Source organism: Coenobita brevimanus, chromosome 57 (assembly GCF_032717465.1).
Source record: "Coenobita brevimanus isolate Jiangsu-jjx chromosome 57, ASM3271746v2, whole genome shotgun sequence".
Taxonomy (NCBI): Eukaryota; Metazoa; Arthropoda; class Malacostraca; order Decapoda; family Coenobitidae; genus Coenobita; species Coenobita brevimanus.
The window spans coordinates 53148433-53220521 of NC_137010.1; the positions used below are offsets into that span (position 1 = coordinate 53148433).

Here is a 72089-nt window from a genome sequence, read left to right on the forward strand (position 1 = left end):
CATATGACAGGGTGGATAGACAAGGATTGTGGAAAGTGTTAAGAATATATGGGGTAGATGGGAAGTTGTTGAATGCTGTGAAGAGTTCGTATGTACGATGGTGCGAAGGCTGCAGTGCGTGTGGAGGGTGAACTAAGTGAATTTTTCTTTTTGAAAGTTGGTTTGAAACAGGGATGTGTCATGTCTCCATGGTTGTTCAATCTGTACATGGATGGGGTAATAAAAGAGGTACAAGGTAGGGTAGTGGATGTTGGAGTGGCCCTGGTGAGAGAGGATAGTGTTTGGAAACTCCCTGTACTGTTGTTTGCAGATGATACTGTGTTGTTGAGTGAAGACGAAGGGGAGCTGCAAGGCTTGGTGGATGAGTTTGAGAGAGTGTGTAAGAAACGGAACCTAAAGGTGAATGTAGGGAAGAGTAAAGTGATGGTCTTTGAGAGAGGTGAAGTTAGTGAATGTACAGCGAGGTTAGATGGTGAGGAACTGGAAAATGTGAGTACGTTTAAGTATTTGGGTAGTGTGATGAGTAAGGATGGAGGTTTGGAGGGTGAAGTGCTTGAAAGGGTACAGCAGGGAAGAAAGGTTGCTGGTTCCTTGAAAGCAGTGATAAGAAACAGGGAAGTGAGCATGGAAGTGAAAAAGTTACTACATGACAGTATTGTGATACCAACTCTAACGTACGGAAGTGAAGCTTGGACATTGTTGGAAGGACACAAGTCAAGAGTGAGAGCAGTGGAAATGAGTTATTTAAGAGAAGCCTGTGGAGTCACGTGGAGAGACAGGCTGACGAATGAGGATATAAAGGAGCGTTGTGGTGTGGATGTGGATGTGATAGGAAGCGTTATGAGGAACACACTGAGGTGGTTTGGCCATGTGGAGAGGATGGAGTGTGAAAGACTGACGAAGAGAGTGTATGTGAGTGAGGTGGAGGGGGGAAGAGGGAGGGGGAGGCCGAGGATGAGATGGAGGGATGGGGTGGAGAGGTATATGAGAGAGGGGGGTGTGAGTTGGGAGCAGGGCAGTGAAATGGCGGGGGACAGGGCGACTTGGAGGCGATTTGTTTGTGGCCACCCCAAACGGGATTGAGGTGTCTGGCAATAGATAGATAGGTTTTAATATGGACAACCCTTTTGCCTCACTAGTGCACACAACAAAAGCAATACTACCAGAATCTTTGGATTATTAAAGTTCACTGCAAAATAAAGTCTCTACCAACACCTACACTATTCCATGGCTTGTTATTCTTTTCAATCCTGTATCACACTGCTTATAACATCACACACATTGCTAAACTTACAAACTCAAACCAATCCATTTTCCAGACTTGTAAATGAGCTAGGCAGAACTTAAAAATGTCAGTAAATGAAGTATTTTTAACAAGAGAAGTGTATTTAGTTGATGGTTTAAAATGGCCAATCAGCTTGTTAGTGGAAAAGAAAGTGTCTTACTCCATATTACCAGCTACAACATCAATACCATCTACCTTTCCCATCACATCTTTAAAAAACCACTTCCCTATACATCAGCTGGTACAAAGTGACGTGAAGGTGTGTGCTGCCATATGGTGAATGCAGGACTGCTGGGCTTCAAGGAACAGATTGCTTAATTTGTGCCCAAAATCATATTACATACATAAGAATAAAATACCTGTACTTCATCACAAGTGTTCCTATCACACCACCTCAAAAGAATTCAGTTTCAGTGTGATGAGTAAACATCTGTCTTTACTTGTCTAACCTTTCTCCATCCATCAGCATTCCACCATCCTGTTTCAGTTTCATATAAAACAGGGAAGGAAAGGTCTGAAACATAAAAGATGAAGCTAACAGAAAGGCTAGTGAAATAATCCAATCACCTATTCACTGATTATTCAAAGATTCTATTATTCTCCAGACATCCATTCACACATCATTCAAGGATCCGATCTTCTCAGTTATATCCCACACAATATACAATCTTCAACAACTTTCTCCCCCTTTTAACATTTCTTATTCTATTTACTGGCACACTGTATCAATCACCCACACTTATATTACAGTAATTCCACTTCCACAATGCAAAATAGTATACAAAATATTTTATGCATTGCTCCTTTGACCAGAGAGTGAAAAACATCTGAATGGCTATGCAATAAAACTAAAAATCCTACAGCACTCATTCGTAAAAAATTAACATACGTATCTCTGTACAGTCTTCACTCTAAGCATGAATCCAATCTGTCTATCCATATAACATTCCAGTCTGTATTGCCCCATCAGAAAATTACTGACCCAGGATTAGGTAATTCAGCTTTAAACTTGATCCCAGCCCAGTTCATCCATCATCCAATCTACACTGTTCCATCAGATACAGATCCAGGGCAAGACTATTTAATCCAGAGAATAATTAGTTTCTTTAGCAAATACAATCTTGTAATCCATGTTTTCTTAAGCTTGTGTATGGCGTCCAAGATGGCTGATGGAATAAGCACACCAAGCCTGATTTCTCAAGCTGTGGTTCTGCTTTGCTTCAACCCTTGAATCTGAGTAATGTCCTTTTAAATTTATTCCTGCTATTACTAGATGATTTTAATCAACTCAGGAGAGGCCTCTTGTAATGATGGGGTATGATACGGCTGTAACTAACCCCTCCACTCTGAAAAGTGTATTTTGAACTATTATTAAAAAAAAAAGAAAAAAAAAACTTAGCCTTCTCACACCAATTATCCAACCTAAAATTTCTCCCTCATCTTGATTCTCTTTGTTCTTCAACACCTCAAAATTTTCTTTACATAATGTTTACCTAACCCATCCCTTACCTAGACTTTTCTCACTCTTCAGTACCCAGCCTTTATCTTGTCTTCCCTCATCTTTCAGCATCTCACAACCTTTACCTGCACTGCTTCCTACCTTGCTTATCCCCCTATCCACTCTTTCCTCTCTCATCAAACCACTTCCTGACAATGCGTTCTGCCTTCCCTACCCTTCATTCACTCTGTCCCCACTCTTCAACACCTCCTCATACTACTTCCCAACTCTCCTATCTCTCACCCTGTCTTTTCTCACTGCATAACATCATGAAACCTTCTTACTGCCTTCAGGCCGAGAGCATTTTTGATTTTTCATTCTTGCTGCTGCTGCTGCTGTACGATTAGCTTCAGCTTAGAAGAGCTTCCTAGGTACAAAGGGTTAATCTAACATACTATAGCAGTAGCCGTGTGTCTGTGTGTGTATTTTAGGCAGCCAAAACTACACAGTCAAATCACACACCAAAATTGGCACAAAAATCGCAAAAAATTCGCTGATGTGAAAAAACCTGGTCCCATCACGACTGAAGAACTTTTACTATATTTAATGAGCGATCACATTTTGACCAAAAAACACAGCTCCTGGCATAGGATCTCCGTAGAATTTTTTGCCCAGAGCTAAAACTAAAATATATTATAGTAGCATAAGAGCCCTCCGCAGGAGCAAGTGTGAGGGGCCCGAAGGGCCCACAAGCACTTGTCATGGCTATATCTCATCCCTCCAGAAGAAAATGATGCCAAGGGTGAATTATAAAGGCACCAATGTATTCATGAATCAACTGAATTTTAGATAAGGCTTGTGGTAGGTGGGGGCACTCACCATCCACTCACTTGATGTAGTGCTGTTCTCAGGTGTCTGCCCCTTCCTCTCATTCATCCTTCTTTCCTTCCATCCTCTTCTGTCTTTCTTTCCTTCATTCTTTCCTCATCCTTCTGCCTCCAGGTGACCTTATGCTCCCTCTTCTGTCTTGTCTTCAATCTTTCCTCTTCCTTCTGTTTGTGGGTGACACTACACTGAGTGACAAGCCAAATGGTCTCCTGTACACCAGGAAACCATTTACTACGTTGGGTGGTACCCTAATAACCAAATTATGGTGCATGGTGGTTTAGTGGGTAATTTTTGAGCTCCAATCGGATTGAGCCGGTGAAGGTTTATATCCAAGGGGTGGTTGGGGTTGATTGCTCATGTAATGCTACTCAGGGATGAGTGAGGCTGGTCACTCTCATCTTAAATGTCAGGACCAACTGCCTAGCCCCGGGCTCCTACGCTCCTCATGGGGCAATGTAGGATTGGATGATGGATGGATGGATGACAGTATAATTTACAAGAACTGAACTCACATAATTATCTTACCTATTCATGCCAGCACATAGTGTCTTCACGTATCGTACGACCCATTTACTTGACCAAAGACCGTCAGTTCATAACAAGATAGAGCACAGCTTTTTTTTTTTTCTTCATCACATTTGTTGCACTAATGGCGAATACATGAATTTTACTGCTCCTTCATCGTTAACATTTTTTTCCAACAAAGAAAACTATGCACATCGTAAATATCCCGACTCATTTTATCTGTCTGATCGTTTGCATCGTTTGCGTTTAAGCTCCCACACCACACGCTACTTCGTCCAGCAATTTTACATTTTCATTTAGAATAAATGCTTTTCTTGTGTTCATAGCACTTTCAGGGTGCTTAGGCATAATTAAAGTTAGTTTGGAACTACGTGCTCAGAGTTCTGAGAAGAAACGAGGAGCAAGGAAATAAGCAAATAAACGTCTCATCACTGCAACCGTTCAAACAACACTGAGGTAGGCAGCAGGGCTGAGCAGACTGTGGCATGTGGTGTGGGGGTCAAGTGGGTCGGGTCGGGTCAAGGAAGCCAATCAGTGACCGAGAGAAGCATAACACACGAGTTGTATCTGGAAATCCAGTAGCAAAACACCCATTTCCCACAGTCTCTCATGAAACTGAGCGATATTATCGTGCTATGGGAGAAATTAAATGCTCGTGTTATTGTAAGATCGTTGTTTTGCGACTCTACTGTATTTGAAAAACAGCTTCCCAGACAGGACTCATTCCATCGCCTCAGATGTATCACTAGTGAACTCATGAAAATCATGTTAAGTATCCAGTTTGGTTGCTTGCCCTTAACATTTCTTCTTTTTCATCAAGGCATTCCATTCTAAAGCAGGGCCTAACAGTGGCTGACAAGCCTCAGAAACACTCCTGAGTTGATAACTGGAGTTTCCATTATTATGACATGGCACGGCTGTCTGCGCATTTGTAATACGACATGTGCACATATCATTACTTTCGTTGTGCATCTGTAACTGGAGGAGAGAATTTTCATTTGGTTGTGTTTCATGATTGGCTATATAATTTAGAGCATATACAGTACAGTCAACCCCAATTATTTGTGGGTTCACATATTCATGGATTTTTCTGGGAAATTAGAGATATGTCCTGCATTTCCCACAGCATCAGCTGGTCCTCATGGTTCATAAGTAATTTTTTTGCATGTTTTCTGTGAGAAATACTGTCCTATACAGTTAAACTATGCAGTTACCCTGTACAGGTATGCACTGTTCAGCATACAGCAAACTCTCATCATCATCATCATATGGTGAGTACAGTACACTGTACCCAGAATGGCTTGTGTATCATCCTGTACTGTCTTTTTAGGAAGTATTAATGTTCACAAAATTCATTTCCAGGTGTTATACTGGGTTTGTAGGTAACAGGAATAGCTATAACATCGAAATCAGTGACTTCTCTGGTAGGTTTGGGCTATTCGCGGAATTCAACATTCATGGGGTGTTCTGGTACTTAACCCCCACAAACAATGGAGCCTGACTGTAGCAACACTCTGGATTATATAATAGATGGAGAGAACACTTTAAGGAATTGTTGAACGTAGAGGATGGAAGTAATGCGAGTATAAGTGGCTGGGGAATGGCTGGGAGAAGGAGGGAGGTGAGAAGACAGGAAGAAATCAGTAGGATAGAAGTTGTGGAAGCAATGAAGAAAGTTAAATCAGGGAAAGCCCCAGGAATTGATGGAGTGTGTGGTGAAATGCTGAAGCATGGGGGAGAGATAGTAGTAGAATGGATGTGGAAGATGTGCAGATTGGCCTGGGAGGAAGGTAGAGTCCCGGAGGATCGGAAGTCAGGTATAATTATTCCCTTGTACAAAGGAAAAGGGGAAAAAGAAGTGTGTGGTAATCATAGGGGCATTTGTCTTCTTAGTATAATAGGAAAAGTGTATGGTAGGATACTTACAGACAGAGTTAGAGAAAGAACAGAGAAATTAGTTGGAGAAGAACAGGGAGGCTTTAGGAAGGGAAGAGGTTGTGTAGATCAGATATTCATTCTTAGATCTTTAGTGGAAAAGTTTCTAGAGAAGGGAAAGAAGTTGTATGCGGCTTTCATGGATTTGGAGAAAGCATATGACAGGGTGGATAGACAAGGATTGTGGAAAGTGTTAAGAATATATGGGGTAGATGGGAAGTTGTTGAATGCTGTGAAGAGTTCGTATGTACGATGGTGCGAAGGCTGCAGTGCGTGTGGATGGTGAACTAAGTGAATTTTTCTTTTTGAAAGTTGGTTTGAAACAGGGATGTGTCATGTCTCCATGGTTGTTCAATCTGTACATGGATGGGGTAATAAAAGAGGTACAAGGTAGGGTAGTGGATGTTGGAGTGGCCCTGGTGAGAGAGGATAGTGTTTGGAAACTCCCTGTACTGTTGTTTTGCAGATGATACTGTGTTGTTGAGTGAAGACGAAGGGGAGCTGCAAGGCTTGGTGGATGAGTTTGAGAGAGTGTGTAAGAAACGGAACCTAAAGGTGAATGTAGGGAAGAGTAAAGTGATGGTCTTTGAGAGAGGTGAAGTTAGTGAATGTACAGCGAGGTTAGATGGTGAGGAACTGGAAAATGTGAGTACGTTTAAGTATTTGGGTAGTGTGATGAGTAAGGATGGAGGTTTGGAGGGTGAAGTGCTTGAAAGGGTACAGCAGGGAAGAAAGGTTGCTGGTTCCTTGAAAGCAGTGATAAGAAACAGGGAAGTGAGCATGGAAGTGAAAAAGTTACTACATGACAGTATTGTGATACCAACTCTAACGTACGGAAGTGAAGCTTGGACATTGTTGGAAGGACACAAGTCAAGAGTGAGAGCAGTGGAAATGAGTTATTTAAGAGAAGCCTGTGGAGTCACGTGGAGAGACAGGCTGACGAATGAGGATATAAAGGAGCGTTGTGGTGTGGATGTGGATGTGATAGGAAGCGTTATGAGGAACACACTGAGGTGGTTTGGCCATGTGGAGAGGATGGAGTGTGAAAGACTGACGAAGAGAGTGTATGTGAGTGAGGTGGAGGGGGGAAGAGGGAGGGGGAGGCCGAGGATGAGATGGAGGGATGGGGTGGAGAGGTATATGAGAGAGGGGGGTGTGAGTTGGGAGCAGGGCAGTGAAATGGCGGGGGACAGGGCGACTTGGAGGCGATTTGTTTGTGGCCACCCCAAACGGGATTGAGGTGTCTGGCAATAGATAGATAGGTTTTAATATGGACAACCCTTTTGCCTCACTAGTGCACACAACAAAAGCAATACTACCAGAATCTTTGGATTATTAAAGTTCACTGCAAAATAAAGTCTCTACCAACACCTACACTATTCCATGGCTTGTTATTCTTTTCAATCCTGTATCACACTGCTTATAACATCACACACATTGCTAAACTTACAAACTCAAACCAATCCATTTTCCAGACTTGTAAATGAGCTAGGCAGAACTTAAAAATGTCAGTAAATGAAGTATTTTTAACAAGAGAAGTGTATTTAGTTGATGGTTTAAAATGGCCAATCAGCTTGTTAGTGGAAAAGAAAGTGTCTTACTCCATATTACCAGCTACAACATCAATACCATCTACCTTTCCCATCACATCTTTAAAAAACCACTTCCCTATACATCAGCTGGTACAAAGTGACGTGAAAGTGTGTGCTGCCATATGGTGAATGCAGGACTGCTGGGCTTCAAGGAACAGATTGCTTAATTTGTGCCCAAAATCATATTACATACATAAGAATAAAATACCTGTACTTCATCACAAGTGTTCCTATCACACCACCTCAAAAGAATTCAGTTTCAGTGTGATGAGTAAACATCTGTCTTTACTTGTCTAACCTTTCTCCATCCATCAGCATTCCACCATCCTGTTTCAGTTTCATATAAAACAGGGAAGGAAAGGTCTGAAACATAAAAGATGAAGCTAACAGAAAGGCTAGTGAAATAATCCAATCACCTATTCACTGATTATTCAAAGATTCTATATTCTCCAGACATCCGTTGACTCATCATTCAAGGATCCGATCTTCTCAGTTATATCCCACACAATATACAATCTTCAACAACTTTCTCCCCCTTTTAACATTTCTTATTCTATTTACTGGCACACTGTATCAATCACCCACACTTATATTACAGTAATTCCACTTCCACAATGCAAAATAGTATACAAAATATTTTATGCATTGCTCCTTTGACCAGAGAGTGAAAAACATCTGAATGGCTATGCAATAAAACTAAAAATCCTACAGCACTCATTCGTAAAAAATTTAATATACGTATCTCTGTAAAGTCTTCACTCTAAGCATGAATCCAATCTGTCTATCCATATAACATTCCAGTCTGTATTGCCCCATCAGAAAATTACTGACCCAGGATTAGGTAATTCAGCTTTAAACTTGATCCCAGCCCAGTTCATCCATCATCCAATCTACACTGTTCCATCAGATACAGATCCAGGGCAAGACTATTTAATCCAGAGAATAATTAGTTTCTTTAGCAAATACAATCTTGTAATCCATGTTTTCTTAAGCTTGTGTATGGCGTCCAAGATGGCTGATGGAATAAGCACACCATGCCTGATTTCTCAAGCTGTGGTTCTGCTTTGCTTCAACCCTTGAATCTGAGTAATGTCCTTTTAAATTTATTCCTGCTATTACTAGATGATTTTAATCAACTCAGGAGAGGCCTCTTGTAATGATGGGGTATGATACGGCTGTAACTAACCCCTCCACTCTGAAAAGTGTATTTTGAACTATTATTAAAAAAAAAAAAAAAAAAAAACTTAGCCTTCTCACACCAATTATCCAACCTAAAATTTCTCCCTCACCTTGATTCTCTTTGTTCTTCAACACCTCAAAATTTTCTTTACATAATGTTTACCTAACCCATCCCTTACCTAGACTTTTCTCACTCTTCAGTACCCAGCCTTTATCTTGTCTTCCCTCATCTTTCAGCATCTCACAACCTTTACCTGCACTGCTTCCTACCTTGCTTATCCCCCTATCCACTCTTTCCTCTCTCATCAAACCACTTCCTGACAATGCGTTCTGCCTTCCCTACCCTTCATTCACTCTGTCCCCACTCTTCAACACCTCCTCATACTACTTCCCAACTCTCCTATCTCTCACCCTGTCTTTTCTCACTGCATAACATCATGAAACCTTCTTACTGCCTTCAGGCCGAGAGCATTTTTGATTTTTCATTCTTGCTGCTGCTGCTGTACGATTAGCTTCAGCTTAGAAGAGCTTCCTAGGTACAAAGGGTTAATCTAACATACTATAGCAGTAGCCGTGTGTCTGTGTGTGTATTTTAGGCAGCCAAAACTACACAGTCAAATCACACACCAAAATTGGCACAAAAATCGCAAAAAATTCGCTGATGTGAAAAAACCTGGTCCCATCACGACTGAAGAACTTTTACTATATTTAATGAGCGATCACATTTTGACCAAAAAACACAGCTCCTGGCATAGGATCTCCGTAGAATTTTTTGCCCAGAGCTAAAACTAAAATATATTATAGTAGCATAAGAGCCCTCCGCAGGAGCAAGTGTGAGGGGCCCGAAGGGCCCACAAGCACTTGTCATGGCTATATCTCATCCCTCCAGTTAGAAAAGTCTCTCCCAAGTGGAATACGATCATCTGGACGTAGCGAAAGTCTTCGGGCTGAAGCCAGTAACACCCTGCAATACTTCCTCCTCACATCCTCCCCACCTCACATACCCTCGCCCCTCCCGGCACCTCTACCACCACACCCCAAGCTTCAGCCTGCCATGCTGCCCTTAGCGTAGCAACTGATCATGGTGATGAGGAGCTGGAACTGCTTGCGAGAAAGGGAACGTACGTGGCGGAGGTACGTGTCCAGGTCGATCACCTCCTGTTGCACAGACTCACCCAGAATGTAGATGGCATCCTGAGCAGCTTGGTCTTCAGTGTATGCATTTAGTATCCTGGAGAGAAAAGGAGGCTTCATTAGGACTGGTTAAGGTGGTGTGAGGTGAGTCCAACCTGTTAAGTGCACAATTACCTGCACTTACCAGTCATTTTTGCACACTTACCAGTGTGCAAAAATGACAAAAATGTACCTTTATTACAATTTTGTACAGTTGTACTAACTGATACATAAACCAGGAAGTGCGTTGCTGCTTGCACAATGTTGCCTAAGTGAGTAGGTGTGACATCATAAATGAGGTCATCAGACAAACATGTTACTAACCTCCATGGCATCAGGGGTCAAACTAAGACACTGCCTGATGGCAGTGTAACAAACAGAGGTCAATGACATACCAATGCATGCTTTTCTTGGATACAGTGGGAAAACTTCATGCGCAGCTGTCAAGGGCACAGGCTGAGCTGTTGCTGGAACTCTTACCAAACACAGCTGAGCTGTGGTTTGCACTCCGTGGGTTAATTTATAATACAGTATAGCAACAAGGAAGGTAAAGTATAGTATGGCTCTGTCATGTTAGGTTATGCTAAGTTAGGTTGAACTAGATCCATCCATCATCCAATCCTACGTCGCCCCATGAGGAGCGTAGGAACCTGGGGCTAAGCAAGTTGGTCCTGACATTTAAGATGAGAGTGACCAGCCTCACTCATCCCCGAGTAGCATTATGTGACCAATAAACCCCAATCACCCCTTGGATATAAACCTACACCGGCTCAATCCGACTGGAGTGCCTTAATTACCCACTAAACTACCAGGTGCCATAATTTGGTTATATGGTTACTACCCAGTGCAGTAAATGGTTTCCTGGTGTACAGGAAACCATTTGGTTTGCACCTAAGTGTAGTCACCCCTAGGCAGAAGGAAGAAGAAAGAATGAAGGAAAGAGAGGCAGAAGAGGGAGTATAAAGTCACCCGTAAGCAGAAGAAAAAGGAAAGAATGAAGCAAAGACAGAAGAGGAAGGAAGGAAGAGGGGAAAGGGCAGACACCCAATGCTGCAGTACACTAAATGAGTGTATGGCGAGTGCCCCACCTACCACTATGGACTCTAGTTAAACGAGTTCTTCATTCATTCTTGTTACTGCACCACATAAAAAAAATGAGACAGGGAAAAGAAAAAGGCTAGCTCAAGCAAGACCTTTCATTGTGAATGGGTTTTAACCAATCTACATTAATCTCAACTCTGTTAAAACCACTGTTATCTTATTCTTTTCATCACCAAACAATTTTATTAATTAGACACCAATTCACATTGAAGAAATAAATTACCCATCTTTACAGTACTGGTGCTGGGGAGGGACACCTTCATGTGGTGACACTGATATAACCACATCACTCAACTGCCTGGTTATACAAATGCCCCTCAACTACTTCCCTATCCCCCAAAAGGAGGATGGTGAACCACATATCACCTTAAGCCTGCTGTCCACTGGGTTCATATTTCAGATGAACCTGGGGCAACAACAATAACTACTACTGCTACTATCAACCTTACTGTTTGTAGAGTGGGGCTATGGTGGTAACAGCCTCGTCAACATCCAGTGGCTGTGTGGCTGAACTGAGACATGCGACCAGGTCCTTCATCTCCTTCTCCTGCTCTCTCAACACTCGCACATTCTTGTCTAGTTCTGTCTGGGGGGAAATACTTGTCAGTGATAGTACAGGATTTACTCAACAGTCCAGTTTCTCCCTCGTATTTGCTGTCTGTCACTTCATCCCATCCACTTCACTGCTATACAGTACATTAAACATTTTACTATGCTCTAATTAATAAGTGGTATGAAGTGTGTAAGTGTGGATGTTTATGCCTGGGGGTGGTGTCAAGATTCTTTGGTTTGAATGGTGACTGAATGAGAGTGTAGCCCAATTAACTGGGCAGACACTAGGTTAGTTTCTCCTTTTTTTTTTTCTGAACCCTAGCCTTAATCCTGTAAGTGGTGGCCACAAACTATTCATCTCCATGTCACCCTGTCCTCCAGCACTTACCTGTCCTCCCTGTAACTCTCCCCCCCCACCCTCTCTCTCTCCACAACATCCCTCCTGATGCGGCAATAAAGGATGAAACAGGACATATATCGACCACTGTACCCTTGCTCAAATTCTGTGATGAGTCCCTCGAGATCTGCTTTGTCCTGGTTCAAGTTCGTCTGGTGCCACCTTAATGTGGACACTTCTCACTATCAAGTGAATGGAGAGAGACTGGAATTGGTGAGAGAGTTCAAATACCTGGGTACAGTGACAGAAAAGAGAGGAAAATGTGCCAAAGAAGTGGAAAGTAGAGTGACACAAAGGAGGAAAGTAGCTGGTGCTATGAAGGCCTTGATAAAAAACAGAGGCTTGAATGTTGCAGCTGCACAAAGCATACATGAAGGAGTGTTAGTGCCAACTTTAACATATGGATGTGGGACTATTGTGTGGCATGAAAATGAAAAGTCAAGAGTGACAGCAGTGGAGATGGGACTGCTGAGGAATGTATGTTGTGTATAGAGAGTGGATATGATACAAAATAATGTGATTCGTGAAAGATGTGGAGTGAGGAAGTCTGTGGACACCAAAATTGAAGTGAGTGTACTGAGATGGTGTGGTCATGTGGGGAGAATGGATAACAATAGAGTGGTGAAAAAGGTATACCTGAGCAAATCTGAAGGAGAGAGGAGGTGAGGTAGGCCAAGGAGAAGGTGGAGGGATATGGTGAATGAGTGTGTGAGGAAGAGAGGTATGGAAGTTGGTGAGGCTAGGGGACTGACAAGAGGTGGAGCTGGCTGAATGAAGGATGTGAGAAGAAGTGCATGATCAGGAATTTGGCACTCATTTTAACGTGACGGCGTCCAGATTGACTCTATTGAATACAATTATGTGAAGCTACAGAATGTGGTGAATGTTTTTAGTGTATCTGATAGGGCCAGGATTTCAGGGACTTGAATGATAAGTGAATGGAAGTGTGGCCCATTGGATTGGGCAAACTTGGGCTGCCTGGATGTTGGTACTCTTCACCCTGCCCTAGGGTAGGGAAGGAGGTCCGGATGATGATGATGATGATGATGATGATGATGATGATGATGATGCTCTTTCCCAAAGACAAGCCGTCATTACCATCCTGATCATACTCCAACTTTTCTATCACCCTCCCCGAGTTTAGTTTTGCAGTACCATGCTCATGTTCCTGTACATTAACCTGCTCATACTCCAACTCGTATATCAGTTCCTGTACACAATATTATTAACCTGCTCATACTCCATCTCGGATATCAGTTCCTGTACACAAAATTACTAACCTGCTCAAGGCTCATACTTCAACTCGGATACCAATTCTTCTGATTTTTTTGCTGTACCATGCTCACATTCCTATACACAAAATAACAAAAAATGCTCATGCTCCAGTTCTCCTATAAGCTCCTGAAATTTTGCATTGTCCTGGTTCAACTTCATCTGCAAATGCTTCATGATGCAAATGTTTGAAATTTTTGGCTCCATGCAACAGACAGTACCATCCACACATCCCTTCATGTCAGTCTACCAACATGTTCATGCTCCAATTTTGCGAATAGTCCCTTGAGTTTTACCGTGCCCTGGTTTAAGTCTCTCTGCTGCTGCTGCAAGATGGACAACTCAGCCTACTCACTCCTGAAGCAATCCCTCAGTCTGTCCAACACTTTGTCACTGACGGCTGAGACCAGCAATGCGTGAATATGTTCCTCTGTTGATGGTCCCTGTGCTGCTGGTAGCCGTACTCTCTGTGTTCAACATCTGAGGGACTGAAAATGGCTTGTTAATGCTCTTTGGATCCTGCCACTAGATGTAATTCAATACGAGAGTTGAAACTGAATACAGGTACAGTACCAGAGGTATCCACACCATCAGAAGGCTATTATGTCTTCCTTGGTGATGGTCTCTGTGTTGATAGTCATAGCACTTGTTCTGGATTTCTTGCAGGAAAGAAAATTACTAACACTATCAGGGTCCCACAACTCACTCTTGGCTAAATACAACTGGCTGGCACTATATAGAACTGAAGAATAGAGCTATCTATACCATGGAAGGGGTAGGTGTTTCTCTGTGATGGTTCCTCTGTTGTGGTCATATCCTCAATACTGAATGTCCAGAGGAAAGAAAAAGCATTTTTAACAATGTGACAGAGCTGGAAGTGGATTAGACTGCTACAATGAAATTTTGGGGACAAAGTATTTTTAACAATTTGGGGACCTGACTGAATTACCACACCAAATTTAGGTTAAGGAGAATCAATTTTTAACAATCTGATCCGGGGAGGGGGAGCTGACTAGACTGCCAAAACAAACTCCCCCCTCCCCCCATCTGATGGAAGCAAGACTGGACTGGAATTACTCTGCTGGGCCAGAACCAGAGTGGGATGCTATTACCATACTATTTCTGTAAAGTCCTAAGTTTCAGATACCTGTCACATGTCCCTCTTGTGCCAAAACAAAATGAAATTTCACTGGAGCTAATCCACCACAGCAGACTACTGGAACAATTTTACAGGAATCTGCCTAGATGTAGGCAATAAAGAAGAGAAAGGTTCCAAACCCATGTCATGTTCTTTTCATAAATAATTAATTCATCCACTTCAATTTTCTGCCAGTTCTTTTGCTTTACCTTCCATGCCTCACTTACTCAAATACTCAAAATCACATTCATCCACGTTCTTGCCCTACCACACTTCTTTCCACCTTCAAACTCACTCACATTTCCTTTTTTCGCCACCCAACTGATATCCTACACCTCTTTTTACCACTTTATCTATATTCTATCCACTCACTTGATGTAGTGCTGCCTACTTCTTCCTTAGCCTTTACCATTCTTTTTCTGTGCCTGCCCTCCTCTCTTCCTATTTCTCCCATCTTTCCTGTCACTTCTTAATGCTTTTCTTTCCCTGACAGGTGGCTTTACATCGAGTGACAAGCCAAATGGTTTCATGTAAGCCAAGAAACCATTTACAACGCTGGGTGGTAACCATATAACCAGACCATATGAGCTCCCTACGTGTCAACAAGTGGGTTGGTGGAGGGTTAGTGCCCCTCCCCGTGAAACAAATAACTTGAAGTCAAATGACCACCCCTTACGGGATTATGGTGTCTGGCAATAGATAGATAGATAGATCTATATTCTACACCCTTTTCACCATCCCATCTATATTCATTCTGCACATTTGAACATTCATCCATCATCACCCCAATCCTATGTTTCCCCATGAGGACCATAATAGGCCAGGGCTAGGCAAGTTGGTCCGGACATTTAAGATGTGAGTGACCAGCCTCACTCATCCCTGAGTGGCATTACATGAGCAAGAAACTCCAACCACCTCTTGGATACAAACCTACAGAGGCTCAATCTGATTAGAGTGCCTTAATTAGCCACTACACCACCAGGCGACATAATTTGGTTATATGGTTACCACCCTGCATAGTAAATGGCTTCCTGGTGTACAGGAAACCACTTGACTTGTCACTCAGTGTAAAGTCACCCGTACGGAGAGGAAAGAGGAAAGAATGAAGGAAAGAAAGACAAGAGGGTGTGAAAAGTCACCCTTAGGCAGAAGGAAGAGGAAAGAATGAAGACCTGAACAAAGTCTTCTAAACAAGGGTAATGCCTGAGCCTCTCACCAGAAGCGGTAAACAAGGCACATGAACTTCATCATTTACTGGCATGTCAACAACCATGACACAGACAGAGGGCTGGTACTACAATCCCTGACAAATCATCTTTTCATACTGAACAATCTCCATCAACATACCCATATCCCACACCAAGCCTTCTTCCTCCCATCATCCCCAGACATCACCTTCTGCTCCCCAAACCTCGCCCCCACTACATCCTGGAGAATGGTCAAAACCCTTGGATCTGATCACCTCCCAATCACCATCACTACCAAAACCAGAATCACCCCAGCTGGCCACAGACACACATACACTAATTATAAGAGAGCCAACTGGGAGGCATTCACAACTGAAACAGAACTTTTGAAACACTAAAGAGTACACCCATCACAAACATCAACACCGCTGTGCACACTTTCAATACAATTATACATAATGCAGACAAAAGACACATCCCTAGAGGCAACAGAAAGACACACAATCCCAACTTCACACCAGAAATTCAAGGCCTCATCAGTCAATGGGACACACTGCGACACTCCCCAACACCCCATACACAAGACACCATACAACAAATACAAGAACTCAACACTCAAATAAACAATATAATATCAGAACAGCAAATACTAAACTGGAATAATTATCTCCAAACACTTGACCACAAAACAAACACCGGTAAACTCTACAAAACACTAAACAGCATCACACTCTCCAACAGCAACACTACACAATCACATGCTGCCATCACAATAACAGATACCAAACCTTCAAACAAACAACCAAGCAAACACTCTCATCAATCACTTTTCACATGTCAGCCATCTAAACCCCCATCACGACGACCTATGTATCATCGACATATTCCCCAAAGACCCAGACTACACAACTTTCACTTACAACCAGACGAAGCACATCATTAGTAACCTTAAGCACTCATCTGCCTGTGGACCAGACAACATAAGCAACATTCACCTTAAACACCTTGGACCACAAGGCATACAGGCACTCACCAACAAATCAAACTACAGCTACTCACAAAACATAATACCCAAATACTGGCAACATGGCATTATCATCACTATCCCTAAACCCAACAAAGACCCCATATTACCTTCCTCACACCGCCCATCACACTCCTCTGCAGTCACTGAACGACTGGTACTACAATAAGCGACACCTCACATCTCCCTAGCCCAATCACAACATGGCTTTTGACCACTACACTTCACAACCACTCTTCTAACAGACCTCACACAGAGAGTTTTTGATGGCATGAATTCAGCTAGGCCACCACACAGAACACTCCTAAACACACTAGATATCAGCAAAGCTTTTGATGCCATCCCCCGCCATAACATCAAAAACAACATACTCAACACAAACATGCACATTAACACAAAAAGATGGCTGGCAAACTACTTAGCAAGCAGATGTGCACATGTAACATTTGCCGGTCAGTCTTCAAACATCAGAATCTTCACAAATGGCATCCCCCAAGGATCTGTTTTGTCCCCTACACTCTTTAACCTATACATGCACGACATACCCACACCCCACAGATACACATAGCTTCCTATGCAGATAATATAACGCTTACATGTACACATCAAAATGCAAACACAGCTGTACACAGCCTCCAACCTTACCTCAACACACTACATGAATGGTTCACCACAAACAGGCTCAAAAGAGCCCCAGCCAAATCTATAGTGACCCTTCTCACAAACTGGAGAGCAGAACATAGTCACATTCCACACCTCACCATAAACAACACTCCCCTACCACACACACACACATACACACACACACACACACACACACAAAATCCTTGGTGTAACATATAATACATCAATGTCATTTAAACAACACATCACAAACATTAAAAATTAAATAACACCAAATCCCAAACCCCTGAGGTCACTTGCCCATACAACATTCAGACACAACAAAGAAATCACCACCACAGTATACGAACAATATATACATTCAGTGATGAATTATGCAAGCCCTGCTTGGGCTCCTAACCTCACTAAAACACTCTACAGACCATACAGAACAAGGCCCTAAAAATAATCATAGGCTGCACAACTACTACACCCACAGACTACCTACATCAAGAAACCAAAGTTCTCAAAGTCAAGGATCACTTAGACATGAGAGGGACTCAAATTCTTGCTGCAGCCTCCACAAACCCACAACATCCATTACACTACATGGCAGCACATCCACACACACCAAGGAACATCAAAACAACACCCAGCACACGATATCACAGCTACACAAATACTGTCATCTCTCCCCCCTCGCCCGTCTCAGACCAGCTTCCAGCAGCATATCCATACTCAAATCACTCGCCGCTCCATTCAGTCAGTTAAAGACAACACACAGCTGCATGCATGGCCTCCTGATATCCACCCTTCTGAATCCTATCTCCCTCCTGAAGACAGAGTTCACCTGCCCAGGCTGAGATGTGGGTATCATCCAGCCCTCTTAAGTTACCAGAAAAGGCTGGATGACTCCATTGCAGATGCCTGTCCAGGATGTAACACAGCACCCCATAATACTAAGCACATTATGGAAGACTGCATTGCACACAATCACCTACACCAACAACACAACTTACACTCCTTGAGAGCTCTGTGGGAAAGCCCGGTCTCGGCCATGACCTTCCTTAGGGACTCAGGGCTGTTCGGCCAGACTGCCTAGCGAACAACTATTACTACTACTACTTCATCATCTACTTGGAAATACTAACTAACCCCTTCAATCCAGTGATGTACTTTTAATTATTTTCTTTATATCTCTTAGTGAGCATATTTCAGCTACGGGTAGATATTTCAGGCTTGGGAGGTCAGATGCAACCTTAATAAATCCATCCAGCATGATAGGGGTGCTAAAGAGGGGTGCCTTCATATCAAGACGCTGCTATAACTGGGTGATGGAGCTGCTCAGTTATACAAGTGACCTTCAGTAACTTCCCTATTCCACTAATGGAGGATCGCGAGATGAAAGAGGAGGGCACATTCAGCCTGCAGTCCACCAGGTTTGTCTCAGCTGAACCTGGGGCTACAAGTACTACACCTACTACTACAGTACTACTACTACTACTAGAAGAAGCCTTTCCTGAGCAGCAGCAAAAAATAAACTAAAACGGATGTCACTCAGATTCGTTTCGTTTTCGTTTCGTTTTTAAAGGCTCCAACATGCTTGCATGTGTCGGCCTTGGTCACCTAATGGCGGCTCTCCATGCTGCACGATCAATTGCAGCCTCCCTGTTCAGTCCCTTAACCCTAAGGTCACACTTAATGACCTCGTCCCATGTCTTTCTCGGTCTACCCCTCATAACCCCACCCCCAATATTAACACTTCTCACCTTCCTCACCCAGTTATCATCCCCCATCCTCTCCACATGTCCAAACCACCTCAATCTACCTCTCCTCATCACAACACCAATACACTCCAGTCCCATCCTACTCGTACCTCTCAACTCTTCCATTGTAAACCCAGCCCCTCCAGGCCTTGGACGCAGGGACGCACTGCACATCCACCTAATCATTGTCATTTCTGTACGTCTGAGCCGGCGAATGTCTTCCTCCTTCACTGCCCAGGTCTCACTGCCATACAGCATTACACTCCTAACACATGCTGCATACAAAGACCCCTTAGCACGTAGGGAGAGCCCTCTCAATGTCAGGAGAGGCAAGAGCTCCCTGAACTTCTTCCAACCACTTCTCACCATAGCTATAGAGCTACCTCCAGCCCCACCTCCAGCACACAACATGTCTCCCAAATAACAAAACTCTTCCACACACTCAAGAGATTCACCAGCAAGTTCAATCCTTTCACGTCTGACGATCTCCACCTGCTCACCCCGGCACGCCGTACACATAAAATCAGCATTATCTCGCAGTCTACCTCTGATACCACTACATCTCTTATGCACCCATTTATCACACACACCGCACAAGATGGAATTACTTCCCACGCCCTTGTGGCAAACTGCACATGACCACTCTCCCTCGTCTTTGACAGTACCGCCACCAACCCTAGATATCATCACTTTTGTTTTATCTGCATTTACCCTTAAACCCTTTTGCCCCATACCATCTCTCCACTTCCTAAACCTTTCCTTCGCCTCCCTTTCATTCTCTGGAATCAACACCAAATCATCAGCATACAACAACTCCCACGGGAGTCCGTTTCTAAAGTCACGGTGTGAAAGGGCTTCAAGTACCATGATAAACAACATGGGACTCAAGACTGACCCCTGATGCACACCAACATTCACGGAAAACTCATCACTCAAATCTCCATTCACTCTCACCTGGGTGTGAGCACCCACATACATGGCCATAACCACCCTAACCAGCCACTCCTCCAAGCCAAGCTTTCTCATTGCCCACTTCACCACCTCTCTAGGGACTCTGTCAAAGGCCTTTTCCAAATCAACAAAAACAAAATAAAGATCCCTTCTCCTACCAATATATTTTTCCTGAAGCTGTCGAACAATGAATATGGCATCAGTGGTCCCCCTACCTGGCATAAACCCAAACTGCATCTCATCAATATTCACTCTTTCTCTAATCATACCTTCTAAAACTCTCTCCATTACCTTCATTATCTGATCTAAAAGCTTTATACCTCTATAATTTCCTCTTTCCAGGGCATCACCTTTCCCTTTATACACATTTACAATTACACTCTTCAGCCAGTCATCTGGGACAACATACTCATAAATAATCCTATTTATTCATGGGGGCAAATACTATAACCTAAAAACAGATGCTCAGCATTCACCTGTGTTATGTATAATCTAACAACAAACACTCAGCACTGACAACAGACATTCAGCACCCATCTGTGTCATGTCTAATCTAACAACAAACACTCAGTCCCAACAAGAGACGCTCAGCACCCACCTGTGTCATGGTGATTGGGTAGGGGGGATAATTCACACCAGAACTGTAGGATGGGGCACAGATAGAGGGTGTGGAGTGGGTGGGAGGGTACACAGGATAGGGGGTGCGGGAGGGGTGAGGTAGGGGGGAGGGTAGGCTGAGGAGGTAGGTAGAGGCAGGGTATGACAGGTTACCCCCTACTCTTGGCATGGGCATGTATCCTGTAATAAGAAATTGCATAGTTTTAGCTTACATTATTTTTTATCATATTTATACAATACTCAAAACTTACTCTCTCAACCACCTGACTGTTAGGACTTTTTTCTTTCTTTTTTTTTTTTTTTTTTTTTAGAACAATATGATCTTATTTAATGAGGTAATTCCATAACTGGTGTTCTAAGAACAAAAATTTTAACAGAACAATATCACCTAGTTTAGAAAAGGTGATTTTCAACACTTCCAGTCTATCTATCTATCTATTGCCAGACGCCACAATCCCACATGGGGTGGCCATTTGTATAAAAAAAAAAATCTTCATAATCTCTCTTGGCAGATATAACTTATGTTTCATTTTTGCTGTTTTTGGATGATGCTATTAGGCACAGAGGGGGATTTTGAATCTGGAGGGTTAAGATATACAATAGTTCATTTAATACTAAGAGTTGAAAAAGACATAGTACAAATGTCTGACTGTACGAAGAATAAAATGAAAAAGATGTCACCATACTAACGGGATTAATAACCAATCTAGTGTATACTATTTTATATCCCCAGTCCTGCTGCAGGAGAGGGACGTCTTCATGCTGCAGCATCAATATACCAGTAGATGGATGGCTTAGCTGTCCAGGTAAACGATTATCCCTCAGCTCCCTCCTATTCCCCAAAATATGGATGGCGGGCTGCAGAGGAGGGACAACTTTGGCCTGCAGTCCACCAGGTTCACATTCAGATGAGCCTGGGTTACAACTACTGCTACTGCCATCCCCAGTCCACAACCAAACCCCAGTACTGTGGATACTATACATAATCCTCACAAAAACCATTTGATACACTGCCACCTCTACTGCAAGTTCAATCTCAGTACAGTTTCTCACAGTTACAGCTATGCTGCTTTTGGTTATTTGCAGATAAGCAAACCATCACAAAATACACCAATTTCAGGAGCCTATTGGAATGATTTTTAAAAATTTCTTGTCAAATTATCTGAAAATACACTTTAAACGAGTACCAACTAATGTCTGGCAATGTTTTTAGGGTACTAAAAAGGGTTTACAGGAAATTCTGAGATAAATTATGGCTGAGGGGACACTTTTAGATGATCTTTCATTATTCACTGATTTTTATACATTATTTGCGGGTGTGTCTGTTGCCTATGACTGCTGGTATTTCTAATGTGAACTAAATTTTATGTGGTAAGCTTCAGTAAAATAAACCAATGCCCTAACTGTGCCGGTATTTCTCATGTGAATTAAATCTTGTGTGGTAAGCTTCAGTAAAATAAACCAACTAAATCTTATGTGGTAAGCTTCAGTAAAATAAACCAATGCCCCTTTTGTAGTAAATCAGTTAACAAGGTGCTTGTAGGTAGGAGGGTGTCAGTCCATAGATTCCGAGCTATACATCTACATCTTGCTTCATTACAGAGTTATAAATCTCCTCAATCAGAATATGAATTCTTCATTTTACTCTTGTTACCTCCAGATACTTTATCTTGTTTAGGAGGCACTGGTTGTAATGGTCGGATATTGCCTACCTTATCCACTACCCCTTGACTACAAAAGGTCACCCATAAGATGAATAAAGTCATCTATCAATAGCGAGACTAAAGCAACAGAATATACAGTGCTTCATGTATAACACTCCTCTTTCACTCTGCTGGGTTTCTTGTGTGCTGCATAGACATCTAAGCAATATCAAGGTCCACTCTGCATTATTTATTTAACCCCTAACCGCCAGGTGTCGGTCGGAACTGTCAAGAAATCAGTGACTCGGTGGCGCTGGGTGTTGGTCGGAACTGCACTTGTTTTTGTGGCACAGTTTGAAGTGGCCACCATTTGGTCTCGTCACCAAAAGTAGGGAGGGACTCCCACCAGCCAAGCCAACCATACCTCAGTCATCTCTGTGACTCTGCCAGGTGTAAGACAATTTTTTCTTAACCATTCTTTTCTGCTTCTGTTCCCACTTTTGCCTCATCCACCACTGCCAAGCCTCTTTCCAAGGATACTAGGAAAGGACTTAGTGATAATGCCATAATGCGTGCCTTGGACACCACTGTGTCTAGTTTATCTAGTAATGGAGAAGTTATCACTTTGAGAGTGGAGCCAAAATCAGGGCCACGTGCTAACGCACAAACACAGCCTACCTCTTGCACCAAAAATTACTCCTCTTTATTACGTCATTACTCATCGACATGATGACCTACAGACCTGGGGATACTTTCATTCGCAAGAAGATTTGGTGAGTAATATGATCTTTAATATGTTTCCCTAATTGCTATTGTTTCCAAGGTTTGAAAATTGGCTATTTTCAGAAAAATTCCCATAGTGAGAGAACAACGGTGCTATAAACAGCCCAACGTGGAAAGGTTAATTCCTACTCCCACAGCCACACCCATGCCCAAACCAACAAGTTGAACCATCCCCACAACACACAATACACCATCAAGAGAGTTTCTATGCAGTTTTCACACAAACCTGGGTGAGATTTGTCCCTTTCCTACTTTTTCTTTTTTTTTTAAATATGATTCCATGGCAGAAAAAGACATCCCTGTGGATATGCATCCTCTCTGTAGCACTTCTCTGCTACTAGTTCCATATTCTAGTGTCAATCAACTCTTACAACACAGCATTCCTGATGGAAAGACAGCAATTTTAGGCCAAGTTAGAGTGAAAAAGAGTAGAGTATGAGGCTATTTATGGACCATCCTGTACATTAGCAAATTCAAGAGGATATGGTAAAATCAGTGAACCTTTTGATACTCCCAAACACCCCCTCAGTGTGGCAGCTACGTCTGCTTCCCGGCTACACCACCTTTCCACGCTACTCTCACCTTGCCGTCTGGTGGTGTGAGGGGTGGCTGTGGGTGCATGTGAGGCTATAAAAAGCTTCTTGTTCTGAGGTGCTGTTCTTACCCTGAGTATTCATTGTATAAAGCACTCACAGCACACTATAATTTCAGTTTTTCATTTCCATGCCACTAATGCATTTATTTATTTCCAGAGTTTACAAGAAATTTAGTTAATTTTATGAAAGATGGCACAATTCCGAAAGAAATCACTCTTTTGACAGTTTTACATTCTACTTTTACTAGAAGAATGACAATAACAATATCAATAAAATAATCAAACAGAGATCTATACCTGGGACTGGATAAATACAATAAGGTCAGTGTGGTAATCTTGGATAAAATACAATCACACCCTGAAGCCTCAGTTAATAAAGGTGGCACACACACACACACACACACACACACAATGTTTACCTTTTACTCTGTTCAACTTTTTTTTTTTTTGGGGGGGGGGACATGTCCCACACACAGGGGTTTTGAGATTTATAAAGATCATTGTTTTGATAAAATATTCCACACCACAAAAGCAGACCATAATTTCCTGAGTAAAATGATGTTTAACATGATTTTTTTTTTTTAAATAATAATACCTGTGTGGTGAGCTGTCAAAACGTGTGGTGATGGAGCTCCTTCAATGCCTGACATATACCATTTGGTAAAATGATGAACTCAAAACTTTTTTTTTTCTTTTATAATAACACTTTCATTTGCACTCACACTTTCATCTGACAACATAATCTGAGTCATCAGACATCACTTCCATCAGATCCAGGTAACCTGCCGCGGCAGCAAAACATCTCGCACAGCATGCTTCAACATACTTCTCGTACATGAAGAAAATAACAGACAACAAAATAGTCCTCCCATGATGGCAACTCCTCAGTCTTGCCATCTCCTGATACCGTACTGAACCACTATTGGGTCCTCAGTACTGATGCACAAATATGAAAAGTCCAGAACACGTATATGTGCCACCAATGGCTACAGACATTTTTTTGGTGGCACGTTGATGTACCACCCAGTGTGAAAGGGTTAATACTGCAATGTTATTCAGTGCAATATACAGCCTAAATAATACCTGGGTACTGTAACAGAGGTTGGTAGTGTGGGTAACAGGAAGTGTCCAGTAAGAGTAGAACAATTATCAATAATACATCCCTTATGCAATCACTCAAAGTATCACCACCTAGCCAGATCTTCCTAAATAAAAGTAATAAATAAGCACACCAGACTATCACTTCATTAGTTCAGAATTCCACACACATAAAGTATAAATTATTCATGACTGTACTGTTAAATACATAGGTCATTAGCCTCTCCTCCCTTTCTTTCATTTCTGGATTTGCATATGCTTGAATAAGACTTAGAGAAATGAGATGCATATAATTATCCAATTTTTGGGTGATTCTTTAACAATGTCCACTAGGCCTCATTCAAGATCTATGTAGCCAGAGATGAGTAAGAGGTAAGAAAGGCATTTGGAGTTTTGTATTTGACTGTACATCAACAAATAATGACACTGTCCTGTATTCACTGCTGTTTTAATCAAGATATATTGTATACCGTACTTTGACTCATTTCCCACCTACAGATGGGGTCAGGTAGGGTCTACAGAGCAAGATAAAACCTGACAGAAGGAGACTTGGTCATTGCCACAGCCTCATTCTTATTTTGGTCATCTGGTAATAAACTGAATAAATTAACTGGCTGTGTCCACTGTTGCAAAAAGGTATTATTATGGCATCCCTCCAAGGCAATGCTCCAAAGCCTTACCTGGTGGATTTGTTGGGTAGGGTCTGGGGTACTGTGTGGCAGCAGGGGTAAGGGGAGGCTGGCTGGTCTCGGGTTTCGGGTAGACTGGAGGCAACTCACTGAACACCATGATCATTATCTGAATTAGGCCCACCAGGTGTGATGAATTCTGGAAACTGTTGAATGAACGGCCTAAGAGCAGAGTCTCACGAACAGTATTAAAAATTGTGTATATGAAATAATGTGATTCGTGAAAGATTAACAGTGCGGAAGTTTGTGGACAGAAGAATCGAATAGAGCGTACTGAGATGGTATGGTCATGTGGAGAGAAGTGATAACAATAGAGTGGTGAAAAAGGTAGATCTGAGATTATTTGAAGGAAGGAGAAGACGAGGTAGGCCAAAGAAAAGGTGGAGAGATATGGTGGATAAGTGCGTGAGGAAGAGAAGTATGGAAGTCGGTGAGGCTAGAGAACTGACAAGAGACTGAGCTGGCTGGATGAATGTTGTGAGAAGAAGTGCATGATCAGAGATCTGGCACCCCTTTTTAACATTATATACAGTGTCTGGATTGACTCTATTGGATAAGTTCATGTGAAGTTACAGAATGTGGTAAAAGTTTTTTGGTGTATATATCAGATACAGGGTGCCCCGAGGCCACTACCACAGCCACTGGTAAGCTGGTGGGCTAGGGGTCCCAGATCCATTGCCTGGACCTGGGATTGTGCAGTGAGTGGGACCTGTGCTGTGTCCGTCCCCATTTATTAATACTGAAGATGACAAAACAAAAAAGGTTTCAAAGCAAGCCTGAGGACTAAATCACCCATGGGGATGAGGGTGGGTTCATGGAATGTGGGACGTTTGAGGGGAAGAGCAGGGGAAGTCGTTGAGGCATTCAGTAGGAGGTGGGTGGATGTGGCATGTTTGCAGGAAGTCCGGTACAGGGGTGGATCAGCCAGAAAGATTTTTGGGAAGGACTGTTGCTATACAGTAAGTTGTTTTGGCAGGGGGGGACAGACAGATATGGAGGTGTTGGTGTGATGGTTGCGGAGAAATGGGTGGAATATGTTATGAATGTTTTAAGAGTAAGCGATAGGATATTGGTAGTGAAAATTCTGTTGGGAAGAAAGATAGCTGTGATTATATCGGCATATGCTCCACAGGCAAGATTGGATGAATCAGAGAAAGATAGATTTTGGGATGATTTAATACGTGTAGTGGGTGGTATGCGGGATGATGAGATAGTGATTTTGGGAGGGGACTTAAATGGTCATGTAGGTGAAGCAGCACAAGGTTATGAAGGAGTGCATGGGGGATGTGCATATGGTCTAAGGAATGCAGAAGGGGGAAGGATACTCGAGTTTGGGGAGGCAATGGACATGATTGTGTGCAACACATATTTTAGGAAAAGAGACAGTAGGTTAATTACGTATGAGTCTGGGGGAAATAGCAGTCAGATAGATTATTTTCTGGTTAGGAGGGCCGATAGGAGGTTAGTGAGGGATGTTAAAGTGATAGGAAGTGAGGAGTGTGTGCAGCAGCACAAACTATTGATTTGTGATATGGTGCTTAAAGAACAAGTGATGAAAAAGAGGACTTATGTACCTAGGAGGAAAATATGGAAGCTGAAAAACCAAGTGGCAAGGGATGCCTTCTATAGCGAGTTGAGGAGAGTGGTGGCTGAACAGGGAGCTGTAGACAGAGGCGTTAATGGACAGTACAGAGCCCTCAAGAACAATTTCTTGAGAGTTACTGATGTAACATGCGGCTGGACAAGAGGACCACCAAGACATAAAGTAACTTGGTGGTGGGATGAGGGTGTAGAAGCTGCAATTAAGGAGAAAAGAAGGCTTTTCCGGGAATGGAAGAAGGGTGGTAGCAAAGAGGAATATTTGGCTGCCAAGCGTAGGGCTAGGAGAGAGGTATACAGGGCAAAGTCTGAGTCACAGAGACAATTACTTGATAACCTAAATCATGGGGAAAGGAAAAATATATTTAGGGTGGCAGGTCAGGTGAAGAGGGATAATCGGGATATCATAGGTGTGCAGTGTGTGAAGAATGATGAAAGAAGGGTAGTTGTGAACAGTGAGGATATTAAAGATGCATGGAGAGAGCATTATAACCGGTTGTTGAATGAGGAGTTTGACTGGGACAGGGAAGGTTTGGAGCCAGCAGATTCAGTGTCTGGCCCTTGGCCTTTGATTGATACTGCTACTGTGAGTGAGGCAATAGGCAGGATGAGGGTGGGGAAGGCAGCAGGTGTGTCTGGGTTGACTGCCGAAATGTTGAAGGCCTCAGGCGATATAGGGGTGAGTTTAGTCACTGACCTGATAAATAGGATTATTTATGAGTGTGTTGTCCCAGATGATTGGCTGAAGAGTGTAATTGTAAATGTGTATAAAGGGAAGGGTGATGCCCTGGAAAGAGGAAATTATAGAGGTATAAAGCTTTTAGATCAGATAATGAAGGTAATGGAGAGAGTTTTAGAAGGTATGATTAGAGAAAGAGTGAATATTGATGAGATGCAGTTTGGGTTTATGCCAGGTAGGGGGACCACTGATGCCATATTCATTGTTCGACAGCTTCAGGAAAAATATATTGGTAGGAGAAGGGATCTTTATTTTGTTTTTGTTGATTTGGAAAAGGCCTTTGACAGAGTCCCTAGAGAGGTGGTGAAGTGGGCAATGAGAAAGCTTGGCTTGGAGGAGTGGCTGGTTAGGGTGGTTATGGCCATGTATGTGGGTGCTCACACCCAGGTGAGAGTGAATGGAGATTTGAGTGATGAGTTTTCCGTGAATGTTGGTGTGCATCAGGGGTCAGTCTTGAGTCCCATGTTGTTTATCATGGTACTTGAAGCCCTTTCACACCGTGACTTTAGAAACGGACTCCCGTGGGAGTTGTTGTATGCTGATGATTTGGTGTTGATTGCAGAGAATGAAAGGGAGGCGGAGGAAACATTTAGGAAGTGGAGAGATGGTATGGGGCAAAAGGGTTTAAGGGTAAATGCAGATAAAACAAAAGTGATGATATCTAGGGTTGGTGGCAGTACTGTCAAAGACGAGGGAGAGTGGCCATGTGCAGTTTGCCACAAGGGCGTGGGAAGTAATTCCATCTTGTGCGGTGTGTGTGATAAATGGGTGCATAAGAGATGTAGTGGTATCAGAGGTAGACTGCGAGGTAATGCTGATTTTATGTGTACGGCGTGCCGGAGTGAGCAGGTGGAGATCGTCAGACGTGAAAGGATTGAACTTCCTGGTGAATCTCTTGAGTCTGTGGAAGAGTTTTGTTATTTGGGAGACATATTGTGTGCTGGAGGTGGGGCTGGAGCTAGCTCTGTGGCTAGGGTGAGAAGTGGTTGGAAGAAGTTCAGGGAGCTCTTGCCTCTCCTGACATGGAGAGGGCTCTCCCTACGTGCTAAGGGGTCTTTGTATGCAGCATGTGTTAGGAGTGTAATGCTGTATGGCAGTGAGACCTGGGCAGTGAAGGAGGAAGACATTCGCCGGCTCAGACGTACAGAAAATGACAATGATTAGGTGGATGTGCAGTGCGTCCCTGCATCCAAGGCCTGGAGGGGCTGGGTTTACAATGGAAGAGTTGAGAGGTAGGATGGGACTGGAGTGTATTGGTGTTGTGATGAGGAGAGGTAGATTGAGGTGGTTTGGACATGTGGAGAGGATGGGGGATGATAATTGGGTGAGGAAGGCGAGAAGTGTTAATATTGGAGGTGGGGTTATGAGGGGTAGACCGAGAAAGACATGGGACGAGGTCATTAAGTGTGACCTTAGGGTTAAGGGACTGAACAGGGAGGCTGCAATGGATCGTGCAGCATGGAGAGCCGCCATTAGGTGACCAAGGCCGACACATGCAAGCATGTTGGAGCCTTTAAAAACGAAACGATACAGCCAGGATTCTGGGGGCTTGAATGATGAGTGAAAGGAAGCGTGGTCCACTGGACTGGGCAAACTTGGGCTGTCTGGACACTGCTACTCCTCACCTCCCCCTAGGGTGGGAAAGGAGGTCTGGATGATGATGTTAAAATGTTAGGGAAGAATATTAATCCTTGAACTAATGGCAGTCACACTCAATTGTGTTTCCCCATCAACAATTTTACAGGCTATCTTATTAACGATGTAGGCTAGGCCACTAACTTATCCTATACACTATGGCAATCCAATTTACACATTTATGGAAGTGACTGAATTAGTATTAGAAAATCACAAGGGAAAAACCAAGATACAAGTATTCATATTAGAGTAAGCGTGATAATTAGGATATATCGGATTTGGACCTCTACTGATCTCAACTGAAGTATAAAGTTTACAGTAATCTATGACTGAATATCCCAGGTAAACATGCAGCACCAATTGGTAAATAAAGGTACAGTATTGCACTGATCAGTAAATCTGGCCACAACAACAGAGGCTCATTATGTGTGGAAAAACATCAACTGATGTAGACTGACTAAACTAGGTTAACGTATTCTAAATAACGTCACCAACCTAACTCATCATATCCAATTTCACACATCTGACATACCCAAACAGCTTTCTAAGCACTCATCACTAACCTGGCCTAACATGACTTCCTAGGTTCTTAAAATTGCTAAATAATTCCAACTACAAGCAATGCAATGATAGCCAATAACGACAAACCATGTCTCAGCACTTCCATCTATAATCATCCTAAGCCTACTACCCACTAACACACGAGATGAGAGGGATTCAGAAACAGAAAAAGGAACATACAAAACTGGGGAGACTATCAACCACAAACCTTTTCCTCATCATTCAAACCTTTCTAAATCCTATCCCCCAACTGTTACATCCTATCATGCATCCAGGGTGAGAGACACAAGACTTCCAGGCAACACTGCAGGACGTTATCATTATTATGAGGGGACGTGTTCTAAAACCATCACAACTTTCCCTACATAGATGGTACTGCAAACTGAGAGAAACTGGACAAATATGGACATTAATTGAACTTCTAACAGGAATTTTTCTGTACTTTATTATGAACCTTGTTAGTAAAAACAGATTTTAAATAAATGGAATGGCAACAGAGACTTAACTACTGTATATTCTGACTCAGGTGCAGTTCCTTATGTCTCCCCATAACCCACACAGGCCCAGGGAGAGTCATCTCAGGGTCCTGGTGCTAAGGAACATTATGGGTCCTAACCCATCACCTGTACTGCCTTAACACTCACCCTGGTACCTCATTTCCTAGCTATATTCTGTCCCAACTTGCCATCATGGGACTGAATCTGTTGAGCCACTAAGCCCCTCACAACCCAATGGAAGCAAAAACCACTCTGGCAGTAGCACAGGCATGTACAGAAAAATCCTCAAATCCAACCATCAATAATCTGAATATCCCAATACTCCAGATTTTTCAAGGCGAAATTTTTTCATAAGTTTCTGAACTTTTTAAATATCTTTTCTGGGCTATACCTATGGATTTATTTGGCTTGGACTTGCCCTTGGACTTGGATGTACCAGCCTGCAACTATTCAGCTGCACTTCGTTGCATTTAGGGTGTCTAAAACAATAACCCACATCATTTCAAGTGTTTATTTAATGATCATATACATATTTTTTATGTTTTCAAAGGTCCATCTCAATAGTCTGAAAAAACCAATAGTCCGAAAGATCCTAAGTCCCCTGCCATTCGGATCAGAGGACTTTTACTGTACAATGATTCCTCTTTATCACCTGCTTCTGTACGGTGCGTTACTTACTCCATTCTTATCTATGAAGCTGATCTGCCATCTTCCCCAACTTACAGTACCAGTTACGAGAAACAAGTTGATATATCGGAATACGTCCTTGGCTTATATCATGGACTTACTGTACATAACAAAGCCATATATATTTTCCTGCCTCCTACATCACATGGTGACAAGTAACAAAATACAGTACTCTGCCTCTACCCAACTTCACTGGTTTTGGTTAATCCAATTCTATCTATCTATCTATAGCCCGACGCCCTAGTCCCGCAAAGGGTGGCCGCAGACAAAACACCTCCAAGTCGCACTGTCACCCACCATTTGACTACCCTCCCCCCCAACTCACCCCCCCTCCCTCATATACCTCTCAACTCCATCCCTCCACCTCATCCTCGGTCTACCTCTCCCTCTCCTTCCCTCCACCTCACCTACATACACCCTCTTAGTCAGCCTTTCATTCTCCATTCTCTTCACATGTCCAAACCACCTCAGTGTATTTCTCCTAATCTTCTCAACCACATCCACATCCACCCCACAGCATTCCTTCACTTCTTCATTCGTCAACCTGTCCCTCCATGTCACTCCACATGCTCCTCTCAAGTAACTCATTTCCACTGCTCTCACTCTTGACTTGTTCCCCTCTTGCAAGGTCCATGCCTCGCTTCCATACGTCAGGGTAGGGATCACAATACTATCATGCAGTGACTTCTTAACTTCCATACTCACCTCCCTATTTCTCATCACTGCTTTCAGTGTACCAACGACCTTCCTTCTCTGCTGTACCCTTTCACGAACTTTATCCCCCAAAGTTCCATCCTCACTCATCACACTACCCAAGTACTTGAATGCACTCACATTCTCCATATCCTCACCATCCAACCTCACTGCACACTCTGTGACTTCATTCCTCTCAAACACCATACCTTTACTTTTGTTTACATTAGCTTCAGATTCCTCCTCTTACAATCTGTCCCAAATTCATTCACCAAACCTTGCAACTCCCATTCATCTTCGCTCAACAGTACTGTATCATCAGCAAATAGCAACACCGGAAGCTTCCAAATCTCACCCTCATTCATTAGAGCCACCCCTACATCCACTGCCCTACCCTGCACCTCCTTTACAACCCCATCCATGTATATATTAAACAGCCATGGAGACATCACACAACCCTGTTTCAGTCCCACATTGAGATCAAAGAACTCACTCAGCTCACCATCCACTCGCACCGTAACCCTAGCTCCCTCGTACATACTCTTCACAGCACTCAACAATTTCCCCTCCACTCCATATATTCTTAATACCTTCCACATACCTTGCCTATCTATTCTGTCGTAAGCTTTCTCCAAGTCCATGAAGGCAGCATACACTTTCCTTCCCTTCTCTAGATACTTCTCCACTAAACATCTTAGAATAAATATCTGATCTACACACCCTTTTCCCTTCCTAAATCCCCCTTGTTCTTCTCCAACTAGCTCCTCTGTCATATGCCTAACCCTATCAATGAGTATTCTACCATATATTTTACCAGTCACACTATGTAGGCAAACATCCCTATGGTTACCACATAATTCTCTCTCTCCTTTTCCTTTGTATAAAGGAACAATTATACCTGATTTCCAGTCCTCTGGAACCCTTCCCTCTTCCCAAGCCAATCTACACAACTTCCATATCCACTCCACAACAATCTCACCCCCATACCTAAGCATTTCTCCACACACTCCATCAATTCCTGGGGCCTTTCCCAACTTAATATTCTTCATCGCTTCCACTACTTCCACCCTACTGATCTCTTCCTCCCTCCTCTCATCTCTTGTTCTCCCAGCCATTCCCCAACCACTTATACTCACACTGCTCTCACTCTCCACATTCAACAAATCCTCAAAGTGCTCCTTCCATCTCCTCAGTTTCTCTCTCTTCTCCACCAACAATCTATTATTCCTATCTTTCACTCCCCTACTATTTCCCCTTTCACACTGCCTTACTTTCTTTACCTCCTTCCAAAACAATTTCTTACTCTCCCTCCATTTCACACTCAGATTCCACTTTCTTTTTACTCTCCTTCACCAGTCTCTTAACCTCCCTTCTCCTGCTCACATATACCTCTCTCTTCTCTCTCTCATCTTCTCCCCTACCTCTACTCGCTAACCATTCACCATATGCCTTCTTCTTTTGTTCCACAGCTCGTTTCACCTCATCATTCCACCATGCTGTCCCTTGCACACCCTTGCATCTCCTCCTCACTCCATAAACCGCCTCACACGCTGCGCCTATCTCTTCTGTGAATATCTTACATACGTCTTCCACCCCTTCCATCTACTCTAGCTCATACCTTCCCAGTCTTTCTTCCACTATGCTCTTATACTCTGTCATTTTCTCACCATCTTGCAATTTCTCCACTCTTCTCACAGGAGTTGCTTCCTCCTGTCTTCCCCTTCGTCTCCTCAACCACTTTCTTTGCAGCTCTACCTTGGCCATCACTAAGTGATGGTCCGAGACTCCATTCCCCACCCTCTCCACACTCTTGCATCCAACACTTGTCTTCTCATTCGCTCATCCACACACACATAGTCTATCATTGCCTTTCGTTCAACAAGTTCACCATCCATCCTCCTCATTACTCTCCATGTATACCGGTGGATCATCTTATGCCGAAAGTAGGTGTTGGCTATTGCCAACCCCTTACAAGCACAGATGTCCACCAAAGCACTTCCATTCCCATCTACGTCAGCTGGCACACCCCACTGACCAACCACTCCATTCACTCGTACATTCCCAACTTTGCTATTCATGTCTCCAATCAACAGCACTCTCTCGCTCCTCTCAAACTTGTCCATACACGCTTCTACATTCGCCCAAAACTCATCTTTCACTCTTGCCACTCGATCCTCTGTCGGGGCATACACACATACAATTGCCCACGCTTGTATACCTACTTTCATCCTCACCCATACAATCCTTGCACCCACTGTTCCATACTCTCTTATATTCTCCTTCCACTTCTTGCTTATCATCAGACATACTCCCTCTCTTGCCCTCTCATTTTCATTGACTCCCGCACATATACCTAAACCATATTCCCATTCTCTCACCCTTTCACCTTCCCATTTAGTTTCAGTCAATCCACATATATCCACTTTTTCATCCTCAAGCACCTGAACAATCTCTCTCTCTTTCACTTCATCATTCACTCCTCTCACATTCCATGTTCCCACGTAGCAAATCTAAATCTAAAATCATCCAACTTAATCCAGCCTCTCCAACCCTGGAAACTTAATTCAACCTAAAAATGACATATGAGGCTGAAAGGAAAATAATGTTGCTTATAGTTCAAAGTATTCTGCCTAACTTGGTTAACCCGCGCCATCCCGGCGACGTGAATTAACGTGGCAACATTGCAAGGTTCCAAATTTGCACAATTTTCAATTTTCGCGAGTGATTTCGCGAGTTATTTTTGGCATGTATACACGGGACACCTTCCTCTATTCCTCTACAAGATGCCAAGCAGGAACAATGCGTTACACTGCATAATCTCTCCCACCTGTTACCAGTGACCAGGCCAATAAAGACATTCAGGGCCAGAGTGATTACCCACAATATGGAGGACAAAGTTTACATAGCATTAGAGGAAGAAACAGTCAGAAATGATGATCAGGTAATGTGGGAAAAAAAGGTCATGAATTGTGATGAGTTAGTGAAACAATGCTTATAATGCCTATATTACTGTTTGAAAACCAATATACTCTTGTACTACATATAAATTCGTACCAAGTAAATAAATAAATACTGTTTATGAGTGGATAAAATAGTTACTCTCCCATAGAACTCGTTTTCTTTGGTGCCAGCCTGTTAGAAAACCCAGTCAGGTAAGGAAGTACTCGTACCTAAATCACGTATTTTAAACCTCAGGTGAGCGATTTCTCTATGAATTTTCGATGTTTCTCACCAAAAGCGGATGTTTGAGCCAAAAAAAAAAAAAAGGTCCAAAAACGTCGGGATGGGGCGGGTTAAACTACACCAGATCTAACCTGTCACCGTCAAGCTTCTTTTACCCCTTTCAATCCACAGATCTAACTTGTCACTGTCAAGCTTCTTTTACCCCCTTCAATCCACAGATCTAACTTGTCACCGTCAAGCTTCTTTTACCCCATTCAATCTGCAGATCTAACCTGTCACTGTCAAGCTTCTTTTACCCCATTCAATCCACAGATCTAACCTGTCACTGTCAAGCTTCTTTTACCCCTTTCAATCTGCAGATCTAATCTGTCAGTCAAGCTTCTTTTACCCCCTTCAATCCACAGATCAAACCTGTCATAGTCAAGCTTCTTTTACCCCCTTCAATCCACAGATCAAACCTGTCATAGTCAAGCTTCTTTTACCCCATTCAATCCACAGATCTAACCTATCACAGTCAAGCTTCTTTAGTAAATATCGGTTTTCAGCCCATACTGCTTTTTCCCACAAAACTTAGGTTTTTCTGATGGTTTTGATGTGATTCATTTCAGTTTGAGCATCATTTCCATCGGAAATGACCAGATTTTGAGACACGACCCCCCCCCTCCCCCTGCAACAATGGGGGATCTTTTGGGAATCGGGGGTTTTACGGAGGGGAGAAACACAGAAAATGGTCATTTCCGAGTGAAATGAAGCTGATACTTGAATGAATCATACCAAAATCCATCGGAAAAACCTAGGTTTCGTGGGTAAAATACGAAGCTCAAACCTATCCTAACTTAACCTAACCTAAAACCTAGGCTAACCCAACCTAACAACCTAAAACGTAACCTAACCTAACCCAACTCAACCCAAACTGAAAGTAACCTACTATTCAAACCTTACATCTTACCTTATTCGTCAGACAGGGACACTGAACAGATAGGAGCAAAACACCGTGGGATTTAAAAAATTCAATGCTTGAATTGTTGTTTTCAAAACCCCTTTGAAATATGAGGCCAGGAACAGAGGGACACCTGCTGCATTGGACCAACATATCTACCCGGTACTCTCATTTTGAAATGAAAGCGGTAGGTAGTGAGGGGAGCAGCACAAACGCTGATTGGCTGTAGGTGATCTGGTGACGGTTGTAATTGGCTCGCTTATTGCCGGCATCGAGAGCTCAGTTTGAACCGAATTTCGTTGAGCCAGCAAGTCATCCTAGGTGAGTCGGAAGGGGGAGGTAGGGGTGGGGATATCCAAATATTACTATATCTTCCTTAAAACCAATTTGCGATGGAAGAGTATAAGGAAAATGTTGATGAACTTGGAGAGATGAGTTTGGAGAACATAATAAAATTGACGGGAATGATTATGGGATGAAAACTGATATTATCCGCTTCTTTTATCCCCTTCAATCCACAAATTTAACCTGTCAGTCAAACTTCTTTTACCCCCTTCAATCCATGGCCATAGCTGCTTTCCATCATTCAGAAATCTCTCTCTCACAACCAATAATTATTCATGAGAAATAAATACGTTGTTTAGGTCGCTTCATTTGCTGATTTCTGGGGTAAAAAATAATTAGAATGACAAACTCTCAGACTCCTAAGGCTCTCTCAGCTAAGAAAATCACTTTCTCGGATGATACAAGAATTCTCCTCACCATTTTTAAAGAGGGTTTGGCAAATTTTTCCAGGCCAATATTAAAACTTTCACTCTTATAAGGAAATATAATACTTTATTTTGGCTTCATCTGGACGACTTGTTTTAACGAAGTCTAACAGTGAAGGGGCTACTGAATGTTATCTGACCATTCCACATTTGAAATATCAGTCGTATACCTGGGAAAAATCATCTATATCTTACCTAACCATAACTTATTGTTACACCCAAGTCCCACACTGCCACAGGCACCAACAGCAGTAGTTCAGTACGGGAAGGACGTTGCGCAGTAAGTTGTTCTTCCTAGAGGCTGCATTTCAGAGTCTAACAAGTGATCAAACTAGACTGGCGCTGTATGTAAACACAAGCTTCTCACGTTCGTTTCGTTGTCTTCACTTTCCAAATAGTTACACTAACTTCACAACCACAAGTACAACTAAAACTGATTGAAACTGCTCTACTTATATATATATTAGATAGATATCATTCATTCATTGCCAGACTCCATGTATCCCAACCGGAGTGGTCAAGGGCTTAGAGTTAATTGTTTTACAGGGAGGGGCACTAATCCTCCACCAACCCCACTTGACACGTAGGGATGCCAACAGCATCTTGTGTTCCCTGGAGGTCACCCATCCAAGTACTAACCAGACCCAACGTTGCTTAACTTCGCTGATCGGACGGGAAGCGGTGTACTCAACGTGGCATGGCCGTTGGCATATATATATATATATATATATATATATATATATATATATATCATCCAATCCTACATTGTTTCATGAGGAGCGTAGGAGCCCGGGGCTAGGCAGTTGGTCCCGACATTTAAGATGAGTGACCAGCCTCACTCATCCCTGAGTGGCATTACATGAGCAATCAACCCCAACCATCCCTTGGATATAAACATTCACCGGCTCAATCCGATTGGAGTCCAGTAATTACCCACTAAACCACCAGGGGCCAAAATTTGGTTATATGGTTACCACCCAGCGTAGTAAATGGTTTCCTGGTGTTCAGGAAACCATTTGGCTTGTCACTCAGTGTAGTCACCCACAGGCAGAAGGAAGAGGAAAGAATGAAGGTGTAATGATAGGTGAAAAAGGCCCGACTCCTCGGTCCTAAAGCACCTAACGTGTACCAGGGTCCTCTATTGAGACCGGAGCTTAGTCCAATGAAAGAGAGGCAGGACACAAAAACTTCAGGCAATAACCTTTTACACGTATATTATCACAGTCAGACACAGGACAAAAACAGCAGATATTACAACACAATAAGTGACACAGAAATAAAACCTTAACTAGGATATTAGAATCTCACAGGATCCTGACTTAACCAATACGGTTGCCAATACAGAAAGTCTAGTGACGCACGTGGGAGCGCAGGAAGAGAGAGTTCACAAGGGGGGGGGGGAAGGAATCGTGACGAGCTGGAACAGAGTTATGGTAATATTGGGAAAGGATAAGTATTATTAATTCACTCTTAGTATCACCTGATAGCAAACGGGTTTTGGCATTTGATTCTTTCTCGTTTACGTTACGTTTGTTACAATACTGTATAAATTTATTGTCACCATTTTATTGGAACAATTTATTAGTTGTTACCAGCTTAATGGAGCTATAAACTTATGTTGTATGTCAAAGGAAGTATTATCATTTAAATAAGGGGTCCCTGACTCAGGACTTCCCTCCCGCCAAAAGGCGTAACCGGGCGCGGGCTGTAAACACAGAACCTCATAATAAACATGTACGCTGCAGGCATCTTGTTGTTTTGCCAAGTTCCCCCAGTGAATACAGCTTTTTACATGGTGGCAGCAGTTTAAATACGAAGCCTACAGCCTCTAGATGACGGAGACAACTGCTAGTAAGGTGATATTAAGCCTACATATCGTAAATCCAATGAAAGCAGAACCTCCTCAGCAACTATGGCAGAAGGACCGAACCCACCAAGTAAGCTGTGTCTAAGTAATGACAGTGACAGGGAGTGGAAGACATTTAAGCAGAAGTTTGAGCTATACCTCCTTGCGTCAGAGAAGAATAAAAAGCCAGAAGATGTTAAGGTAGCACTACTACTGACATGTGGGAGTGATGAGTTGCTTACAGTATATAACTCCCTTGACTTGGCCAGCACTTCCGAGCCTACACTGAAGATTGTACTCCAGAAGTTAGATGAATACATTGCTCCTTGTAAGAATGAGTTGGCAGCTAGATATAAATTTAGGAGGTGCATGCAGAGACCTGAGGAAACAATTGGACTCCTACATTACGAGACTGCGGATCATGGTGAAGGACTGTGATTATGAGAACCAAGCAGAGAAGGAGCCTAGGGACCAGATAGTCTTTGGTTGCAGTGACGACATTCTTAGGCAGAAGTTTTTTGATGCAGAGGACCTGACATTAAAGAAGACATTGGACATATATGTTACACACCAGGCTACAAGGAAACAGATGAACATATTTAAGGAGAATAATGCAGGCATCATCCAGAAGATCAGCGACAGACACCCTGAGACACCCAGCACACTTCAGAGAGAAAACACCGGTAGGCAAGAGAGCAAGCCTGCAAACCTGAAAGAGTGCAAGTATGGTGGCAGGAAACATGTGTGGCGTGAGGATATGTGCCCAGCTCATGACAAAACCTGTACGAGATGCGGTAAGGTAGGACACTTTGCAGTAAAGTGTACTAATAGTGAGTCAAAAGGTAAAGCTAGGGTACATGCCATAGATGAATGCTTAGGTGAATCAGAGTGTGAAGGAACTACAGATTACCTAATGACTGTATCTGATGAATATATTGGACAGAAAGCCAAGAAATTGGTAAAAACTGACATCAAGGTTGCAAATTCCATTGTAAGGTTTCAGGTAGATTGTGGGGCCAGCGTGAAAGTACTACCTCGCAAATATGTGTCTAATGTCCAATTAGAGCCCTGTGATTCTACTTTAGAAGTGTGGTCTGGGTCCAAGATCACACCCGTTGGTAAGTGTTGTCTAGAAATAGAGAACTGTAAGAACAACAAGAATTATGTGGTAGAGTTTATTGTGGTGGAGGAAGAATACATGCCACTGATTGGTAAAAAGACTTCAGAAGACATGGAGTTAATCACAATGAACTACGAAAACATTAGTGCTGTTCATGATGTATTTAGGAATTTTGAGGATGTATTTGATGACAGCCTAGGAACCCTGCCAGGTGAGGTCACTTAACTATTGATGGGGATGTTAGACCTGCGACATTGCAGGAATGTAGGGTCCCTGTAAGTATGAAAGACAAAGTGTGTAAGAAATTACAGCAACTAGAGGAGATGAAAGTCATAGCCAAAGTGAATGAGCCAACCAAATGGGTAAATCGAATGGTTGCGGCTTCCAAAAAATCAGGTGAGCTGCGTTTATGCATAGACCCTAGAACACTGAACACGGCTCTTAGAAGGGAGCTACATCCTTTACCTGTCCTGGAGGAGATACTTCCAGAGCTGCAAAGGGCAAAAGTCTTCTCTAGTTTAGACCTTAAAGATGGTCACTGGCACTGTAAGCTGGACGCTGAATCCAGTTTACTCACCACCTGCCAAACCCCAGTGGGAAGGTACAGATGGCTTAGGCCGCCATTTGGTCTTGCTGTGAGCAGTGTATTCCAGAAGAGGTTAAACATGGCTCTAGAGGACATAGACGGTATTGTTTGTGTTGCTGACGATATTCTTGTGTATGGAATTGGTGACATTAATGAAGAGGCACTTAGAGATTAAAATGCCCGCCGTGCCCGCCGCTGGACCTCCCACCTCACCACCCCCCACCCCACCACCGGGCTGCCACCGCACCACCATCCCAGGAGGACACAACAGTGGGGTTAGTGACCCCAATCAAGAGGGTCACCAGGACACTACGGTCCTGGGCCCTTGTTCCCCGCAACTGCCCCAACACCAGGTGACCAGAGAAAGGCAACTACCTTGCGGGCGGAACAACCATCGTCAGAAAAGGGGTGGGACTGAACTAGCTTCAGTCCCAAGTAACACCGTATTGACGGCAATTGCTACACCCTCTAGGACAGGAGGCCCAAGGGCAGGAGGCCCAAGGCTATGGCCTAATAAAGTGTACAAGGGTAAGGCGACCCAAGGCTCCGGCCTTAGTACACTCCAGAGAGAGAGTTGCCCCAGTGCATCCCTCTCCTACTGTTCACCCCTACAGGAGCAACACCACGCAGACGGTCTCTATACGTGGCGGGGAAGGAGCGGCCCTGCACGCCCTTCAGTTGCTTCTGGTCGGAAAGATCAGCTCCCGGCTACGGCCAGACTACGTACCAGGGTAAAGAGCCCCTGCTATCGTACGTGTAGCTTTTCCCTACTGTGGGAGTAACACCACGCCGATGGTCTCTATACGTGGCAAGCAAGGAGCGGCCTTGTACGCCCTTCAGTTGCTCTCTGTAAGACGGGTAGGCATCCGGCTCCGGCTGTGGCACGTACCAGGGTAGAGAAGCCCCTGAAGATAGCCCCAGTACGTACTGGAGAGAGTGTGGCCTCTGTGCCCCTCACTCCGGCTTGTCCCTTACTACGGGAGCAACACCGCGCCGACGGTCTCTATACATGGCGTGGAAGGAGCGGCCCTGTACGCCCTTCAGTTGCTCCTTGTACGCCAGGTAAGCTCACGGCCACAGCCAACGTACGTACCAGGGTAAGGCGACCCAAGGCTCCGGCCTCAGGACGTACCAGAGAGGACACGAGTGACGTGAGTCCTTCTCCAGCCTCTTCCCCCTGTGGGAGCCCTTCGTCACCACCCGTGAATATAGCCCCGGAGGTGACACTAGAGTGGTGGCAAGGCCCGATATCGGACCTACCTCCCACGCCTGGGAGATCCTTGTTCCTGCCCGAGTCCCAAAGGAGAAGCTGCCGCAGCCCAGCCCTGTCAGCACCTCTCCCCCTAGGTGCCCGCAGTCCCAGGACACCCAGGCCAGACCCACCGGCTCCCGACGAAGGCGATCCCGGCTCCCTCACTCCATGGAGCCAGAGACGACAGGCCCGACTGCTCCAGCTGTTCGGCCCCAGTCCCGAGGACCACCTATCAGGTCGAGGCCTCCAGACAGGAGGGCCTCCCTGCACCACACCGACGAGTGTGACCCGGGATGTGAATCCCCTGCAGGTAATCCCTTGCCCTCTGCAGGCCTGGTCCCCCTAGGGCTCTACCCTCACGCCCTTGTCACGGAGTGAACATTACCCAGGAGATACAGGTAAATAGTGACTCCCCTTGTGTCGAGAAAACAAATCGGGGAAAAGAACAGTGAACAGTGACTAAGTGAAGAACAGTGCAGTTACCAATAGTCCAAAAGAACTCGGTGTCGACAGGACAGAGAATGAACCTTAGAGTAATTATCCAAGTCCCCCCAATAAAAGAACTTTCTGTGAACGCATAAGGCTAGGGTGCGCGGGCCTGCCAAAAGCCCGAGTGTGAGTGTCGCCATGACCAGGTGACTGTGTCAAGTGTCGCTATCCGCACCCTACCTTATTTATAGTAATATTTCCCCTACAGACTCCCAATCTTGCTTATCCCCTTTGTGATCAATTCATTGTATATCCTGCCTAAAACTGACACCTAGACAATAACATACATAATTCAAGATATCCCTGTATGAGCATTGTAGTGTGCACTAAGTGTAACTATATTTTGTGGTGCTGAATGTTAACTCTGTGTCCCTGTTTCCCTGTATCTCAAATATCACTCTGTGTTGTATTGTAACGGTTAGAATTAAGGTAATAGATGCGTTAAGGTGTACTGCCTGGTTTTTATGTCCTGTTCCTTTGTTGGTGCTTTACTTCCGGTCTAGAAAGAGGACCCCGCTTCAGTTGCTAGTGTTTTTAGGACGAGAAGTCACCTTAAAAACACCAGCATAACACTGGTGGCAAGCGGTGGTTCTGGATCCGAGTAAAAGCACGGAGGAACGATAAAAAGAAACTTGCACAATGGCAGCCAAACCGCACATCCAATTGCCGAGATTCAACCCGGACCAATGTGACATTGAAGTATATTTAGATATGGTCAAACCCCTCCTAGACATAGGGTTCGACTTGGATAGAGAAAAAATTGCAGTCACATTGCCTAACCTGGGAATAATAATTGCCACTGTCGCACCAAAAATCGTCCCAGAACTGACATGGGACCAATTCTCACAAATCGTGAGACAGACTTTCACGCCATCAATAGGCAGAGTTGTCGCCCTCTCTCAACTCGACGCCCTCACCTACGACGGTAACCTAGACGACACATTCGTCCAGGCTTGGCACCTCGTCAGCACCGCTTATCCCGGGGCAACTACAAATGCCCGAGATATACACATATTTAATGCCCTGCTGAGGATTCTCCCTAGCACAGTCAGGGAGCACTTCTCGATCTATGATCCCTCAGGGGACATGGACCAGGACCTGCAACTCGTCAGACGTCTCCTCGCCGCCCGTCCCATACCACAACCACTCCACGCGGTGACAAGATTCCCGACAAACCACAACCCTCCACCCAAACTTAAGCCGCCACCTCACCAGCCACCTACAGAGCCGACTCCTACTGTGCCCAGGGCTTACCCACAGAAAAAACGCCCCAACCCCAAGGAACAAGGCAACCTGATTACCATTAATCCTTGGGAGTTCACGGCCTGCAGTCGCACCTGCCCCCTGCACGACATAAGAGAACAGCTCAAGGCAAGCAGGCGCAGAAACTTTCAACAGGGATGCAAGAAAGTCTCCTCCTTAGATGACGACGCACTGCCAATACTCTACCTGGGACTGGGCGATGACGAACACGACGATAACACCCAACCTAAGCAGATGGATTTTTTAGGCCCGCCCCCGCACCTCCCCACGGTGGCAGGGGCCACCTCACACAGCTACAGACCCCCAGTCTACAACAAGATTTGGCTGAACGGGGTCAAGGCACGATTGCTGGTAGATACGGGAGCAGCCAGATCGTGCCTCTACTCCCACTTCTACTCCCGCCACACCTCTGCCTTCAGCCCCCTTCTCCCCACTTCAGCCAACCTCGTCGACGCGGGGGATGGCCCCCTGCCTATCCGTGGGGAAACATGGGCCCTTCAAACCAACTCTCACTAACAAGTATCCACCAACCACCCATTCATCGTATTCGATTCTACATGTAATCAATATGATGGATATCTTGGGCTGGACCTCCTCCAAAAACTCCACGCCACCAATGACTGCCATCAGCGGCACCTCCACTTCAGTCCAGCCCGCCCCAACCAAGCATCAATTAACAAGAAAAAATCTGGTAGAAGAAAAATGAAGAACACCCCCCCCCACACCACGCAGACACACATAACCCCCGAACACTCACCTGCCCCAACCCACCTGTACATCTGACCCCAACCCAACCTCACTCAACGCCTCACTTCATCCTCCTCCACCACCACCCCCCACTACACATCGTCTGGACCCCTCCCCATCTTTTCCTGCCACCATCGCCTCCTCAATCACCATTCCACCCCACCACAAAGCTTAGGTAAAGCTTAACAGACCTTCAGGTACCTCCATCCTCTTCTCACCATCCATACCCACCGGACCACTCTCCTCATGTTTAGTATCCCCCACCTTCCTCCCCCCACATGCCCATGAAATCCGTATCGCTAACCTCGCCACAACCCCACTAACCCTACCACGAGGACTCATCATTGGTGACACGGAAGAAGCAGAACCATGCCAAGCACCACCCCCCGACCATCCCACTCTCCCCGACTTACCGTCACATCTATCCCCTTCCCAAACCAACAGCCTCCGACAACTCCTCCTGGACTTTCAGGACCTATTCTCCTCCGGCCCAACCGACCTTGGCCACACTACGTATCTCAGCCACGAGATACACACGACCGGACCTCCAATTCGCCAACCATCACGATGAAAAAATTCAAAACAACGGGCAGAAGAAGACCGGCAGGTCCAGGATATGCTTGATGCTGGCGTTATCTCGAACTCCACTAGCCCATGGTCCTCACCTGTTGTACTCGTGCGAAAGAAAGACGGGACTATGCGCTTTTGCGTCAATTACCGCAGAGTCAACGACGTTACTATCAAAGACGCTACACCCATACCCAGGATCGATGACTTGCTTGACTCCCTACATGGGTCGACCTGGTTCTCTACCCTAGACCTGCAATCAGGCTATTGGCAAGTCCCTGTACACCCTGACGACAAGCACAAAACCGCCTTCTCAACATCGAACGGGAAGCATCATGAGTTCAACGTTCTTCCCTTCGGACTCTGCAACGCCCCTGCCACATTCTCCTGCCTGATGGAGTCAGTTCTCAGTGGGCTAACCTGGGAGACTTGTTTGGCATACCTAGACGACGTCATCGTTTTCAGTCATACCTGGGCCGACCACCTCCACCGCCTCAAACAAGTTTTCCATCGTATCCGCCAGGCAGGGCTCAAACTGAAACCGACAAAGTGCGTCTTGGCCGAGAGATCAGTCTCTTTCCTCGGACATCTGATTAACGCTGAAGGCATCTCCCCTGACCCAGAAAAACTACGTGTGATCGCCGACATTCCCCTACCTCGTGACGTACACGAAACTAGAGCCTTCCTAGGCCTAACATCATACTACAGGCGGTTTGTCAAAGGATTTGCAGATATCGCCAAACCCCTACACGACCTAACAAAAAGGGGCGAGCCGTTCGTATGGACTGAACCAAGAAAAACTGCATTCACCACCCTCAAGTCCAAGCTAACGTCTGCCCCCGTCGTCGCTTTCCCAGATTACAACCTCCCATTCCACCTGTATACCGACATATCACTCATTGCCATAGGGGCTGTCCTTGCACAAGTGCAGAACGGCCGCAAACATATCATCGCCTGTGCCAGCCGCACCTTAAATCCTGCTGAAAGAAACTACACGGACACCAAACGAGAGTGCCTGGGAATCATCTGGTCCCTCGATTACTTCCGCTTCTACATCTCAGGCACCCATGTGATAGTCATTACGGACCACCAATCCCTACAATGGTTACGTCAGTCAAACACCACCAACGCACAACTCATACGATGGCGAGAAACACTCGAGGAGTATGATTTCGAGATCTCATACCGACCAGGTAAACTCCACACAAACGCCGACGCCCTGTCCCGTCTACCAATCAATGCAAACTCAACAGAGCCAGACCTAATCCAAATGTGGCACAACAAACAACACCCTACCTCGATCCCACCAAGCACATTCGCTAAACTCCATCCACACAGCGAGCACCTGTTTGATCCCAACGGACACATCGTCCTAAGCCCCACCACCGCCCACGACACTATGCTACACCTCCATGCCCATAACGGCATCCACCTGGGATCTAAAAAACTCCTACAAGTCTTTACCGACATGTACTGGACACCTAACCCATCCACCATTGCCAAGAACATCGTACAATCCTGCCGAGCCTGTGCTTTAGGAAAGGACATCACCCGTACACCCAGCCCTTCAGGAAAATTAACAGCACAGAAACCCTGGCAACTACTTTCCTTAGACGTCGTCGGCCCCCTCACACCCAAAGCAGGGTACAAATACATAATCACATTCGTGGATGTGTATTCAAAGTTTATCATCGCATGCCCCGCCAAAGATCACAGTGCAGTATCAGTCGCCGATGCCCTCACCCGCCATGTCTTCCCGTATTTTGGTATTTCCCAAGCACTGCACTCAGATAATGCCCCAGAATTTACTGGCAAGGTCTGGGAAGAACTGGCAAACATATTTGGATACCACATCTCCCACTCATCCCCCTACTGGCCCCAAGGTAACAGCATCTGCGAGAGGAGCCATCGCTCCCTCATGAACCAGGTCCACACACGCATTATGCAAACAGGGAACGAGGACTGGCCTGCCCACGTTAAGATTATCCAATAGGGTTTAAAAACATGCCCACGAGAAGACGGGATAACTCCACATGAAAGAGTTTTCGGGGAATCTCCACTACTCCTACCACTCCGCCACCACCTTCAGCCACCCACCCCACCCTCCACTACCGACCCTCTCCACCACCTCAAATGCCGCCTCCACCACCTACACACTCAACAACACCTGGCGCCCGACACAAATCACTCCAACCCATACAAACCTGGTCAGTCCATAGTTGTTGCACACCTGCCTGCCCCCTCCAAAACCTGCCCCCGATTTAATGGCCCCTTCAAAATTATTCGAGTACCCAACCCATACCAAGTCATCATCGATCAACAGGGACAACACCGCACATACCGAAATCGCCACGTGCGACCCTTCCACCCACCCAACACTGACCACCCCCATGCCCGCTCGACCTGCACCTCTTCCCGCACACCTGTCCATACCGACCTTTCTGAGAATTACCCCCCAGACTCCTACTCCTACTCCTTCTCACCCCCACCCTCCACCTCATCGACAACCAGCCCACCCTCCGACACACCACCACCACCGCCTGAGACTGCCACCCCTCCACAACTCACAACTCACCTCCCTACCACCTGTCCACCCACCACCTCCCGACCCACACCGCCCCCTCTGCCTACATCACCACCACCGCCCAAAGCCATCACCTCCGCAGACCTCACAAATCACCACCCTACCACCTGCACACCCACCACCCCCCTCCCCCTTGACCATTCTCATTATACGCGCCACACCGCATCCCCACTCACCTCCCCCCCTAACAGCCGCATGCCCTCACCACCACCACGTGCACAACCACCCACACCAACCCTCACTACCACCACCACCAGATCAGGACGCCTCTCACGCCCACCCTCGAGATACACCCCAACACCACCGCCCATCGCACGCCCATCCCACCACCCACCACCACCACGTACCCCGCCCACCCCAAACACCTCCCCCATAACCTTCCCCCTCCACCAAGTACGATGGAATCTTCCCAGGTCCCAGTTCCCCAAAGTACAACGCTCCTCCCACCGAACCATCCCCCATAAAACCACCAATCTCCCATCACTCTCCAGCATTCAGCTTTCATCTCCTTACCAGGCACCATTCCCCGAGATGAAAGTGACGAGAGTACACTGGCTACCCCACGACCGCCCACATGCCAGAATCCGAGAGACTCACCACCTTCTCCGACTCCTATGCCGGACCGACCATCCATCCTCCCTCCGGCTCACTCTCAACCCCCATCAGGAGCCTAACACCTTCACCATCCACTAGGTCAGCCTCCTCCAACACCTCACCCCGGCCCACCAGACATCCACCTCCACCACCTACCACCTCCAGTCACGGGGTCGTGACTTTTACAACGCGGTGGGTGGTAAAATGCCCGCCGTACCCTCCGCCAGACCTCCCACCTCACCACCCCCCACCCCACCACCAGGCCGCCACCGCACCACCACCCCAGGAGGACACAACGGTGGGGTTAGTGACCCCAATCAAGAGGGTCACCAGGACACTACGGTCCTGGGCCCTTGTTCCCCGCAACTGCCCCAACACCAGGTGACCGGGGAAAGGCAACTACCTTGCGGGCGGAACACCCGTCATCAGAAAAGGGGTGGGACTGAACTAGCTTCAGTCCCAAGTAACACCATATTGACGGCAATTGTTACAACCTCTAGGGCAGGAGGCCCAAGGCTACAGCCTAATAAAGTGTATGAGGGTAAGGCGACCCAAGGCTCCGGCCTTAGTACACCCCAGAGAGAGAGTTGCCCCAGTGCATCCCTCTCCTGCTGTTCTCTCCTACAGGAGCAACACCGCGCCGATGGTCTCTATACGTGGCGGGGAAGGAGCGGCCCTGTACGCCCTTCAGTTGCTTCTGGTCAGAATGATCAGCTCCTGGCTACGGCCAGAGTACGTACCAGGGTAAAGAGCCCCTGCTATCGTAAGTGTAGCTTTTCCCTACTACGGGAGTAACACCGCGCCGACAGTCTCTATACGTGGCAGGGAAGGAGAGGCCTTGTACGCCCTTCAGTTGCTCTCTGTGAGACAGGTAGGCATCCGGCTCCGGCTGTGGCACGTACCAGGGTAGAGAAGCCCATGAAAATAGCCTCAGTACGTACTGGAGAGAGTGTAGCCTCTGTGCCCCTCACTCCGGCTTGTCCCCTACTACGGGAGCAACACCGCGCCGACGGTCTCTATACGTGGTGGGGAAGGAGCGGCCCTGTGCGCCCTTCAGTTGCTCCTTGTACGCCGGGTAAGCTCACGGCCACAGCCAACGTACACCAGGGTAAGGTGACCCAAGGCTCCGGCCTCAGGACGTACCAGAGAGGACACGAGTGACATGAGTCCTTCTCCAGCCTCTTCCCCCTGTGGGAGCCCTTCATCACCACCCGTGAATATAGCCCCGGAGGTGACACTAGAGTGGTGGCAAGGCCCGATATTGTACCTACCTCCCACGCCTGGGAGATCCTTGTTCCTGCCCGAGTCCCAAAGAAGAAGCTGTCGCAGCCCAGCCCTGTCGGCGCCTCTCCTCCTAGGCGCCTGCAGTCCCAGGACACCCAGGCCAGACCCACCGGCTCCCGACAAAGGCGATCCCGGCTCCCTCACTCCACGGAGCCAGAGACGACAGGCCCGACTGCTCCAGCTGTACGGCCCCAGTCCCGAGGGCCACCTCTCAGGTCGAGGCCCCCATACAGGAGGGCCTCCCTGCACCACACCGACGAGGCCCTAACTCGAGGGCCACCTCTCAGGTCGAGGCCCCCAGACGGGAGGGCCTCCCTGCACCCCACCGACGAGTGTGACCCGGGCAGTGACTCCCCTGTGGGTAATCCCTTGCCCTCTGCAGGCCGGGTCCCCCTAGGGCTCTATCCTCACGCCCTTGTCACGGAGTGAACATTACCCAGGAGATACAGGTAAATAGTGACTCCCCTTGTGTCGAGAACAAATCGGGGAAAAGAACAGTGAACAGTGACTAAGTGAAGAACAGTGCAGTTACCAATAGTCCAAAAGAACTCGGTGTCGGCAGGACAGAGAATGAACCTTAGAGTAATTATCCAAGTCCCCCCAATAAAAGAACTTTCTGTGAACGCATAAGGCTAGGGTGCGCGGGCCGGCCAAAAGTCTGACTGTGAGTGTCGCCGTGACCAGGTGACTGTGTCAAGTGTCGCTATCCGCACCCTACCTTATATATAGTAATATTTCCTCTACAGACTCCCAGTCTTGCTTATCCCCTTTGTGATCAATTCATTGTATATCCTGCCTAAAACTGACACCTAGACAATAACATATATAATTCAAGATATCCCTGTATGAGCATTGTAGTGTGTACTAAGTGTAACTATATTTTGTGGTGCTGAATGTTAACTCTGTGTCCCTGTTTCCCTGCATCTCAAATATCACTCTGTGTTGTATTGTAACGGTTAGAATTAAGGCAATAGATGTGTTAAGGTGTACTGCCTGGTTTTTATGTCCTGTTCCTTTGTTGGTGCTTTACTTCCGGTCTAGAAAGAGGACCCCGCTTCAGTCGCTAGTGTTTTTAGGACGAAAAGTCGCCTTAAAAACACCAGCATAACAGAGATCATGATAGGAAACTAGTGAAATTGTTGGAGAGGTGTAGAGAAAAGGGTACCAAACTTAACAGAAAGTTGAGTTGAGGAAGAGTGAAATCAGCTTCCTGGGGCACAGAATTACCAGTGATGGTTTGAAAGTAGATCCCCCAAAGGTAGAAGCAATAAAGTTAATGAAGGCCCCAAGCAATGTAACTGAAATACAGAGGTTCTCGGGGATGGTAAATTATTTAGGGAAATTCTTACCTCACTTGTCTGAAGTGATGGAACCCATAAGAAGACTGACATGCAAGGACATAGAATGGAATTGGTCCTCTGAACAGGAGGAGGCATTCTGCAGTGTGAAAGAATTAATTAATAAGGCCCCTGTTCTGCAATATTTTGATCTCAAGGTTGACCTAACTATTCAGTGTGATGCTTCCCAGAAACCCTTGGGGGCCGCTCTTATGCAGAGTGGAAAACCCCTAGCATATGCCAGCAGAGCCTTGACAGATGTAGAGACAAGATATGCACAAATTGAAAAAGAGGCATTGTTTTTGCTTTGAATAAATTTCATCAGTATGATTTTGGTAGAAAGGTCATTGTAGAGAGTGACCACAAGCCCCTGGAAAGCATCACTCTGAAACCCTTATGCAATGCTCATTAAAGACTTCGGGGTATATTGATGAATATTCTACAATATGATATTGAAGTTAGACATGTAAAAGGTAGTGAAATGTTCTTGGCGGACACGCTTTCACGTGCCTTCTTGCCCAATACCCGTAACCCTTATGGGATAGAATTCGAGCTTATCAATGCAGTAAAACACCTGCCTATCAGGGAAGGGAGGTTGGCTGAAATAAGAGCAGAGACAGAGAGAGATGAATCACTCATGGCCCTTAAAGCTGTAATTCTGAATGGGTGGCCCGAAGATATGAGTGACGTGGAGCCGCTTGTTAAGCCATATTTTCACTGCAGAGATGAGCTAACCTTACAGGATGGGCTAATTTTCAAAGGTAACAGAGTTGTTATACCCTTCAACATGAGGAAAATAACCAAAGAAGCCATCCACTCCTCACATTTAGGCATCGAAGGGTGTCTGAGAAGGGAACGTGAATGCGTGTTTTGGCCCGGTGTCGTATGCACGGAGTGACTTGACTTATGCTCAGTGCGCATGCGCCAAGTGGCCGTTTAGCTTCTATTTTGAAAGTATCTGCATGTTTTCTCAAATTTTGTGCCATTTATCAACAACATTGTATGAATTACATGTGTCAGGAAGATAGCTGGATGTCTTATCGACCTGTAGGGAAGCAGCCTAGGTATATATATATATATATATATATATATATATATATATATATATATATATATATATATATATATATATATATATATGTTACAGGCAGATTGTCAAATTAGTCATTTCGTGAATTAAAATTAGTTTAATTTAGGTTTATTTAGGTTAGGTTGATCTAGGATAAGGTTAGGTTAGGTTTGGTTAGGTTAGGTTAATTTAGGCTTAATAGGGAAGGGAACGGTAACTTCCAGCATAAAGTCACTCCGTGCATATGACACCGGCATGAACGCCGAAGTGAAGCAATATATATCTATGTGTGAAACGTGTAATGCATTCCCTATTGCCAACAGGAAGGAACCCCTGATGCCTCATGAGTTGTCTGACAGACCTTGGGACAAAGTGGGTGTGGACCTAATGACTATAAAGGGCTATAATTATTTAGTCACTGTAGATTACGTCAGTAACTTCTGAGAAATTGATCATTTAGACAACCTACGGGCTACTACTGTAATAAGAATATTGAAGGCCCATTTTGATAGATATGGTTTGCCCTCAGTTGTGGTCTCTGACAATGGGCCACAGTTTGTGAATGAAGAGTTCATTGAATTTGCCCAGAAATATGACTTTGAACACAGGACTAGCAGCCCACACCACCCACAATTAAATGGAAAGGCTGAATCAGCTGTCAAAATGGCAAAGCGCCTCATAAGGAAGGCTGTTGAGAGTGGCAGGGATCCTTGGTTGGCTATATTAGATTACAGAAATACACCCACACAAGACACTACTGGCAGCCCTGCCCAGTGCAATTTGGGACGTAGGACACGTACTCTCTTGCTTACAGTATCTAATCTACTTAGACCTCAGCAGATAGACACAGAGCTAGTGAAGAGAGAGAGAAAAAGGAAGAACATGAGGAGTAAAAGGTATTTTGAGAGGGGTGCTAGAGGTCTTGACAAACTTGTAGAGGGAGACCAAGTACGCATGAAGCCGTATGTATTGGGTAGGAAACACTGGGAACCAGGAACAGTGGTGGAGAAACTTGATGAGAGGTCATACCTGGTGGAGGGAGAATCGGGTGTTCTGAGGAGAAATAGACGACACATAATGAAGACAAAAGAAGACAGAAATGGCAATATGGGTGAGACCAAAAAGAAGCCCTCAGTTGACAGACAACAGGGTTGTGATCAGCTCGAGGGAAGTGATAGTCCAACTGAGATTCGTAGAGCCAGTAATGGCGGAAACCCATGTTCCGCCACTTCGAGCAGTCCAAAAAAAGAGACATACAGCAGTGGCAGGGAACATAGAACAACAAGGGGCAAGATGCCAGAAAGACTGAAGGACTACATAGTATCAAAGTAATGGTACTGGGCATGTATGATGGTACACTTTGTTTACACCTGTGGGGCACACTTAGGTGGGGCAGCTTGGGGTTTACCAACAACAAACAAATACATTGTTCTATTTATTTCTTACAAAGGGAAGGATGTTACACTACTGTATGAATTTATTGTCACCATTTTATTGGAACAAATTATTAGTTGTTACCAGCTTAATAGAGCTATATACTTATGTTGTATGTCAGAGGAAGTATTTTCATTTAGATAAGGGGTCCCTGACTCAGGACTTCCCTCCCGCCAAAAGGCGTAACCGGGCAGTAAACACAGAACCTCATAATAAACATGTACCCTGCAGGCCTCCTGTTTTGCCAAGTTCCCCCAGTGAATACAGCTTTTTACAACGTTAGCTGTGGGAAGGGGATTTTGTAGGAAGCGAGGGAGTAGAGGGACACTAGATATTCACTGTGTTTACGGTAATATAAAGGGGAGGATATTACTCTCACTTCTCTATTGTTTTCTAGTAACAAGGGACATAGGTATATTTTCACTACAGAGAATTCCTCAGGGGAGGAGTCTTACTGGTTTCTTATAAGGGCGTCACTTATGAGTCGGATTCCTCAGAACTCACTCACTGTACTAGTTCTTACTCATTCGCCCGTGATTTCACTCACCTCGACATTTGACATACATTAAGTCACTATATCACTAACCTGTTTTCTAGGGCAACGTCACACTTAACATAATTTCACTGCACTAGTTCTGGGGCAATACCACACTTGACATAATTCACTCGTGTCGTGGGGGCGGCGGAGAGACAAGCCGGGGTCTATTCTGCCGGACTAGGGGCACCCCCAAGGGAGGGCGTGCCGAGAGGGCACGGGACTGCTCGCAGGGGCGTCCTCTCGCGTCCAGGGCTGCATGTGGCACAAGGGCCCGTAGTCTCCGGCCTAGGTTTAGTAGTGTGTCCCTCAGGATTGGGGCCAAACAGGTCCAGAAGTCTCTGGCTCAGGTTTCGGCCGGAGGTGGAGGTCTTTAGCCGTCTCTTGGGCGTGGGGAGGTTGCGCCCAGGGGTCCTGGGGAGGGCATGGAGAGGCTGAGGGCTGCGGTCCCCAGAATCAAGGGGCGCCATCAGGTGGGGGCTGCGGCACCGTCCTGCACTAGGGCCCGACAGGTGAGTCTTCTCCAGGGCCAGGCGTAGAGACCGGAGGCCAGGGGAAGCCGTTAGGCCTCGCGGGGTCTCTCTGGTGCTGGGGAGCCGGGCGCCTGTCTCACGCAGGGGCGATGACGACACCTCCTTCTGGCCGTGGGGCCCGGCAATAGGCCGTGGCTGTGTGGGGGAGTCAGCGCGCCTCTGGTCACCTCTCAAGCGACCGTTGGCCTTTCTATTCTGCAGGAGGGGGGAGCGGCAGTAGGCCGTCTCAGGGGCAGTGCTTTTGGAGCAGCAATAGACCGTCCCCTTCAGCAGGAGGGAAGAGCGGCAATTGGCTATCTTGGGCAGTACCTTCAGAGCGACAATAGGCCGTCTCCTTTGGCAGGAGGGAGGAGCGGCAATCGGCCGTCTCGGGGGCAGCACCTCCAGAGCGGCAATAGGCCGTCTCCTTCGGCAGGAGGGAAGAGCGGCAATTGGCTGTCTCAGAAGCAGCACCTTCAGAGTGGCAATAGGCCATCTCCTTCGGCAGGAGGGGTGAACGGCAATAGGCCGTCTCAGGGGCAGTGCTTCCAGAGCGGCAATAGACCGTCTTCTTTGGCAGGAGGGAGGAGCAGCAATAGGCTGTCTCCTTCGGCAGGAGGGAGGAGCGGCAATAGGCCATCTCCTGGGGCAGAAGAGATGAGCGGCAGTAGGCCGTCTCGGAGGAAACACCTTCAGTGCAACGCTTGGCCGACTGACGAAGGCGGGAGCGGCAATTGGCCGTCTCCAGAGGGGCACTGTCAGGAACTGAGATATCACCTCCACCCCAGTCTGATCTGGCAGTCCCACTCCCCGAAGGTAGTGTCCTCCTTCTGCTATGGTGGAGGTGCGATGGTTGGGTGTTATAAGGGCACACAGACCGGACTGGCTTATGCTGTTGTCGTATTGGGTCCCCTAGTGTGGGTGTGGCTACTACGTGCGGTCCGGGTAGGGGTGTCGGTGTATTTCTGGGAGCACTGCGCTATTCTTCTCTTACTGCGGTTCTGGGGGCACTACACTGTTTCTCTCTCTCTCCATGATTCTGGGGGCACTACGCTGTTCTTCCCTCACCTCGTTTCCGGGGGCACTGTCTTGCAAGCCACGCATTTCAGAAGGAAAGAAAGACAGAAGAGGGAGTGTAAAGTCACCCGTAGACAGAAGGACAAGGAAAGAATGAAGGAAAGAAAGACAGAAGAGGATGGAAGGAAAGAAGGATGGAGGAGAGGAAAGGGCAGACACCCAACAGCAGCACTACATCGAGTGACCACTCACCACTAATTATGTTTATATATATATATATATATATATATATATATATATATATGGCCATCGCACAGTATGAGTGGCTTTAGGCCAAAAAAGGTGATTATAGCCTTAATAAGCCACCAGAGTACAAGAAACCATTTATGAAATACACACCCCGTGGAGACACCCCACCTAGGACGGTGTCATGACCGCACCCCCACCCCAGAAGGAGACCACGGAGCGCACCAGGTCCGAGCGATATGGGCCCAGGTATACCACGGCCCTACGCCCCTCTTCCCCTCAACACGGCCAGAGATAACCAAACAGTCCCGGCCAGCACTCGCCAGGAACTGGCCCTCTGTCACCTCTGTCCTGTTCTCCCCACTCCTGCCACCCGGAACTCTCTCAGCCTGCCTTCTGCCCCAGCTTTCCTTCCCCCACATCACACAGCAGTCCGGATCACCAACCTCGCCCCCTCGCCTCTCGCCCCTCACCCTCCCTAAAGGACTCATAATTGGAGAGATGGAGGAAGCCGAGCCCTGCATCCCCTCCCCCTCCCACTCCCCTGCCCCCCTGCCCCCCATCTCCAACCATCTCTCCGCCCACCAATCAGACACCCTCTGCCGCCTCCTCCTGGATGTCCAAGATCTGTTTGCGACTTCCCAAACAGCGGGAAGAGGAAGACCACCAGGTACAGGAGATGATCGAAGCCAGAGTCATTTCCCCCTCCACCAGCCCCTGGTCCTCTCCCATCGTCCTTGTGAAGAAAAAGGATGGCACGATGTGGTTCTGCGTTGATTACTGCCGGCTTAACCGCGTAACCACCAAGGATGCCACTCCACTCCCTCGCATAAATGACTCCTTGAATTCCCTGTATGGCACCTCCTGGTTCTCTACCCTCGACCTCCAATCAGGGTATTGGCAGGTCGCAGTGTGCCCGGAGGACAGAGGTAGAATCACCTTCTCGACCAGCAACAGGAAACATTATGAATTAATGTTTTGCCCTTCGGCCTCTGTAATGCCCCTGCCACCTTCTCCAGGTTAATGGAATCCATCCTCAGTGGCCTCACGTGGGAGATCTGTCTCGCATACTTGGATGACGTCATAGTCTTCCGCCAGACCTGGGCTGACCACCTGCAGCACCTCCGCCAGATTTTCACCAGGATCTGACAGGCAGGCCTCAAACTCCGGCCCACCAAGTGTGTCCTGGCAGCCAGAACCGTCTCATTCCTGGGGAACATCATCTCCCAGGCTGACATATCTCCCAACCCCAACAAACTCTGCGCCATCGCGGACATACCCCCACCACAAGACGTTCAGGGGATCCGAGCCTTCCTCTGCCTGACGTTCTATTACCGCCGTCTTGTGAAGGGATTCACCCAAGCCGCTTCACGACCTGACCCACAAGGGGGAACCATTCTTCTGGACGAACGAGAGACGAGCCGCCTTCCAACAACTTAAGGATAAGCTCGTTTCCGCCACCATCGTGGTCTTTCCTGATTATGCCCTCCCATTTCAGCTCTATACAGAAGTTTCCTTAATTGTGATCGGCGCTGTGCTGGCGGAAGTCCAAGAGGGCTGCAAGCACATCATCGCCTGCACCAGTCATACCCTCAATCAGGTGGAAAAAAATTATGCCACCACCAAGAGAGAGTGCCTAGGCATCATCTGGGCACTCAAGCACTTCCGGGCATACCTATCCAGGACACAAGTCACCGTCATCACTGATCACCAGTCCCTCCAGTGGTTGCGGCAGTCTGACACCCACAATGCCCAGCTCATCCGATGGTGCGAAACCCTGGAGAAATTCACTTATGAAATCTCGTACCGCCCCGGCAAACTCCACACCAATATGGACGCTCTCTCTTGGCTCCCCATCCATGCCGCCCAGCCAGAACCAGACCTCCTCCAGCAGTGGCATCACAAGGAGCAACCCTCCTGGATCCCCCAGCACCTTTTCAAGAAACTGTATCGCTAGAGTGACCACCTACTTACCCCGTCAGGGCATATCCTCCTAGCCCCCGACGCTGCCCTCAAAACCTTATGACACCTGCACACCCACAATGGCATTCACCTGGGCACAAAAAAACTTGTGCAGGTCTTTAATGACACCTAGTGGACGCCAAATCCTTCCACCCTTGCCAAGGAAATTATCCAAACCTGCCTCGCATGTGCCCTCGGTAAAGACATCGCCCGTACCGCAGGTCCATCGGGCCATATTACCGCCCACAAGCCTTGGCAGCTGTTGGCGATCGACGTGGTGGGACCCTTACCTCCAAAATCAGGTTATCGGTGCGTGATCACTTTCGTTGACACGTACTCCAAATTCATCGTGGCCTGCCCCGCAAAGGAACACAACGCTGTCACAGTGGCCGATGCCCTGATTTGCCACGTGTTCCCGTACTTTGGCATCCTGCAAGCAATCCATTCAGATAATGCACCCGAGTTCACCAGTAAGATCTGGGAGGAGGTGGCCCATATCTTCGGTTATAACATCTCCCACTCATCCCCTTACTGGCCCCAAGGAAATGCCATATGTGAGCACAGCCATCGCACACTGATATATCAACTCCACACCCATATAGAAGCTACCAAAAACGACGACTGGCCCGCCTATGTAAAGACTGTGCGGTGGGGCATCAACTCCTACCCCCCAGAGGACGGAAATTCACCATACGAACAAGTGTTCAAGGAAACACCCCTCCTCCTGCCCCTTTGGCAGCATTTGCAACCCCCCACTTCAGCCTCCACAACAGACCCCCTACACCATCTCAAACGCCGCCTGACCCACCTCCAAAGCAACCTGGACCTCCGCCCTGACACCGCCTCCAACCCCTACAAGCCAGGCGACACGGTAATGATAGCCCAGCTCCCCACCCCCCACAAACTCGCACCGCGCTTCACGAGACCCCACACCATCATCCGCGTCCCTAACCCCTATCAGGTAACTGTCGAGTACCACGGCACTCCCTGCACCCTCCAAAACCGGCACATGCGCCCCTTTCTCACTCCTGCTCCTACCACCCCAGCCCTGCGCCCCGTCCCACCCACTATCCCCGCGCCGCCCCCCGCTACCACCTACAACTGCTACATCTCCCCCTCCCCATCTCTCTCTCCCTCCCTGTCCCCCACTGCCTCCACCTCACCTTCCATCACGTGCACCTCACCTCACCTGACAACCTACTGACGCCACCAACTCCCTGCCACTCCCCCACCTCCTCACTACCCACCACCTCCTCTCCCACGCGCAGCACCGCGTGTCCTGCCCACACCCCCGCATCCCCTCCGCCCACCATTCCCCTGCCCCAGCCACCACTCACCACTGCCCCCGCAGCTCCCAGCCCGCCGCCTGCACACGCCCTCAACTCCACCTGCGCTGCCCATGCCCCCACGATCCCACCACACACTCACCCTACATCCCGCTCCCTGCGCCGTGCCACCCAAACCCCTACCACCCCACAGCTGCCCTCGTATGCCCCGTGCACCTCACATGCACGCCAACACTGTACACCTACATCACCACCCACACCCACCCTCAAAACAACCATCAAATGCTCCGGTTGCCTCTCCCGCCCACCCACCCGATACACCCACTCTCCCACCCCACCCATCTTGCCGCAAAATCACACCCTTACCCCTGCCCTAAATCATCTCACACTCATGATACACCAGGCACAAATCCCGGGCTCCTACACTCACCAGAGACACCACGCCACATTACCCTAGCATAAAACCCCACACTCACCATCCATCTCCAGCACTGGGCACATCCCTGCACCGAGGACAACAACCAGCGCCATGAAGATTCGGCAAGCCATTTAGGCACAGCCCCTTTGATGAAAACAACGAGTTCGAGGACCTCACCACCTCCTACGACTCCTTCGCTCCTCCACCGACTCATCCACCCTCTTCCTCACCTGCGACAAACAACAAGATGAGAACTCCGCCACCGCAGCCTGGCACGCCCTCCTCTAACATTTAAAGCCAGTCTACAACACCTACGACACCAAAGTTTACCATGTCCAGTCACAGGGATGTGACTTTTTCCCAGCAGACGGTGGTATAATGCAGTATAGTGCCACAGGAGGTGACCCAACACCCCCACAAGGAGCCCATAGAGGAACAATGACAGCTCGCCGGTACTCGGGGCGACAACGGCATAAGTCCGCCCAGGCCACGTGCCCCTATGACCTGGAGCTCGCCTGCCGTCACCATAGCAGTAATACCAGACTACCTTCCAGGCGAGCCTTTCCCAACCAACATCGGGGTGGAGCTGTTTCTCCAGCTCCTGCCAGCACCCCTGAGACGGCCTGTAGCTGCTCAACCCTCCTGAAGGAGAAGGCCTGTAGCCGCTCTGAGGAGAATCAGGAGACAGCCTGCAGCCGCTCTTGCCTTCGTCAGGAGACATGCCTGTATCTGCTCTGCGGAGAATCAGGAGACTGCCTGCAGCCGCTCCCGCCTTCGTCAGGAGATGGCCTGTAGCCGGCCTTGGGGTCTGGTAGCTGCTCCCTTCCCCAGGCCACGGCCAGTAGCCGGGCCTTGGCAACAGCCTGTAGCTGCTCAACCCTCCTGAAGGAGACGGCCTGTAGCTGCTCTGAGGGGAATCAGGAGATGACCCGCAGCCGCTCATGCCTTCGTCAGTAGACGGCCTGCAGCTGCTCTTGCCTGCATCAGGAGACGGCCTGTAGCCGCTCTGAGGGGAATCAGGAGACGGCCTGCAGCCGCCCCCACCTTCGTCAGGAGACAGTCTGTAGCTGCTCTGAAGGCGCCTTGGGGTCTGCTGGTAGCTGCTCCCTTCCCCAGGCCACGGCCAGTAGCCGGGCCTTGGCGATGGCCTGTAGCTGCGCCCCTAGAAGGCCACGGCCAGTAGCTGGGCCCTACAGCAGGAGACGGCCTGTAGCCGCTCCTCCGTCAGGAGCTGACTCCTTTCTCCCACCCACGACCCAGAGGGAGTCCCCTGCTTGGAGGAGTACTGGAGAGGCCCCGTGACTTCCCCCGGCCTCCTCTCCCTGCAATCGGCTCCGGAGAAGACCCACCTGATGGACCCCGACGTAGACCGGTGCCGCAGCCCCTTCCTGACGGCGCTGCCGAGTGCCGGGGACCACAGCCCTTGGGAACCCCAGATTGCTCCCAGGATCCCCGGGTGGGATCTCCCCACACCCCAACGCTGGAGATCTTTGTCCTCTGTCAGGCGCCTGAGCGAGAAGTTCAGCCAGCTGTTCGGCCCCAGCCCTGAAAGCATGGGGCCTTTCGCCACCCGCAGCCCCGGACTAGAGAGGACGTCCCTGCGCGTGATCCCGTGGCTTCTGGATGCAGAGGCCCCTGGCGGAACCCAGCCCCGTCAGTAGTAAGGCTGTGACACCACCGCCCTTGTACCTAACCGCCACGACGCCCAGATCAGAAAGGAGTAACAGTGAGTGTACAGTGTCCGTGACTCGGTGACATGAAGGCAGAGCAGTGGGCTAACCACATAACGGAAGTCAGTAAGAAAGCACCAGTGGTAATATAAAAGTGGTGGAGTGAGTAAAAGCGACAGTGCAACCGTGAACGCGGCCACGCAGTGAGATACGGGACTATTATAGTGAATACGCTACCATCTGATAACACCTAACACTAAAACTGTACACAGACTCCAGTGCTAAAATAACATTTACCAGCAGTGAAACAGTACCAGCTACTCCACGAATATATAAAACTTAGATTCCCTGTAACTAATAATACAGAAACCTCTGCCCAAGTGCTATTCATTTTGACCCAAGCAGTATCCTGCGTGATACTGATAACCCATATATAGACGTAAGAGTTGTAATTGTCCAGTGTATCTGTATCCGTGACATCTACCTGTTCCACTGTACAACCTAGTAATACACGTGTAAGGTTGTTGCTTTGTTTTTTTGTCCTGCCTCTCTCCTATTTGTCTAAGCTCCAGTCTAGAAAGAGAGCCCAGCTACACACTGGGCTTTTAAGGGACGGGAAGCCGACCCTTAAAACACCTAGCATTACAGTAACCATATAACCGAACCATACGTGCTCCCTACGTGTCAGCAAGTGGGTTGGTGGAGGGTTAGTGTCCCTTCCCGTAAAAGAAATAACTCAAAGTCAAATGGCCACCCCTTACCGAATTGTGGCGTCTGGCAATAGGTAGATAGTACCCTCAGTGCACATGACGGCTAATTTAGGGCCCAAGCGGGGTGGGAGCATGAAATAAAACGCTCTTAGATCGGTTAAACATATCTCCTCCACCCTGACAATCAGACTGGGTGGAATTCCCTCACCCAAGTCGGAAAATTTTTCATCATGAATGTAGTATTCATCCTGCTGAAATTTTTACTTTGGCACCCCCACTGGGCACGCGAGGACACAGATTTAAAATTCCTCGATCTCATAACTCTTTAGAGGCTAGGAGGAGGTTCTTCTCGATTAGGTGCGTCAGTTTGTAAAATTCTTTACCTGATGATATTGTTGCTTTGAGTTCAGTTTGCTCTTTTAAGTCAGCCTTACATTCTTTCCTAGGCCCTCTTTTTTTATGAGTTTCCTGAGTAGACTCATACGTACCAAGCCTTTTTCTTTAGCTCTCTGCCCCCATTGCTAAAATATTGGAAAATTTTTCATCATGAATGCATCCACCTCTCCTCTCTATATACCGTGCTTTGAAATTTCTCTATTCACTGCAATATTAACAGAATTTCCCATTAATACACCTTGTTAGTATTATTTTACTCTGCTTTAGGTACAAAACTCAGTCCTTTCCATTGATAACATTAGATTGCTTTTACTGTCCCTGTTATGCTAAGTGTTTTTAGGGCGGCTTCCCGTCCAAGAAACGCCTGGCTTCTAGACCGGGGCTACAACACAAACATAAGAGGAACAGAGCATAAAAACTCTGGGCAACAACCTACACGTATATCCACAACTTCTTAATTACAGGAACGGGCAGACAATCTCAAAATATTTATGTTACATCAATCCTTGTGCTGCTGATCTGTTTAAGTGTATCTCGCAGGATACGGGATAGACACAATAGGTATTATTATATCAGGGTGAGTGCGTGTGGTAATAATTCACTGTCTCTATTCAAGTGCCGTATGGTTAGGGGTAGGAGTTTAGATCTGGATATTCCACTGTACACAGTTTCTTACTTTAGTGGCCCCTGGTTCTATGGGAGTTCATTGATTCACTGTTATGCATGCGTTCTAGGAGTCTTAGCGAGAGTGGATCTGATCACTGTGAGGGGGTGGTGGTGGTGGAAGAACTAAAGTTCACGACAGGTTGGCACAATCACAAGAGAGGGGGGGGAGGATAGGTATGTCTCGCCACTATCACACTGGATGGGAGTTTTCACGTTTTCCGCTTGGCACTGTACTTCACTATAAGTCACTTACAAACACACTTTGGTGCTTATTCTTGGGCAAGGGTGAGTGTCGTCTCCGTCCGTGGACTGCGGCTGGGCGTGGTGAGGGTCTCCTCATGCTGGTGGCGGTGAACAGGGGCCTGGCCCACAGGGCATGGGCCAAGTAGCCTTTTCAGGTGTTCCCCTCCAGCTGCAGCTGGAGGGGGAAGGGCATTGCGAAGTCACAGGGGGCTTTGGTAGCTTCCCTCCCTGGCGCGGCTGGAGGCCGTCACCGAGGTCCCTTGGGCAACAGGAGGAAGACGGCTGGGGGCCGTCCCTGTCCTGTCGGCGTGACAGGAGGCCATCGCCAGGGCCCAACTTTTTGACGGGGCCGCAGACGGGGCACGGCTGGAGGCTGTCACCTGCCTATGGGCGTGGCTGGAGGCCATCACCCTGCTGTTGGAGCTTGGTGAACAAGTGGGGTGGGATCCAGGGTGGCTGGTCTTTGTTGTGCCACTGGGTGAGGAGTTCCGATCTGGGCTGGACTGCGTGGATGGGGAGACGGGAGAGCGCGTAGAGGTTCGTGAGGAATTTGCCGGGGTGATAGGAGATCTCATAGTCGAATTCTTCTAAGGTCTCCCTCCATCTGATAAGCTGGGCATTGTGAATGTCAGACTGGTGGAGCCATTGGAGCGACTGGTGGTCAGTGATAATCGTGATGCGAGTCCCGGAAAGATAGGCCCGGAAATGCTCCAAGGCCCAGTTGATGCCCAGGCACTCCCTCTTAGTGGAGGCATAATTCCGCTCCGTCTGATTTAAGGTGCGGCTGGCACAGGTGATGATGTGCTCTTGTCCTTCCTACATTTGTGCAAGGATGGCGCCAATGGCTATCAGGGAAACATCTGTATATAGTCGGATGGGTAGGGTGTAGTTGGGGAAGGCAACAATCGGGGTGGTGGTGAGCTTGTGCTTCAGTTCCTGAAACACCTCCTGTCATTCGTTGGTCCAGGTAAACGGTCCCCCTTCCGGGTCAGGTCATGGAGAGCTTTGGCGATATCGATGAACCCCTTAACATATCGTTGGTAATACAAAGTAAGACCTAGGAAGGCCCGGACTTTGTGAAAGTCTCGGGGTAGGGGAATGTGGGCAATGGCACACAATTTTTCCGGTTCAGGTGCTATTCTGTCTCTTGAGATTACATGCCCCAGGGAGGAGACGGTCCAGGCGGGCAGGATGCACTTAGAGGGGCATAGCTTCAGGCCAGCCTGACGAATACGTTGGAAGACCCTCCTGAGGCGTTGGAGGTGATCGGCCCATGTCTTGCTGAAAATAATGACGTCGTCCAAGTATGCTGGACAAATTTCCCAGGTAAGGCCGCTGAGGAGGGACTCCATCAACCAGGAGAAGGTGGTGGGGGCATTGCAGAGGCCGAAGGGAGGGAAACTGAATTCATAGTATTTTCCTTTTTTTGGTGGAAAATGCAGTCTTCTGTCTGTCATCCGGCTGCACTGGGACTTGCCAATACCTCGATTGGAGGTCCAGTGTGGAGAACCAGGAGGCTCCATACAGGGAGTCGAGGGAATCGTCGATCTTGGGAAGTGGGGTAACATCTTTGATGGTCACGTCGTTGAGGCAGTGGTAATCCACACAGAATCACATGGTGCCGTCCATTTTCTTGACGAGGACGATGGAAGAGGACCAAGGGATAGTGGAGGGTGAGATCACACTGGCATCGAGCATTTCCTGGACCTGCCGGTCTTCCTCTGCCCGTTGTTTCGGGTTTTTCGGTCGGGATGGTTGACGGACTGGTGGTCCTGTGGTGTGTATCTGATGCATCAGGTAGGTGGTGTGGTTGATGTCAGAGGGGCCTGATGCAAAAAGGTCCTGAAAGTCCAGGATGAGGTGGCGGAGGGTGTTAGTTGGTGGGGTGAGAGGTGCTCGGGTAGGGGGGGCAGAGGGGTGGTGGCAGAGGGGGCAGTAATGGGGCAGGGCTCCTCTACTTCAATTTCTCCCACTACGAGCCCCTTTGGTAGTGTGAGCAGGGTCGTGGTGATATTGGCGATCTTGACTGCTGCAATGTGCGGGGGAAGGGAGTGGGGGGCAGGAGAGAGGCCAAAAGCATTCCAGGCAGCAGGTCAGGGAAGAAGAGGACTGATGTTCCGGTGGGCCTGTTCAATGGGAGCCAACTTTCGTGATGCGGGGGAATCTTCATGGTGGAGGCGATAACGGCGGGGAATGTGGGGGAGGGGGGGTCAGGAGGGGGGAGGGGAAGGGGGAGAAGGAGGGAGGGGGCGGGGGTGCAGGTTCATACTGATTTTCGAGGATTGGAGACAGGGGCTGGCGATCTTCCGAACTAAAGTTGCCACTTGTGGCAATCTATGGTGGCTCATAGTTTTTGCAGGAGATCCAGCCCCAGGTATCCGTCATAGTTACGACAGGTGGAGTCAAAGATGATAAACTTATGTTGAGTGGAGGTGCACTGGTGGGTGTCGGGGCATAGGGCCCGGGTTTTCCCAGAGATGGGCAGGGGGCCATCCCGGCATCTACAAGATAAGCGTAGGGAAAAGTGGGCTGAAAGCTGACTTGTGACTGGAGTAGAAGTGGCTGTATAGGCAGGATCTGGCCACTCCCGTGTCCACCAGCAGCCTCGCCTTTACCCCGTTCAGTCTCATCTTGTCGCAGAGTGGGGGGAGGTATTTGTGAAAAGTGGCCCCCGCCACCATGCGGAGGTGTGGGGGCAGGCCTTAAAATCCAGCTGCTGGGGAATTTCCTCTTCCTCCAGCTCCGGTTCCCATGGGTTGGTGTTTTTGGCAGGTGAGGTGTTGTTTTCAAGGCCCTCATCCTCCAGGGACGACACTTGGTGTTGGCCTGGGGTGCTTAGTTTCCTCCTGGCAGCCTTGAGTTGCTCCCGAATGTTGTGGAGTGAGCAACGGTGGTTACATGCGGAGAACTCCCAGGGGTCGATTGAGATGAGGTTTTGGCTCTCCTTCTGACTGGGGTGTTTGCTTGGGGGGTAAGCCCTAGGTAAGTGGGATGTCAGTGTGGAGCTGATGCAGGCTGGAGATGGTCGGGGCTTGCCTGCAGTGCCAGTTTGTTAGTCGGGAACTTGCTAACTGCATTGATTTGTCGGGGGGCCGAGCGGGAGGTAAGGAGTCATCATATCAGCTGGATATCCCTGTCTTGATCCCCCGTTGGGTCGTGTATGGTGAAGTGCTCCTTGACCATGCTGGGGAGGACTCTGAGCAGGGTATTAAATGTATGCTGTTCCCGGGTCTCTGCGTCTGCTTCCAGGTATCCAGCGGTGATGAGCCACTTTTCCTGGATCAGTGTGTCTCCCAGATTACCATCATATGTTAAACTGTCCAATTGCGAGAGTGCCACTACTTTTCCCAGGGAGGGTGTGATGGCTAGTGTTACTATTTTCGTGAAATTCGCCCATGTTTGTTCGGGGACGACTTTGGGCGCAATGCTGGCTGCTGCTTTGCCCAGCAGGGGTAGGGTTACAGCTATTTTCTGTCTGTTATCCTCAAATCCGATATCGACCAGTGGTTTGATGATGGATAAATTTGTATGGATGTCATACTGTTCCTGGTCGAATTTGGGTAATTGAACGTGTGGTTTTGTCTCCATTTTGATATATTCCCTGTTTTGTCCACAATGTTATGCTAGGTGTTTTGGGGGAAGCTTCCCGTCCTAGAAACGCCTGTCTTATAGTTGGGTCCTTTTCTAGACCGGGGCTACAACACAAACATAAGAGGAACAGAGCATAAAAACTCTGGGCAACAACCTACACGTATATTCACAAATTCTTAATTACAGGAACGGGCAGAGAATCTAAAAATATTTATGTTACATCAATCCTTGGGCTGCTGTCCTGTTTGAGCTTATCTCGCAGGATACAGGATAAACACAATAGGTATTGTTATATCAGGGTGAGTGCGTGTAATAACAATTCACTGCCTCTGTTCCAGTGCCGTATGGTTAGGGGTAGGAGTTTAGATCTGGATATACCACTGTACACAGTTTCTCACTTTAGTGGCCCCTGGTTCTAGGGGAGTTCATTGATTCACTGTTAGGCATGCGTTCTAGGAGTCTTAGCAAGTGTGGATCTGATCACAGTGAGGGGGGGGAGAACTAAAGTTCACAACAGGTTGGCACAATCACAAGAGGGGGGGGAGGTTAGGTATGTCTCGCCACCATCACACTGGATGGGAGTTTTCGCATTGTCCGCTTGGGACTGTGCTTCACTATGTCACTTACACACACACTGGGGCGCTTATTCTTGGGCAAGGGTGAGTGTCATCTTCTTCCGCGGACTGTAGCTGGTTGTGGTGAGGGGCCTTTGGTGCTGGGGGCAGTGAACAGGGGTCTGGCCCACAGGGCATGGGCCAAACAGCCTTTCCAGACGTTCCTGTATGCACCTGGTAGGAAAGTGGCGCCGTTTGGGCCGGGAGCTGGGGAGGCCTCGCCCTGGAGTGCTGGGGGCGCCATCGGGATTCCAGAGGCTTTAGTTCCCCTCCTGGTGTTCCGCCATCAGGGCAGGGCTGCGTCATTGTCCCGGGGAGGGGTCCATCAGGGGCAGGTCTTCCTCGGACACCGGTTCCAGAGAGAATAGCTCCGGGGATAACACAGGGCCTTGCCACCAGTCCACTAACGGGGAACTCTCCGTCTGGGGATTGCCACACTCGACTTTGCTGCAGCTGGAGGGGGAAGGGCATTGCGAAGTCACAGGGGGCGAGGGGCTTTGGTAGCTTCCCTCCCTGACGCAGCTGGAGACTGTCACCTGCCTAAGGGCGCAGCTGGAGGCCGTCGCCTGAGTTCCGTATGAAGGGTGACGTGCAGGCGTGGAGTGGCTGGAGGCTGTCTCCCATCTGCAGGCGTGGCTGGAGGCTGTCGCCGGTGACGTGCCTTTCATGACTAGTGCAGGTGGAAAGGGGACGTACCCTTCTTTCCACGTGTGCAGCTGGAGGCCGTCACAGGCCCTGCAGGTGGAGTGGGTGGTCCAGGTGGAGAGGCTGGAGGCTGTCTCTAGGGCGAAACGGCTGGAGGCTGTCTCTAGGGCGGAGTGGCTGGAGGCTGTCTCTAGGGCGGAGCGGCTGGAGGCTGTCTCTAGGGCGGAGGGGCTGGAGGCCATCTCTTGGGCAGAGCACCTGGAGGCTGTCTGCTGGTACAAGCGGCTGGAGGCTGTCTGCTGGTACGAGCGGCTGGGGGCCATCTCTAAAGGGGAGTGGCCGGAAGCCGTCTCTGGGGCGCTGTATGGAGCATAAGGTTCAGCTCCACCTTGATCCTGATGCAGGCTGGGCTGGCTAGAGGATAATGCTCCCAGGCTGAGGTGTTTGGGTCGGGCCGGTTCCGGGGAGTAGGGGCGCGTGGCTACTAGGAACTTGCGCCCATATAGCATGGACGTCCTGCTCGCTCCGATTAACCCTCCGTTGTTGCCTCCTGGGGGTGTCGTGCTGCTGCTGGATGTCGTTATTTCAGTCCTATTTGACTGGCGTACCTGCAGATTTGTGCTACCCTTGTTTTCCTTTATGCGGCTCCTCTCACTGCCTAACTAACCAGTGTGAAAAAGGGTAGCCAACCAGGTGAGTAAAGCAGGTGAAGCTGGAGCAGAGCATAGAGGTCAGAGTAGGTTGTGTCTCCAAGCCGATACGACTGGGCGTGAGCGTCGAGTTGGAAGTGATAGTAGGGCAAGTCTATCTGATCCTGAGAGTCCACAATAAAAGGGTGAGATGGGCTGCACCCCCTCCGCCTGAGGAGGGGCAGGCTCATCGACCTCCTCCCCAGCAGAGGAGCAGGTTCATGATGCATCCTTGGCCATAAATACAGAGGTAGAAGAGTCCCGCCCCTCTTCAGTCACTGAAGGCGGTTGGTGGACGTCAGCAGCAACCTGGATCGTGGTCATGTCCAGAGCCGTGTTGGTGATCCGTTTGGCAGTCCTCCTGTTGAGGGGAGCATCCAGCCTCAGCCTCTTCCACGGTGTTGTGCGAGGCGGGCAGCAGGTTGCGGCTGCCGGGACTGATGCTCCTGACGGCGAGGAACAGAGTGTACATTGCGGGCAAAGCACTTGAGGATAACAAGGCGAGGCAGCCTGTTCACCTCAAAAAATCTTGGGAAGAACATGCAAAGCCCCCTTGTCAACCCAACAAAATGCCTTCGCTATTGCGATGCACATCTCTACGACGGTGCTTATATTCCCAGGATTCCTGGCCTAGCATCCTCGGGTCGCGAGACGCTGCCTTGCATAGGCAAAACCCTGGACGGCCACGCCTCACTGACCAGTAACATCTCGAGCCTCAGGACCCTTGGAAGTTGTTAAGCTAGGTGTTTTAAGGTCGCCTTCTCGTCCCTAAGGCACCTGGTGATTGAGCCAGGGTCCTCTTTCTTGGCCGGAGCTAAAATACACAACAAGAAGAGCAGGACACAAAAACACTGGGCAACAACCTTACATGTACTGTATATTAACCAAGTCACAACCTTTATACAATACAAATGAGAATGACACACAATACACTACTTATAATTATTTGTGCTGGTTAGACTATAGGTTCCTGACTGGTTAACGAGTATCATGCAGGATACTGGACGGACACCATATAGCACAGGATATTCACTATATATAATGGGTTGGTTATCAGTCTGAATGTCATATTAGGTACATCACAGTGACCCAGGTACTAATATAACAGTCTTACACCTGGGCACAAGAATTATACTATAGTCACTTTTAGGAGCAGTCACTGTTACACTGAACAGGGCGAGGGACTCTGGTTGTGTTATGGGGACCGAGTGAGTCTCAGGTGTCGGCCAGGTGTTGGTGCCTCCTTGTCAGGTGTCCCTTCGCTCAAGGACCACGGGACGACCCTCAGAGGTGATGTCGTCGGTCGGGGGCTATGGTTGGGCGTGGAGAGAGGCCCTTTACTTAAGGGGCCTGTCGGAGGGGTCTGGCCCTCCAGGCTGGAACCAAACAGGCTGAACAGGCACCCTTGCCTGTGCCTACTATGGGGAGAGGGTTGCCTGGAGTTGGAGAGGGCGTGCCCCAGGGGAGTGGGGGCGCTGCTGGGAGTCCAGCATCTGCGATCTCCCTTCCACTGAGCTGCCATCAGAGTAGGGCTGCGGCGTTGCCTTAGGCAGGAGTCCGTCAGGGGGTCGTCGTCCACGGGTGCCAGCTGAATGACACATGCTCCCGGGGGCAGCACGGGGCCGTGCCACACTGTCTTCAGGCCAAGGGGATCCTTCTGAAGGCTGCCTTTGGGGAGGAGAGCAGGGGGAGGGTGAATAGAGGCCGTTCCTCTCCTGCAGGCGTGGCTGGAGGCCTTTGCCGGAGCCCTGCATGGGGAGTGACGTGCAGGCGAGGTGTGGGAGGAGGCTATCACCTGCCTGCTGGTGCGGGCGGAGGCCATCACCTGTGTCTTACTCCCGCGGGCAGCTACAGGAGGAGAGGGGACGTACCCGGTTTTCCCCAGACGCAGCTGGAGGCCGTTGCTGGTTCCTGTAGGAGAGGAGGGGGGTGGAGCAGCACCCGAGCAGCTGGAGGCCGTCTTTGGTTTGGAACGGCTGAGGCCATCTCCTTTTAATGAGTGGCTAAGGCCGTCTCTTTTTGCGTGAGCAGCTGAGGCCATCTCTACTTGTGAGTGGTGGAGGCCGTCTCTTTTTGTGTGAGCGGCGGAGGCCGTCTTCCTCTTATGAGCGGCTGAGGTCGTCTCTTTTTGTTGTGCAGCTGAGCACACCACCCTGACATTGAACCAAACCACGGTTCCTTTGATCTTCTTATGGGCCACCGGAGATTGAGGTCTGCTCTTTGCCCCCCTCAACTGGTCGCAGGCAGTAGCAGATGTGTCATCATGGTAGCTCAATCTGCTCTCTTGCTCTCTCCCCCCTTCACTCTACTCCCTCCCCCATCCTTAAATAATCTTGCATTACACTCGAATCTTTAGTTTATTCTGGCAGCAACATTTACCAAATCGGAGACACTGAAAACATTCCAGTGATTTCTTTCATTGCATAACACTCTAAATGCTTTAGTATAAAAACTGAAATCATATCTGAATATCAAATAATCATCCAAATAAAACATTTTAGACAGAAAAGGAATAAAAATTAATGCATAACATTACAATATACCTCCACTCACATCAGGCCATCTGGCAACTCAGACTCGTAACAAACTGCGAGAACCACTGGGAACCCTCGAGTACTACCAATCAGCAAATCCAACTCCTCAGCATTATCTACTAACATTTTACCTACCTATATCTACCCACATTTTATCTTTAACCACATTATCTACCCATATCTAATCTAACCATGTCTTATCTATCTAGGTCATATCTAACCATATCTTATCTAACCATATTATATAATCATATCTTCTCTATCGACATCTCATCTAACCATAGCTCATCTATCCACACCTTATCTAACCACATCTTAATCCAACCACGTCTTATCTAACCACATTATCTAGCCACATCTTGCCCTACCACCTCTAACCACATCTTATCTATCCACACTTTCACAACGAACTTTAGTTCAGGGGTAGGCGGTGGCTGAGTGGTTAGGAGGTCGTCTGTTGTTTGAAATGATGCGAGATCGAATCCATGCTGTGGCCAGCAACATTTGATGAAAGAAGTGCTGCTAAAACAGACTAATTAATCTAATACAAGACCCACCGACACGTCACGAAATCTATCAATATCTTTCCCTATCTATCTGTCTGTCTATCTTCCTATCTATCTATATACCTATTTATCTCTCACACTCGGTACTACACCAATCGCCCTGTCCTAAATCAAACACACCTGCCAAGTATTCAATGGGTAAGATGGGTATTAGCATCCAAGTGGTGTCATGTGAAGGTGTGTTGCATATAGAAAGACTGCCGGGCCTGAGGGAACGGGCTATTTAGCATATGCCCAGAGCTGGAAACAAAAGAAAACTAGAAAGCACATCAGAGAGTACACACTTCAGCCAATAATAACATAATTCTTTACTGTATCATTCAACGTCTTTTTTTTTTTTTTTTTCTGATGGAAGCAATTAATTCTACGGACTTAATCTGCCCTCGTTACACAATCTCAGAGGAGGCATCCCCCCAGTGACGCCAATAAAATTCATGATTTATTTCTGCATCCTTCACCTACTGCCCATCTATCCACTAAAAATCATTAAAATCAGATAACATTTTTTTATATACTCTGTGCACAGACAGAAAGGAAAACAGACACGGGTGAATACACAACCTCCTCCAACTTCACCGACGGAGGTAAAGAAAAAAAAAGACAGTAAGTATAATAAGCACTCAAATATTATAAGCAGTTTTTCCTCTTTATTTTTCTTTCATTTCCATTTCCCTTTTTCTATCATTTCAGTTTTAACTCAATATTTCTTTTTAGTCAGTCAGGGGTGCAGGAGGGTGAGCTGCAGGTCATGGTGATCGAATGCAATATGGTTCCTGAAAAAGTCAAATCAGAACCTAACTGGTCTGTAATGGGCCATGAATGTCAGAGCAGCTGTTTTGATTAGGTTTTGTTATGTTGTTTTCTGGCATAACAGGGTTGTC

The 72089-nt window shown here is 47.3% G+C and overlaps 1 non-coding gene and 1 pseudogene across 1 annotated transcript; both read right to left on the bottom strand.

The window, feature by feature from the left end:
• Nucleotides 1-9886: 9886 nt before the first annotated feature.
• Nucleotides 9887-36238, bottom strand: LOC145402006 (uncharacterized; annotated as a pseudogene).
• Nucleotides 36239-37326: 1088 nt separating this feature from the next.
• On the bottom strand, nt 37327-37445 carry LOC145402365 (5S ribosomal RNA). The gene has a single exon (XR_013897723.1). It is a non-coding gene; the product is annotated as a 5S ribosomal RNA (ribosomal RNA).
• Nucleotides 37446-72089: the final 34644 nt, after the last annotated feature.